This window comes from Nomia melanderi, chromosome 3, assembly GCF_051020985.1.
Source record: "Nomia melanderi isolate GNS246 chromosome 3, iyNomMela1, whole genome shotgun sequence".
NCBI lineage: Eukaryota > Metazoa > Arthropoda > Insecta > Hymenoptera > Halictidae > Nomia > Nomia melanderi.
In genome coordinates, this window is record NC_135001.1 from 9,193,975 (window position 1) to 9,266,063 (window position 72,089).

General features: G+C 38.8%; 4 protein-coding genes across 4 annotated transcripts; 2 read left to right on the forward strand and 2 right to left on the reverse strand.

Moving 5' to 3' along the window:
* The first annotated feature begins 1,458 nt into the window (after nt 1–1,458).
* Nucleotides 1,459–10,434, forward strand: Nep5 (M13 family metallopeptidase neprilysin 5). The gene is made up of 17 exons (XM_076365861.1): nt 1,459–1,642; nt 2,532–2,604; nt 2,671–2,768; nt 3,584–3,637; nt 3,790–3,847; nt 4,123–4,313; nt 4,919–5,156; nt 6,027–6,279; nt 6,584–6,860; nt 6,973–7,128; nt 7,526–7,761; nt 7,843–7,952; nt 8,057–8,115; nt 8,229–8,277; nt 8,436–8,626; nt 9,022–9,194; nt 10,035–10,434. Exons 1-17 carry the CDS (start codon nt 1,561–1,563, stop codon nt 10,206–10,208), a joined length of 2,472 nt encoding a protein of 823 aa, XP_076221976.1. The 5' UTR covers nt 1,459–1,560; the 3' UTR covers nt 10,209–10,434.
* Nucleotides 10,435–22,607: 12,173 nt separating this feature from the next.
* LOC116429523 (uncharacterized) lies at nt 22,608–25,582 on the forward strand. The gene is made up of 3 exons (XM_031982550.2): nt 22,608–22,950; nt 23,480–23,662; nt 24,239–25,582. The coding sequence occupies exons 1-3, from the start codon at nt 22,939–22,941 to the stop codon at nt 24,662–24,664; spliced, it is 621 nt and encodes a 206-aa protein (XP_031838410.1). The 5' UTR covers nt 22,608–22,938; the 3' UTR covers nt 24,665–25,582.
* Nucleotides 25,583–26,809: 1,227 nt separating this feature from the next.
* LOC116429505 (uncharacterized) lies at nt 26,810–30,398 on the reverse strand. The gene is made up of 3 exons (XM_031982513.2): nt 30,355–30,398; nt 29,135–29,422; nt 26,810–27,483 (listed from the first exon to the last, which is right to left on the reverse strand). Exons 1-3 carry the CDS (start codon nt 30,364–30,366, stop codon nt 27,187–27,189), a joined length of 597 nt encoding a protein of 198 aa, XP_031838373.1. The 5' UTR covers nt 30,367–30,398; the 3' UTR covers nt 26,810–27,186.
* Nucleotides 30,399–45,347: 14,949 nt separating this feature from the next.
* On the reverse strand, nt 45,348–49,822 carry LOC116429596 (uncharacterized). The gene is made up of 4 exons (XM_031982711.2): nt 49,765–49,822; nt 48,510–48,743; nt 46,971–47,132; nt 45,348–45,595 (listed from the first exon to the last, which is right to left on the reverse strand). The coding sequence occupies exons 1-4, from the start codon at nt 49,774–49,776 to the stop codon at nt 45,467–45,469; spliced, it is 537 nt and encodes a 178-aa protein (XP_031838571.1). The 5' UTR covers nt 49,777–49,822; the 3' UTR covers nt 45,348–45,466.
* Between the last annotated feature and the right edge of the window lie 22,267 nt (nt 49,823–72,089).

A 72,089-nucleotide genomic window follows, 5' to 3' on the forward strand; every position in this document is an offset into this window, starting at 1 on the left:
TCCGAGGCGGACGAAAGAAATTGCTTTATCGCCGATCAGCGCAACGTAATAAAGTTGCAGCAAGGACGACCGAACGTTGCCGTGCGTTGTCCCCTTGATTAAATTTCAATCGCGCGAATTGCAACTTCCGTGCGTTAACGTTCTGTCAGAGCGATTCGGGGTTCGGAATATATTATGCGTCGTGATCTAGACTGTGCGTTCCAGCCCGAAGAGAACTTTCTTCGAATCGTAAGCGGCGGCGATATCGATCACTGCTTCCGTAGCGTTGCATGTTTTAATGATAAACTCTGCATACGTCGATTAGTACTAAGGTCGATTGGAAGAGCTCTTCTTTTTCATTTTTAGAAGTGTGTTCTATAATTGGAATCTATTCTAGAGGACTACAGAGGTTATAATTAATTTTTTATGTATGTATCTTTTGTATTCTTGGTTGATCCTGCAAAAGAAACGGGAAAATTATTTTAATTTCTATTCGTAATGTTTCTATAGTTTCTATCAAAACTCACAATGTCTCAGGCATCCAATTAAATGTAAAAACGAAAAGTAATTTCGCATTATATGATCACTTTCATTTTTACGTAAGATTCTTTGCTCTTCGAAAATGGTGAAAATGATATTACCGTTGGAAAAGAAATTATTCCAGGAATTGGAAATTGCTACCTACTTTAATAACGCGAGTTGAAAAATTCGCGACAGTTAAACAGTTTCCATTTGATTCAGTGACTGTCATCTACAGCGTAAGAATTTTTAATACCCAGTTCTTTCAACATCAATTTTATTCGCGGGCGCCACTCGTTATTTTCAAATTGTGTTTCTCCCATTTTCAATATTTATGGTAAGAAAATTATTTATTAATTTATTAATAACCAAATTCAGAATGCAATGACTTTATTGTTATCATTTCCCATCGCGCGAAATTCCTAGTAGTCCACAAAATTTAATTTAACAATTAGTTAAACAAATCTGCTTACGTTGCGTCTTTCGACTATTTCTCCAAGCACATTTTAACACGTTGGTTGCCATGGGGGTCACCGGTGACCCGAACCAAATCGAATTACTATAATTCATTCGATTAAACTATGATTATTTGAAAACTTTTCTATATTACAAGTAATACCACCTAATGCAGTGATGTTCGACAAGATAAACCTGTGATAGTAATAACGTAATTTAATTACATAAATCGATGCTACATTATTTTCATTTTGTATATTTTTCTCGGCAAAATCGTGCGGCACTCAACGTGCTAAACAACATATTCGAAACAATGCAAAATTATCAAAGAGAAAGACGTCAATAATATTCAGAATGCAAAGGGGTTAATCGGTGCCATTTTTAATTACGTAAAATTGATAAGCTGCGAAACTTATTGCACAACAGGTCTGTGGCGGGACTTCATTAAAACTTCAGGGAGGTATAGCCGACGATAAAGCGTCCTGTCGCTGTAATGGGGCGCGACACGTGGCCGGGGTGAACGTAACGGCGGTGTCGGTGAAAATTGACGAGCCGTGGGACGTCGTCGTGGCGAGAACCACTGGCGAACCAGGAAAATGTGAACGTATGGATAGCCCGTTGTCCCTCGAGGTTGTTCAGTGTCGTCAGTTCGATCCGGTCAGTGGGCCATTCAGCATGAACGAGCGCAGTGAGTATATTTATACCCTTTTTATTCACCGTTTCCTGATTGCAGTCCACCTGTGAACCTCTACCACCCGATGTACCGCCTGCGATCACGGTTTGTCTATTTGTCGCACCCTCGAGTCCCACTTCGAGTGTTTCTATTCGAAGACCTTATCTTCATGGTTAATATCGGGATATACCTGCCCTCCTTTTACTTCTTCCTGTAATCAAGATCTACTGTCATTCATGAGTCGGGGGTTGCTTTTAGGGTCATTTTAAGCTAAACATCCTGTGACTGACTTCTTAGATAGTTTGTTCTTTTAGTTTTTATTGCGATGAAAAATGAGATCAAGTAGTTTGGGGAACAGTCAATGGCCATTTTGATTCCATAAAATGGTACTTCTGATGATTTATTTATAGTCTCAATGAGAGATTTCTTGCTTCTTTTTGTAATCAGGATTTAGTGTCATTCAAGGATTGCCTTTGGGGCAATTTTAAATTAGACATTCTGTCACTGAGTTCTTAGATAGTTCGTAGTTTTATTATTATTGCGATGAGAAATGAAAGAGATGGTAACTTAAATAGTAGACAGTGGCCATGTTGGTTGTATAAAGTGGTACTTCTGATGATTTACTCATGGCTTCAGTGATAGTAACTGATTCGCTGAAATTTAGACGTTTTCCGTTTCTGCATTAAATTCGTTTCACTGCTAGAATTGTTAATTAACAATAGGTTTGCGTTCTCTAAAGTGGCACTTAAAATCTCTTCGTTCCGGGCTTAGATTAATAGCAATTTTAGAGATTCCTGTTAGAGATACTTTAATCTTAACTACTTCATTATGAAAGTTAAAACGAACTATTAAGCCTTCCATTGGTATTTCATCGTGCACAATGTACTTACATACCTTTTCACAGAGGATGAAGCGCAATCGATTTACACGATCGCCAGCAATACGAACCTGGTCCCGATAAGATCCAAGCAGGCCTAGTAAGTGAACGCGAGATCGACGATCGGCCGGTCAGAAAATGAAAATTAGATCTTTCTCTTTTTCAGCTTCAAGAGGCGAAGGTTCATACCGAATTACTTGATGATATTGCTGTTCGTGCTAATGATTTTCTGCGTCATAGCTGCCGTAGGGCTTTCTATATTGTGTAAGTATATATACATATATTTATTTAGTTTCGTTACTTATTTAATTTCGGTCTTGTAGTCGAAAAATGTGATTCGATTTCACAAAGCTTACAAAATATATCTATGTTGTTATTCCATTTTATTTTTTAATTTAGTTCCGTCTTATTCTAGATATTCTACTTTCGAGGAAACTAAAACCTTTATCTGTTAACATTTTCTATTATTGTATATTCTATAAGTATACACGATTATACGTTCTATGGTCAGTGATTCGAATGAAGTTGTAAAAACGGTAGTTCCATTAAGTAGTACTTTTTAGTATATTTGAATAAAAGTTTTCTTAAGTTTGTTTATAGTTGCATCGTGGATTTCGTGTCTGCGTGTATTTAGTGTATTAAATAATCGGTCTAATCGCTATTGTTTGGAACAAAGAAAGTGTAGATTTGATAACCACGCGCGATTAAATCGCCACCTGCTAAGTCAACTCATTAAACCTGGTGAGATTAGGATCTCCATAATACTTCATAGTAATGTGCGTTTATTGATCTTAATAACATCTAACGCGGATTATTAAGAACACGTTCGTCATTAATCCAGGATTTAAAAAAAAAGATAATTGCTGATAAATAAACGAATATGAGTTAATAGAAGTTTGGGTTGGATTAGATATAAAGTTCAATTTAATTTAAAGTGATTTTAGAAGAGAAGTTTAGTACAGATTTCAATTGATCGAATAAAATTATTTTATTAGAACTTGGGAATTTTATCAGGTAGTAAAAACGAGTATAAACGTTGAAATAGACACTTAGAGAATCTGTTATTGATCTCTTTGCAGATTTTACCTATAAACAGATGAAGATATGCGAATCCGAAAATTGTGTTCGTATAGGTGAGTGTGGTATTATTTTACCATTGTAATTAAAGGAAAAATTAATTTTAATATCAATAATCAATCTATTTAATACGATAGTATGAAATAATCACTCGAGAAGGACACGGAACAAAGAAAATGTATAGTTCATAAAGTTTCTGTTTCTGTAGCGGCTAGTTTCAAAGAATCTATGGACACGTCCGTGGATCCTTGCGACGATTTTTATAAGTGAGTAAATGCACGTTTGTTTGTGGTTGTCTTCAATTACATATTTCTTTTGAATTTAAAAAAGCTGTACACGATTTTTAGTAATTGTAATGTGCAAACATCACTATTGCTTTTATATGATTAATTTATATTATTATTTGGTTTTGTATGATTAATTCATATTATTAGTTGGTTTTGTATAATTAATTTATGTTATTATTTGATTTTATATGATTAATTTATAATATTATTATTCTTTAATTAATTATTGATTTTAATAAAAATATATTTGTCAGATATGCTTGTGGCAAGTGGTCCGAGGAACACCCTATGCCAGACAACAGTTTAACAAACTCGTGGTTCGAAGAACGCAGGGAACGTGTATTCAGGAGGATCAGAGAACTCTTGAGAGACAATGTAACGAGAAATAACGCACCGTGGGCTGTCAGTCAGGCTAAAATATTGTACAACAGCTGCATGGACGTGCGTACGTTGGTATTTCGTTCAGTAATTTATTTTCCATCCTGCAATACAGACGCTTAATTTACAATTTGTTAATTACGTGGCAACAGCATTGTAATTGCCATTATACGGTTTTATAACATTCGTTTGTAATCTGCATTGCTAGTTTTATTATTAGTTTACTAAAATGTTACGCTGCAGCTTTAAGGAATGTGATTGGATAAAGTCTTACATCATTACTTTTTAAGAATTCCAAAAAAATGCAAATCTAAAAATTAATAGATTGTGTACAACGTCGAAGAAAGTAAAAGGAAATTCCAGACATCATTGTTATCTAATACAATCAAGATTCTAATATGAGAAATAAAGTACTCTTTTCATAATAACTCGATAAATTATGATTGAGATCACTTTCATTATCATTTCCATCGCATCAAGGTTCACTAACCACGACAGAAAATTGTCGCAAATTGGCTCAAAATGTTCTCTTTAATATCGCTAAATTTGCATACAGATTTGAAAATTGCAAGGTTAATTTCAGTTTCATTAACATTTTTGTCTCTAAACGAGTGTTCGGTAATTGTTACGAGAAACTGGAGCTGGCGAAGTTCAGAGCTTCATTTTTTCCAGACGCCGTGGACGAGTTAGGGCTCACGCCATTGTTCGAGCTATTGGAGGAGCTCAATTTGCCAGCGATTCCTTCGGCGTTTACCAAGAAGAGGAGTGGTTATATCGAACAGATGGCTAGAGTGAAGAAAGTTCTTGGAAGGGACGTCTTTTTCGGGTTCGACGTGATTCCCGATCCACGGAACACCACCAACAACATCATGCTGCTGGACACACCCATCTTGAGCAACCCTTTGCCCAAGTATAATCTCATTCACTCTTATTGGATCTACCTTGCCCATCTCATCAGGGTTTATAGAGGATGTAAAAGAAGTAATAGCCACTGTTCACGAAAAAATTAGTTTCAACTTTAACCGTCACTGCATTAAAATAATAATAATTGATTCACGATATCTTAATAGTTAATAATATATTTAATACGTTAAAGTTGTTCAATGTTGATACTCACAGGTTAAATGATTTATTATTTAACATTTTTGAGTTAATAAATCATTTAATTTTTGCGGATCGAAATTGAACACTTTCGTTTATGAAAATAACTTAAAAATGGACAGATTTGTTGAACTCAAGGTTTCAAACAAGTTCAACGTATTTTACAGATATTTTGCATTGTTTGAGATATTAAATTATATTACAAATTGAACAGATTGTTCGAAAGTAAATTTACTAATTTGGTAAGTTCAAAGGATTACGCTATTACCTCTTTGCTAATTTTTTCCCTTCTTTTTCGTTCCTCTTTCGTCCGGTTCGAATCAAGGTGATCGATATCACGTGCCATTTATCACATTATCTACAGCTAATAGCCCCTCCCTCGCGAATCGATGGAGTAAATATTAGAAAAAGATGCATATCTCGTGGGTGCTAAATACGAAGTCACTCGAACGCTTATCGATCAAGTTACATTGTAACAATATTCGCGTGACAAACGTGTAAAATAGTCCTTGAAAGTGTCATAAAATGTCACAGTTCTCGACCTTGTAACGGATATACTTTCATATAAAATGATTTTGATGGCCGTGTCACTAGCTATTTATAGAGTTTCGTTTTTGTCTTCCGCGATTGCTTACCTCACGCTCTTCGTATTCATTATTTATTGTGTTAATTTGTACAGCAACAAAGAACTGGAGAAACGATTGCACTCGATCAGATCGCGTCTCAGGAAGCTGGACGAAGAAGTGGAAATCGAAGAATTGAGTAAATACGCGAAGGCAGAAATGGTTTACATGAGCGACGTCATTAAGCAGGTTGTCAATAATGGCACTTTAGATTCCTGCTCTTTGAACAGTAATTTTTCGTTCCCTGATGCAGAAGAGCTCGAGGATGTTGTGGACAGTCTTTTTGACTTCACTACTATCTTGTTTTACGTGAGTATTTGTTTAAATAAAAGAGCAAATGGCCGAATAATATGATAAATGGAAAGGAATTTTCTTTAGTTATGAAAATTAGTGGCGCGAGAGCTATAAATTACAAAGGATCGTGATTAAGAGACCGCTATATTGGTTAACTTATTATTGCTCTAATATTGTTCCCACAATTGCGCTCGTTAGAAGTATTTTATTGTTAATAACTTACTAGAGATAAAAAGGAGAAATTAAATATTATTTATTAACGAATTTTACATGATACTAGGAAGGCAAGGGGTTAATTATATGAGTCATTTTCTTCCAGGCTTCTCGTTCAGAAACTAATGATACAATATGGGATGAAGACCCCACGGATGCAGATTATATGTCGGTCGATGAGCTTCAAAAGTTAACAGACGCGTACGTAATGGAAGTTAATTCTTCTGTCACGCCGAAACCATTATGGCGGCCATTCATCGAGATGCTTTTTAAAGATATCAGTACTATAGACCTAAATGGCAAGGATAAAGTATTGGTCGCAAATTTGGAGTTTTTGAAGGAAGTTGCTGTTATGTTGGCTACTACCGAGGAAGAAGAATTAGGTGAATTTAGTTGTTTATTGATTTGATTATCCAAAAAAGATAATTAAGATAATTAAGAATAAATATTTTTATATCTAAGTCTGACAAAAACTGTTATTTTCATTTATTCTAGAGACTTACATATGGTGGGTCATAATAGACATTATAGTTCCTCATTCGTCAGAGAACTTAAGAGATATCTGGCTGAAATACGTGAACGAGATAACCAGTGTCGAGGTTGGCGATTCAAAATCGATCCTTTGCGCTGCCGCGGTGAACGAACTGATGGGTCAGTCGATGAAGTTTCTTTTACCAGTTTTACATGTTTACGCTATTTCTTTATATAAACTTAAACATTAAGTTTCTTGATGATGACGCATCGAACGAACCGAATGTTGTCGGTTATACGAGATATAGAAAAGAAAATAGAGCAATTATAAAAAATGATAAAACTAAAAATTATAAATGATAAAAAGTCTTGACTTCTTACCTTCTGCTTGATGAAAAAAACTATTTCGACTGCATAAGAGTCTTGACGACTGTTTACTTGCCAGTCAAAGTGTTGTTCGCCGCGTCTAGTTTCTAGAATGTAGAACTTTGCATAAGATTGAAAACAGGTAGGGTTCCACTGGAACTCCACTGTGCAATTCGAAGGTCCTCTGACCGTTGTTTATCCAATGATTTAGGAATGGCGGTGTCTTGGCTATATGTGGATCGATCCTTTTACGAGGATCAAAGCAAAAGGGTATTCGAGATGATGAACGATATAAAACAAGCATTCGACTCGCTGGTTTTGAAAACCGACTGGATGGATAAGCAGACAAAAACTGCGACTTTGGAGAAGAACAGGAAGATGGAGTCGCAGATCGGTTTTCCTGATTGGCTATTCGATGAAGATGTCCTTAATGAATATTATGAAGGCGTAAGAGTTGATTAGAATTTGACGTTTTCTCTTTGTTCTTGCATACGATGCAGTGAAGAAAATTAACTTGCGTGTTTTCAGATAGACCTCTCGGAGACAGGATACATGACCAACATGGTTCAGATTGTTCGACTGATGTCTGTGTCGGAGCTGGAATGTATTCATGAAATAAATTATAATAATGTGTCCTAGTAAGTTGATTGAACTTGATATTTAAAGAATAAAAAAGACAAGTTGATCAAGGTGAAATCGAACGATATTGTAATTGATTTCATGATTGACTTCTATTTTTCAGTTGGGCGACCGATCCTACGGACGTGAATGCATTTCATACGTACCAGTTCAATCACATAAGTACGTATTAATATAGACATTAGTGATATATCACCTAAAGTAACCTCTGCATTAATTGAAGCGTTTAATAATCCTTAATCGATCCATTGATCTTCTTTCTAATAAACATGCAGCTGTACCAGCTGGAATTCTTCAATTCCCATTTTATGAACTGGGTCTCGAGTAAGATGATATTTAATACTCAATGTTTCGTTAATGTATTTGACGCCCTAATGATTTTCATTGATTAGTGTGTTATCAATTGTCCTTACAAATAGATAAGAAGTGAAGACTGCAATGTATCTTGAAAGGTATTTCATAAATCCTTTATTTACCATTAGAGCTCTAAACTATGGCGCCATTGGCGCAGTACTTGGCCACGAATTGACCCACGGTTTCGACAATAGCGGCAGACACTACGACAGCGATGGCAACGTGAGGCAATGGTGGACTAACGAGACTATCTTCGAGTACACCGAAAAGACCGAGTGTTTTATAAAACATTACAATAGCTATTACGAAAAAGAGGCAAGTAAATGAATATTTTATTTTCCACGTGAATCGGAAAGTCAGTTTTCATTATTTTTATTATACATACTTTCAATTGGTCAAATTGTATTATATCCCGTATATTAAAACTGTACCGTTTCATTTTATCAATTTAATATCTATTAGTTACATCAACTTCCATTATTAATACATTCGAGATCGATAACGTAATCCTACGTCATTTCGATTTTTGAATAACAGTCACTTAATCCTACAGAATTTCGAAACCTATAGATTAAATAGATAGTTAATTACACAGTAGATAGACTTTGGGAAAGTATATGCAGTCGTGAATGTTTAACAGACTGCAAACTATGTGATTGCACGCAAGACAACAACATATGCTAATTCACGTTTAATTCTGTTCACCACAGGTAGATGATTACGTTGATGGAGAGCGAACGTTGGGCGAGAACATAGCAGATAATGGCGGCCTTAGGGAGGCTGTCATCGCTTACGAAAGATGGAAGGCCAGGCACGGTCAAGAGCCCCTGCTTCCGGGATTCACTCATCTCACTCACGAGCAGCTCGTTTTCCTCAGTTTCGCGCACGTAAGATACCTATCCTCTCATCGAGGATTACTCAACATGGTGTTCCGTTGATGGAGATTCGTTGTTTGAGACAGAATCGCTGATGCTTTCGACGCGAAAGCTTTTATCGCGCGGCTGCAAACGAAGTCTGGAACTTGGATTTTTATGCTAATTTCAAATCGATACAGACTATTTAAAGGAAATAAAAGTGAAACAGTCACCTCGTGTCTCTGTCAAAGGTTCCCTGCCATCGAATCTGGAATTACGAATTCATTCAAGTTATTCAAAATATTAAATAAAGTAAAGTAAATCAACTGTTTCCTCACTGTTGACTTCGTATGAGACTGATCACATTAAAATATTTAGCGAGACATATTAATAACTGCTTGTTTGACTTGGATGGCGTGTACTTCAGATATCTCTAATTTAATAAATTGCAGCGAAGAGTATTGAGCTAACACATCCGCCTAATTTTCTGCGTTAATGTATCGTGAATGATGTTGTGTAAACAGAAGATCAATGATTCATCGAAAGTGATTTAAATGTCCCTGACCTGAATGATCGGTTCCACTGAATGACATATTTGAAAGTTTACGTTATAAAAAGCTGTAGATTACCATCGAGGCAAAAGTTTGTTATGAGTGGGTCAACAAGAGACCTATATAAAATTCTTTTAAACAATAATATTGAACAATACGTTTTATATTTATGTTGGTAAAGGAACTTCGTTTTCTATATATTTGTCATTAAACAGAAAAGTGTTATTAAGTATTAAATACTATTCATATCACTTTTGAAAATACTCCAATCTACAACCATTAATATTACTGTCTGACGTATCGATTTCTTCATTTGCTTCAGGTGTGGTGCGAGGCGTACACGACGAAAGCTTTGAAATGGATACTGCAGGACACTCACTGTCCTGGTCACGTGAGACTGCACGGTGTACTGAGGAATTCGGAGGAATTTAGCAACGCCTGGAATTGCCCTAAGGGATCAAACATGAATCCACCGGAGAAGTGTCATGTATGGTAATAATTACGAAAAAATTGTGTTCCATCTTTCAAGGTAAGATCCGGAGATATCAAAGTCGTTCCATAAGGAATTGGAGAATAATTACCCGAAGACTCGACACAATACAAGACGCAGTACAATCTTTAAAATAATCCTCCAATGTCTTATGGAACGATGCGATACAAGTACTGTAAACGAGCAGGATTACAATCAACAGATACGATATTTGTAATAAAAGATCTTTATTTACTTACACACTGCGTACATTAATTTTGTATATCTGCACTCCTTTCTGACGTATAAAATGGTACTGCGAAACCGACGTATTGAATGGTGCAGAAGGCTATACGTAGATTTAGTTATAAAGCATATTCACGCTGTGGAGGACGCACAATAAAGAAAATAAAAATTTCAACGGTTTCACAGAAAAAACTCAACAAATTAGTCCTCCAGTTTCTCAATAGATGTACCCTCCGGTTTCGTCGGTAGGCTGAATGTACTCGTGGCTAGGTGTGCCGTGGTGCGAGATGATGTGGTTGGGCAAGGTGTCACCGCGGAACAACGGATTGTCAACGGTGATCGAGTCTACGTGCTGGCTCGAAATGCTAGACGGAGTGGACACTTCGATCGGACTGACGGTGGTCACACCGTGGCCCAGTGACGGGAACTGTGGCAAAGACGGAAGGGAAGGTAGCTGGGGTAGCGATGGCAAGCTCGGCAGGCTAGCCCCAATTCCGGTGAAGAAGTCAGAAATTGGGCCCCTTTGGACATAGAGATTTTTCTGGATGATAGGATTGGTCTTGGTATGAACCACTTCGGTAATGCCGTGGGCGGGCTGAACAGATGGCAGAACCTCAATAGAGTCGACTGCAGGAGCCAGAGTATCTATATGGCCCTCTGTATGGCCCACTGATGTCAGATGATGGCCAGGGTGTAGTGGAGCTATAGGCTGAATAGGGCGAACAGGGTGCACTGGTGTCAGTGTCTCGACAGTTTTGATCGAAGACACAGGATGAACAGAGTGGATACTGGAGTGGATGGTAGGTTGAATTGAAGTCAAGGCTCCTACGGATTTAACGGATGTTAAAGCTGGGCCAGTGTGAATTTGATGTGCATGGCGAATTGGGGTCAGTGTCTCCAGACTTCTGATTGCTGGCAAAGGCTGAAGAGTGGGTTGGACGGCTGGTAAAGCGTGGGCAATAGTGCTCACTGCAGGCTGGATCGTAGGCAGAGTCTCTACGGTTCTGATCGATGTCAAAGGTGCAGGATGGTGAACTGTGTGAATGGGGTGGTGGATAGCGGGCTGAATAGTTGGGAGAGGGTGAGTCAGAGTCTCCACGGATTTAATGGATGGCACTGGATGCAGGGTTGGCAAGGGTTCGAGAGTTCTCAGGTGCGTGTGCGCATGGGGAGGAATTGCTGTTACCGTTTCCAAGGTTCTAGCTGATGGGATAGTTTCAGTGACATGAGTGAGGGTTTCTGGGATAGACAAGTCGGCTCTAGCGTATCCGCTGATCTGACCAAAAGGTTGAATGTTCTTGGTGATCTGGACGGAGGTCAGAGGTGTATCAACGTGGAGGGATTTCAATCCGTGGATTGAGGTTAGGCCTGCGTCATTATTGATTGTCTTCAGTCCGTGAATTGATCCCAGAGGTCCTTCAATGTTGAGGGATTTCAATCCAGCGAATCCTGTGTGGAATCCTCCGTTCAGCGTGGTTTGATCATTCGTGAGTAGTGTAGGTGTGTCCAAAGTGGGAATTGCTCCGATCGTGCCGCCGACCGTCTTTGTGACGGTTACTGATGGCAGGCTCTTGATTCCGGTAACGCGAGTTACTCCTGCAACGATAATCGATCGTAGAAATTCGAGTTTGGATGAAATTTGATGATTTTAATATTCTATGTCTCTTGAGATTTATTAGTTGTACTTCAGTGACCACGGCTATGGAACTTTCAGAATATTACTGAGTCTTCTAATGATTCTAAATGTGTCTACGATGCATTCAAATAATATGAAATCATTACATTGAGATTATACTTTACTAAGTTCTTTAAATGAACATGTCACGTGAAATCTAGCGAATCTGCAGGAAGTATGTTACACTCGTGATCCGTGGAGTTGCAAGAAACTGCTATTAAAATATTTCTTTATCAACACCATCTCGTTAAAATTTCAATTCTTGGAGTGAAAAAATGCGACGGCATAAGAAAAGAGAAATCATTTAACATGAATACTAAAAGTATCGTGTTTTATTTCCAGACGAGCCTGGGTGTCTAACATTTTTGGTGCATAAATTATAGATACACTGCTATTTGTCAAGCCATCGTAGGTTGACCAAGCCACCAAAATGTATTGACACTATTTCGAAATCGTAGTGTTGCGTTATATGGGTTTGAGATCTTGCTAGTTTTCACATGTAAACGGCCTTTTTCAAGAAAAAGGTGGAAGAACGTTCTTACCTTGGACAAGAGGCGCGTGTTCGGCAATCCTCCCCACGGGTCTGGGCAGTTCCGCTAGGGTCTGGCCATGAATTTCAGTTTTGACTGTCTTCACCGCGGGCCCGTAGTGTGTGCGGGTTTCCAGAGTCTGAAAAAAAGTGAATGCTCGAATGTTGTTCGCAGCTAAAATATCAGAACAGCTTTTCTGATGAATATTAATTTACCTTGAGATGCCCGATCACTGGAGTGCCGTAAGATGTGGATGGTGGCAGAGCGGTCACCGTCTGGAAATTCACCGAATGATGAAAGTGTATTATGACTACGACGGAGTGGCAAAACAATGTATAAGTCATGCGTTCCCATCTTCAAAATGTCATGGCTTACGAATGAATCTACTTGATCTGGTTGATTTTAGGTTTATCGTATTATTCCCGAATGTTAATATGTTGAAAATGTGACATATATTTTATTTTTTCGCTGAACTGTACCTGGACCTTCTCAATTGGAAGTGGGAATGATGTGCTCGACACCGTTGGTCGCAGACCAACAAAGGATTGTCCTACAACGGTCTTGGTCACCTGAGGTGTCTAAAAGAAAACATAATATATTAATTCGTTTGTCCACTTACTGACAAGACAATTTTATCTTTTGTATCATGAAATGAGTGTAGTGTACTCGCAGATCGATGCTAGTCTTTTAACTCATTCGACGAGACAAAAGATATCACAGAGCTATCTTGGATTATTAATTTCATTTATTCTACTTCAGAGTACCTTATATTATTGGAATCAGTAATTTTTTCAAGTAATTACACGCTATTGTAATCAGCAACTTCAAGTTTTCCAAATAACTAGATGCTATCGCGATCGTTAATTTTTTTAAGTAATCATAGCTTACTGCAATAGTTGGCAGCGGACCGGCATGTCTGAAGGAATCGATGACTGGTGTCAAGTAGTCGTTGTTCAATGGAAGACCTGGTTGATAGGTAGGGGGTCCATAGATGTTCTGGGAAAGACCCTGTGACAACGAGAGCGAGCTGTCAGGGATGCTATAAGCGTAGCCACCGACAGCCCTCGCGCTTTCTACCACGGTGTTAGTGGGATGATGATGATGGTGATAGTCAGTCCCGTATCGTGGATCGCCAGGAAGAATCTCCCTCTTCTGCTTTTGTTCCGGCGCAGCTAAACAAGCCGCCAGGCAGGTCTGAAATAGTTTTTGGTTTATACGTCAGTTCCTTTTCATGGATATTCGAGCCTGTTTTTCGATCCATTCCATGATTCTGCGAATCGACGGCGCAAAGAAAGAGGAAGAAGCTCGGGGCAGTCTGGCGAGTCTTTGTTGTTTATCAATTTTAGCGCTGTTTTTATAGGCAGACATCGACACAATAAATCAGACGTGTTGTTTATTAAATTTTTACTTGAAAAGGTTTATGATACACTGATTTAATGAAGGTTAAAATTTGCATTTTGAGTAAAAAGCGAGGATCACTTTACTCAAGATACCATAATGCAACAAACATTCAAAAGAATAATTACCTATACATTATAAGATGAATCTTCGATTATTGTATATTACAAAATGTGTTTAAATGAATATTTAGGAACGATTAAATGTTGATAAAGATAATTAGTCAAAGTGTTTAGCTCTCCTTTCTTATACCCATGAAAACACTCTACTACCAACATGACTACCCTATGCATTTTACTTATACAAAATTCCCAGTAAGACTAAACATTCTACTAACGTTTACCGTTAGTTCTCTAATTATACCTAAGTAAAAGTGTGAACAATCAGAAGAAAACTTGATAGTAAAACAAGACAAGTTCGATGGGGTTGATAACGGAGGATCCTTACCAGAGCGATCAGCAGGAGCCTCATGTTGAGCGGGTGATGTTTGGATGAGGATTTGAGTGTCATCCCAAAGATAGTTCGACCTTTTATACACGGCCGATGCTCCCACCAGTTTATTTCATAATCCGTTGGCATTGGGAGAACTAGATTTTTAATTGACTCCTCCTGAAGGCCTACACCTCGAAGATGTTCCGAAACGTTTCCTGCATAGGTGACCGCGGTGATGTAGTGGTGGTGGAGCGGCCCACCGTGGCGGCGCACGCGAAAGAAAACAGAATTAGTGTCTTTCTGTCTCTCTTCCCATCGTTCTTCCAGCATTTTACTCTCGATACTTTATTCCGGCACGGAGGGCACGAGGATGATTTATGCAAATCTCCGGACAACATCTCGGACGTACTCTTTCTTTGCTTCTTCTCCGGACTCTCTCCTGTTTCTCTGGCGTCCCTTGGACGCGAGCCCATTATCAGGCTTCGTTACGAGAACAGGAAGCTTTTAAAAGATTCGGATAACAAGGATTCTCGGTGTCCACACATTAATGGACCCTCCGATGGCTGAATATCGATCCAATTTCGCTCTCGTTTGCCACGTGCAGCCATTCATTCCCTGTCGACTAGGTCTTTTTGGGGGCTCGGGTGTTACGAAATTGTTTTTTCTTTTCGACGATAAGCCTTGCATAATTGGTCGATGGGACAGGGGTTCTGTTGTATTAATCTCTGAATGCGTAACGGTTCTTTGGCAATTCTTTTTGGAGATATTTTGATGATTTGGTGGTTTTATGTAGAGTAGATTGTAGTAGTATAGTAGTTTTAAATGGAGTAAATGGTAGTACTTTAATATTCTTACGTAAGGTAAATTTTAGTAATTGAATGTCTTTATATAGGGTACAGTTCAGTAATTTAGTATTCTAGGGTAAATTTCAGTAATTTAGTATCTTTGCACAGGGTAATTGTATAATTTTTATGAACTGAATTTACATGTAAGCAATTTCTGGGATTCTTTCAATGATAACTTTTTAATTGGTGGTTGAGTTTAATAAGGAAGCAAGAAATTTGTGACGAAAGTTGTTGCGTAGAAAATACATAGGGGCACAGAATGTCTTTCAAAAATGTATTCGAAATCTAAGAATTCAGGTTTCTGTAAGAAACATGCTTGTACTGCATTAATGTACAACCTCTAGGGAACTTTCTCTGTCAACTACCTTAAAGATCTATACGCTTCTACCTCTGCAACATTACGTTGGCATTACATATTCTTCCAGTTTTTTTTTGTTTACCGAGATGACGTTATAAAAATATCCATAACTGTGCCCCGAATTTAAATTGCAAATGAATGAGAACCTTCTATCCTTGGCCTATCCAAAAAATTCGTACTTTCGGGTAACCGCGCATAACGCTTTGATTTATTGAACTATATCATTTTAATATCGACAATGAATCATCGTGTTCGATACCTATTAACACTTAATGGATACATCCATTTCGATCATGATTGCTAAGATAGGTAATTTATTTTGCAATTCCCTCAATTAATCAGGCAATGAAAGGATCGGACACGTGACGATCAGTTGAAACAAAGCGAAATTTCAGCTGTCAATTAGTGCGTAATTGTCGAAAACTTTTGGCATGTAAGACAGCGATCTCGTATGATGATTCATGATCATTTTACGTTGCACGGAAACATGAGGCATTTCGCATCATCTGACTTAACACGTTCCGCCATTTTTTGTTCTATGCACGTAAATGTGGCTGCCCAGATCGAGCATACCTCGTCAATTAAAGACAATCGTTTTACATCATTATATAATTTTAAATCATTACCTTATACATTTAATTCCATAAATTACTAACAATGCGCAATTATAAGATACAAAACAGTAGATCTGAATAACCTCTAAAAATAATACACCATTATGAATAAAACTATAAAAATGAATAATGCATACGTGCTGGGGCAACTTTTACTTTTGTAAAATGTTACAAAAAAAGTGGAGAGGGATTGGCAGACCAATAAACAAATTCATATATTTCAGTTTATTCGAGTTTCTCGACGAGAAAAAAAACGAATAACAGAGATGCAGCAACATTATGCAAAAATCTATTCAACTATCTGTTCAAGAATGCAATCTTCATCACTTTTTATAGACCCCTGACCGCAATAGATTGATGCGAAAAACGGAGTGTTTAAGTTTCGATGGGATGATTAATGATTTATTGCTGTTATTCACTCAACTCCTCTCGATACAATGGAATGCAAATTCTAACTGAAGATTGCATTTATGATTTATCATTCACCATTATGCGAGATTGGATTTTTAATTTTTCAAAAACGATCTCGACGATGATCTCGACGATGAGATCCAATAATCCCCCTGACCTTCTAGTAGGTGGACCCGTAACCTTGGTCGAACGAGAATCGTCTCGAAAATTTACAGCACTTTTATCGGATTTGGCTAGACGCGTTTCTACATTCGTGACAAATGTAGTCGTCCGGTGGATAATAAGAGAAAAAACATCCATTTTGCATTAATTGCATAAGAAGGCGATCGTTTAGAAATCGTTGATAGAACTTCGAGTTGCATAAGGAGGTTGAGGTCGATGAAATTTCGGTTAGGGGCAATTAATGCGGCGCGTGTCGCGAAAAATGTCGCTCTCAGAATAGTTCGTTGATTTTGAATTTTAGATGAAAAAGTTACAGGTGTGGTTGCATAGGATCGTTAAAAGTCAGGGATATTCTGTGACATTTCTGGTTTATAAATGGAATGCATATTTGACCATTTTGCAAACGTTATGAATTTTTTTAAGGATTTCAACGGTCCGATAGAATTTTATACATGGCGTGTGCAGTATTAAAGAACTAAGGATTAGATAAGGCTTTTATTTGTATCAAATGTTTATTCCATTTTACAATTTTTTTAATTAGCTGAACACTTTAGAAATTAGAGAAAATTTCTTTATTATTATACTAAGTTTTAGAATATTCCTTATAAAAGTATTTTCTTTTATTTGTTTTCTTCTTTATTCTTCAAGTTCTAAGTCTATTGCACTATAAAGTTATGTAACTAAATGTACTACACATTAATTGTATATAAATATATGTGGTTTACGTAGGTACCATACATTATTTCAGTTAACTTTGTGATTATTCATTTTATGTACCACCAACAAAATATTGAGTTCCATTGAGCATAGTGGCTCTATCTATGAGAAGTTAACTGAAAGTACTTCAGCATTCAGTATTTAAGTTCTAGCCTGTGTGTTGATTTCACGTAGACCAGGCGAGCAGAAGTTTGCCTGTAATCAGGTGCAAGGCAAAGAACTCGAAATCCACTTGCTCTACATTGCATTAATATTACGTGTTCACTTGTTTATAAAGATTATAAACAATTACATGCATTATACTCAGCCATACTTTTATCCTTATTTATTTTAAATGAACTACTAGTAGAAAGTTATTAACATTTAAATTAATACACAAAATAATCAATGGTTCATGCTACAGTCTACAGACTTCAATTAAACCTTTAATAGGAGAAATCATTTCTTCAGAATTACTGGTTTCATCAATTCCTTCGAGAGTGTTAATGCATATTCACAAACATTCGCGGTGAAATTATTACAACTGTAATTCTTATCTTGAAATTGGTTATAATAAGCTACGTATAAGAACCTCAATTACGAAGCGATAAAATAATACGGTCAGGTGTACACACTCTTTCATCTTTACACGAGAAAAGTCTAGTTTTGCGGTGAGAGTGAATGTTTCATAAATTGCTGACAAGTAAAGCTGCGCCTGCGACGCGGTCAAACACGTGGGTTCATTAAATCAGAACCGATTGCTTTGCTCTGTTTCTGTGCAGATGTTATAAGAAACAGCGTGCCGCCGAGTTTGCGGAAGGAAAGGCCACAGGCTTCCGCTCGAACTATCTGTGCTCTATCTTGTATGCAAGGGGCAATGCATTTCACTTAATTGATTCGAATACTAACTAATCTTTAACTCAAATAATAGTTCCAAACAAAGTGATTGTAAAATTACATGTTCGTGAACATTATTTTTCTCGCTTGTCATAGATTTAGATGAAAGCTTTTGTTCTCATTGCCTTTGCAATTGTGATTTAAATATTTGATACCATCTCGGTGCGATATTCGTGTATGTTATAAATTAAGATTCCTGAGAAGTTATCCATGAAAAATTGATTCATATTAGAAATTGCTCAAATATAAGATATTTTAATGATTATTCCAATTTTAATATTTATTTGTTACGATATCATTTTACATATATGGATTTTGTTTGAAAGGAAACATATTCTTCACGATTGACTGCGAATCGATATCGATTCTTTCGCGCTTTCGGTATTAAGTTCGTGACCCAGTTTAAGTTTTTTATTGTCAATGGAAGAAACTGTCCTTTCTATTAGTAAAAGTCTAATTTCGCCAGAACAATTTCCCCGATGCCTGAGACAAACTCACGTCCGCCATTGAACACAGGATTAATTGGCGAATCGAGGAACAAAAATCATTGACGAATGAAAGGGACGAAAGCTATCTACATTGTGCGCCACTCGGAGATCGAGCGTGAATAGATGCAGATCAAGCTTCCCAGGTTTGTTAAACTCCGTCGGGCCTTTCCTCTCACAGCGGTCTACTTCGATTTGTACCTTTTGCCTCGTTCTGCCTTTCTCCCGCGAAATGAACAAAATGGGAACTAGTATAACTTTTACTCTAGATACTTATCAGTCCTTTGTTCGCTGGAAATGCCAGCGAACTATTAAGACGTGAAAGGATCTGTATTCTATACACAAAGAGCCAAACCTTTCGTCTTCTTGTTTAAAAATTTACCTCTTCCTAAGTTGGGTAGTTCAAATACTGTCTGCGGTGTATCTCAAAGTAAAGAAATTTTGGAAAATAAATGTTTCATTTTTTAAGATTTTCACAAGGATTTTGTGAATTTAATAATTTTTGCGCTGTAAGTGGAGCACTAAATGATACTTTAATATTGAATATAGATAATACTTTATTAGTTGATATGATACTAGAAATGATACTACATATGACACTACTACACATGATACTTCAGTGGCTACACATACTGCTGGACCTATTAAAGTTCGGAGCACAGAAATCGTTCAATATTAATCCTCTGTCGGTAAATGAATCGCTCCAAATTGGATTTAAAATGATCACTGCTTCTTTCAGGATCAACCTGAGAGATGAAAATGATACTGACGCCTGCACGAGTTCACGGAAGCGGCCCAGGAACAATCTTGTCATTACCGTTCTGCACGAGAGATCGATCGGCGTGCGTTTTGGCACGCGATTGCTAGCTTTCATCAAAAGTGAGAGGAGAAAGAGGTCCGGGCAAATAATGATTTTACTTTTGCTTTTGTGCTGAACCGGTTTTTGCCGCCCTTACGGGAGGACTCGTACACCGTCACCGATTAAACTTGATACCTGAGCCCAGCCGATCGACGAACATTCCATTATGCCCGCTTAAACGGTACACCCACGCCGCGGAGAATTGGTTGTACCTCTTGGAGATCGATCTCCTCGGTACGTGAGAAAATAACGTTCCATTCTGTAGAACAATACCTGCCTTTATACCTACCGAAAGGATAATTTTAAAAATGTAATTGCTGGACAGCTGGTCTTGAACACTTTCATAAAAAGATATTGCATTGCGTATTTGAGTAATATTCACTGGAATTTTATTTCATTCTCGCATCAATAGCATGCTTGTCAAAGAAAGCTTTCTAGGAACAACTGTTAAATTGTTAGATCTTAATAATTAATTGTTTGCGTAAAGTTGACTCAATAAAAACTTTGATTCACCATTGTAGTATTAGCACTCTTATAAAGCTAGCATTAGCAGAATCGTTATCAAGTTCTCAGGTATTTATTAAGTTAAAGACATAGTTTCAGAATAGTTGTACCTTTCACAAAGTCGAGTTACTCGTTTAAACTAATAATAATTGAATTCACTGACAATCCAAAGAAAATGTTTGTAATAATGTATGCTGTTCCTTCTTGAAATAAGTTTTATTTAGGCTATCCCTGAAAAGTAAAATCTAGGTAAATATTGTTTGTATAGGTAACAGAAACATGTAATATCCACATCCGAGTGCCTAGAACGGGCACGAGCAGCGGCTCGAGTGTAGAAAGAGCCAGATGATCCAGATTAGTCCTCTTACTTTGGACGGTCTTTCAGTCTCTTGGTGGTAATCCTTTCACCGTTCTCTCTCTCGGCCGTGAATCGTACTGTCCGGCTCGAATTTCAGTATGTCCGATTGCTCACTCGTTTTTGTAACAGGAAATTGTACGGCGAATGTGCGTAGGAAGTGCTACTTCCTGAAGCGGTTCCCTTGCCCGCTAAAAATTTGAAAGGGAAGTGGCGGGTGCAACTATTAAACGATAATTCAGGCGACTTTAGTATGTGAAAGTGTTTCATGCGTTACGTTGGTAACACACTTATCTGTTGCCTTCTAGAATTATATTACAGAATTTATTATTCATTAATTATAGTATTTACTATGAATTATCTCGTAGAAATCAAATTCTTTAGCTCCGCGTGTGACATTCTGTTACAATATATATATATATAATAAAAATATAAAATTGTGAAGATCCACAAACCTCGACAACTATCTATAACTAACGTCATGTACATTGGTGCGACATATTGTGTTCAGCAATATTGGCATACACAACGTCGAAGACATTTTGCATAGGTAATTAAACAACGTCGGAGAAGTTCCTGTAACTAAATAAACGACGTTGAATAAATTTCTACATGTAAATAATTAACATGGAATAAATTTCTATAAGCCTGTAAGCTAAATGATCGACACTCAATAAATTCATACAGGCAGAACAATCCAGCGGTGAATACACCGACAGAAGACGTACCATTCGAAAATAAACAAGTTCAACTTGACATGTCGTTACGTAACACCGCGAAGAAATCAGTAAACCTGAAATTTCAACGGAACCGTGCTTCATTACAAGCCCCGCTAAAGGTATACTTCCATGACTTTCAGTGGATTTAGCCGGCTCGTAACAACCGGGGCAGAGCCAACGCGATTACCGGTGAAAGCGCTGAGCCATCGGGATCTCGTGGCTGCGAGATGAGCGTGTATATCTCCGGTAAATTACAGCGACACGTGTGCACTTAGGCCGCTGCAATTGAATTCTTGTCTGTGTCTCGTCTTCCTCGTCCGCGCGGAAATTACTACGGGGCGGCAGGCAACAATATGGCGGCCCCGTTGCGCAACACCGAGCATTTCGCGCACGGTGCTTAGTGTCGATGAGCATGCGATTCGTACACTCTGAACAGCGATGAGTAATTATTCGAATCGGAGATCGCAATTTCCTTGCACGCGATACACGATACTTGATGGCGATTCTGAACCGAATCGTTATAACAATGCGGTTATGCATGTAGGTACTACACGCGTTATCGATTCATTCACCATTTTGATTATAGGTTCCTCAGCCGCAGTTACAGTTTTGCTTTGTGATCTCTGATAAAATTTCTGGCGGCATCTTATACTAATTTGCGGAGATCGTAAACGATAAACGTTTAATTTTTCAAGGAAATCTTTATTTAGAGCGGGAGGAGTTTACTAGAGGGAAAACGGCGTTTGTAATTAAACGTTATTAGTCGTTCGTGTGTTCAGAAAGAAGTAAAAGAAGCCTTCATTGGAATGTAGTGTGAATTCGTGCAATTAACAGTTCCTTTTATAAATTAATTAAGAAAAATTATTGTTGATTAGAAGAAGTAAGCGTCAGCGTCGAATAAAAGTACAAAACGTAAGTTGCAAATAATTACAATAAAAAAATTCATTCATTCAATCGCATTTGGGCACTTATTCCTCAAAACGAGTTAAACCGAACACCCATAGATCTTCCGTATAGATCATAAAAAAATCAGAAAATAAAGAACAATACAAATCTGAATAAAAAATGAAGAATCGTTCGTATCTACTATTTCTATAAATCGCAACGAGCGTTTCAAGCGTTCATAAATGAAACCGATACACCGAACATCTCGATTACCGGGACGGTTCAATGAAGATGCGTTTAACGATGGCGCCGCGATACGAGGTCAGTTACGAAACCGAAGAAACATTAACAGCGCTCGGGGTTCAGTTGGCGTAGGATGGGGCCTGCAAGCGGATCGTCTTTGGACGCACTTGAAATCGATCTCGGCGATAGCTGACCGGCGGACGTGCCGGCGGCGGCGGTCGTCGAACTCGTGGAGCGCCGCGCGGGAAGCTCAAGGAAGGAAAAAAGGGGAATAGCGGGCGACAAGATAGGAGAACGCAGGCCAGTCGGAAAGAGAGTGCTTTCTTCGTGAATCGGTGACGGTGAAGGTCCTCGTATATAAGCAACTGCCAGTACTGCAATTGTCAGTGTGATTCGTCCCATCGGAACCGTCCTATCTGCTTATACCTGCTAACCGGATCACGATGTTGCGAGTTGTAAGTTGATTCGTCAGCGTCTACCTTGAAAGGGAATCCCTAAGCCTCAAGATCAAAGGATAGAGCGAATTAAAAAGGATAGACCGAATTCAAGTGCGTCGTAAAAGGATTAGATAGAGAATCATTTCGTATGCATTTTTTTCGGGTTGCCAACTCGTGAAGGTGTCTGCGGTGAAGGGTCTAAAAGGTTTGAATATTTCGAAAGTGACACGATAGAGACAGTCTGGGGGGACGTAAGAGAAACGTTTCTTATTTTTCGGAGAAAGTATCTCGATCAAGCTAAAAAATTGTTGCTTCCGGTAGATACATTGTGGATTTGGAGAGAAAGTTGATCTTGGAGTAGTTACATTAATGGTTTGGAATGACGTGTTGGAGGTTCGAAAGGGCGGTAGAGGTTTTGGTCTTTTGGTCCTCTGGGAAGAGTTTTTCGAGATTCTTTTCGGAGGACTCGGATTCTGAGTAGGTCTCCCTTTACCCTGTAATTTAAACTCGGTTCGGTAGCCCTGAATCGTGATTGCGAACTTTACAGTTTTTGTTCGGACTGGCCGTGGCCGCTGTGAGGGCCTCTTATTTGTCCTCCCTGGAAGGTCATGGTTTCGGCAGTGAGCCGAAGCTCATCTCGCAATCGGTGCACCTAAAGGAGATACCGACGAAAATCATCAAGGTCACGAAGACTGCGGTTGTCAAGGTTCCAGTGCCGTATCCTGTTAAAGTACGTTCTTTCTTTCGTATTAATATATTAGTACTTGTTTCAGGGTTAAGTGTATGTTATAATTGGATACCTTTAGTAATCCTATGATTAATTTTTACTTCACAAAATATTGATGTTTCTATGATAATTTTAATTTTTACAACTCATTTTTCTAACAAATGCATAGTACTGGTAAGACAATTATTCAATTAGCACAAGTATCCACTTAAGTAATTACTAAAACAAGTTCTCATCCGAATCACTTTTCAACCAGTCACCTATACAATACCATGAAAAACGCAATTTCAAATCAATCTTACCTCCTCAAAGTTTCTAAGCATTACAAGCTAATCCAACCAATTGATCAATTTCAAACAATCTACCTGAAACCAAGAAAAATCTCACTATTATTTTCCCATCGTTAAAACCGCAATGGTGTCAGACGTCCAGCACGCACGGCTGCATAATTGCCAGGCGATCCACCCTTTCGCCTAGACCGCAGCTCCGAAGCGTTACAGTTTCACCGCGAGAACTCGAGACGCGAGAGTCGACCGACCGACTAGTTCGTCCCCTGATCTAGAAATTCCTTTCTCCCAGGTGCCCCATCACATACCAGTTCCGGTGCCGGTGAACCATCCGATCGCGGTTCCGTACCCGAAGGTAGTGAAAGTCCAGGAAACGGTGCCGGTCGAGGTGTCGAAGCCAATCCCGATCGAGATCCACCAGCAGGTGCCTGTAGTGGTGCCGAAGGCTGTCCCGATACCGCAGCCGGTTCCCGTTCCACAGCCGGTAGCGATCAGCAAGCCGGTCTTCTACCCAGTGCCGCACCCTATACCTTATCAGGCGCACAGCGAGTCGGAGGGTGGAGCCGGGGGCTACGATACCGGATCGGACCACGTGGGACACGAGTCCGAGAGCTATAGCGCTTACACGGTGAACGAGCAAGGACACGGAGGCTACGATCAGCAGAATTCTGGAGGACACTTCCAGCCGTCGCAACCTGACTACAATTCGCACCATTGAAGAGGATTCGGGAGGATCACTGTTCTCAGGTCGAAGAGATTAACTCCATTTAATGTTGTTGGATTTAGTACCGAAATGATTAATTGGTTCTTGTTACATTTTTTTACTTGCCATTGTATGGAGTTAATCACTTTGACGAATGAATGGCCAAGTTGGTGGACAATTGGAGAGGATCATAGTTTATAGGCTGAGGAGATTAACTAGACTTTTTGAATGTTTTGGAATTTAGCACTGGATTGAGTAATTGGCTCTTTATGTATGTGATTTTGTCAAACATTTTACTTGCCATTTTGTGGAGTTGATCATTTTGGTATATCAATGACAATGTCGATGGATAAGGTACGATGTAATTTTTCGATTCTGGTGTTTTGTTGAGATCTATTGATTCTAGGGAAAGAGGGTGCGAAAATCGCCATACTGTATGATATTCAGGCTGTTTCTGGTGAATACGTTAATATTTGGCAGTTGATACCCTTCAAGCATTCTGAGAAGTATTTTGCGTGGGATAATGTCGATAAACAGAAGGGAAGCATCTCAGTAATTCGAGGACTGCTGTATTTATGTTGATGACGTTTCGGGTGCTCTTGTTGTGAGATTGCGGGACTTCGTGTGATATTAGAATTTTCTTTCTAAGAATTCTGATACAATTGAATTGACAGAAACTGTCACACGCAAGCGAACACCAATTACGCAATCTCTGTTACATTCATTATGCTAAGATCTTATCTAATTCTCTAGTTCCAACTATTACGAACTGACCTTTTTGGTAGTAGCTTTAAAGAGATTATTTCATACGAGGTCCCAAACAGAAGCTAAAAAGCTGTATCTTTCACGGCGTCTCCATCGATTGTACACTGTATCGTTAAGTCTGTGTCGTTAAGTTTCTGTTTGTAACTTGTTATATTGTTGGTTAACGAATTTTATTTTTCCTATTTGTTTTTATAATAAAAAGTAATACCTTGAACATTGCGTAACATTCTTACTTCCTTCTTCGGTGTTGATCAATCATGTTCTAATCAATCTCGCAAAACTCGTTCCTACATGTGGGGACGCGGCTTAAGATCGTTCGGTAAAAAGGATGCTGCTGTTGTGTCGAGCGATCTTTCACGGTCCAATGAAATGGAAAGTGAATTGTCCTGATCGGATGAGTCACGCGGCTTGCGTTCATCGCTGCACGATCCGTATTCAGTGCCCGAACTGATCCTAACCTGCACACGACCGACAAAATGGCGGTCAACGTTCCCGCTATGGGAACACGGGAAAAGGGTCGATCCGAGGCCAAGTATCCATAACAGGCCGTTTAGAAATTACAAAGAAATAGAAAACGCGGTTTCCATTTCTCGTTTTAGGAAAGTAGATTTTTCAATCGTACAATAATTTTAATTAATTCCCTCATTAGGAAGAAAGTTTTAGGTTCAGAGATCATTATATCAGTTGCGGAACTTTCGACTTGTAATTGCAAATCTTGGAGAACGTGTTCCAAGTAATTTTAATAGATTTAATGTTGAACGATGTTGTTTAACGAAATCAGTGGAATTTATTAGCTGTCAGTGCTTTTAATTTCATTATGATCCCCATTTACGCACTGGAAATAACGTCGAGAAAGCAGATACCAATAAAGATTTTACATTTTCCTCCGACACTGGAGTGTCCAAAGGAAAGCAAGTACTCGATCGAAAGATACTAACAACCTTACTAATACAAAGAAGAAGAACAAATCTAATTGTGCGAAGGAAATATCACAGTAAAAGCTACAACCGAAACTGGAGTACAAATCGAATCGGCTCGGTTTAATCTTAATATCCCCGCATTCCTTCGAATTCCATTTACTCTCGCGCACTCCACGTTCTCGAATACAACCCAGTCCCACGACTGTGAAACGAATTCAAGGATGACGGCGAAGGTTGCCGCGGTTTCTCAACTGCGCTCCAATTTTCGACAACCTCTCGAGGCTCTCGAGTCACGCAGTACGGGTGCACGCACACATTAAACAAAAAACCAGTTTGTATTTTCGTACGAAAAAAGGGGTATCTTTATTTCAGTGATGCAAGACGCGCGTCGAGTTACGTACAAAAAGAAAGGGAAAGAGAATTAAACAATTACGACCGTACAAAAAATAATTACGTCTAATGTCACAGTAGCGAGAACGCTGGGAGCCAATTCGTTCGGCCCTCGCGAAGGTCCTGGTCGAGGACACCGTCAGAGAGAGCCGGATGTTCTGGGGGGCTAATTTTGCGCCCCGCGTCCACCGGGGGGAGCCAATCATCGTTGCTGTTTGCAGCCCGACCTGACTGACCTAGAGATGAGGTAAGAGAAAAGCGTGGCCGAGTGAAGGGTGACGATTATCCAGGTTAGCTGCCTTCGGGACTGGCCAGTTAGTGACCGTCCTCGAAGGTCGACCGAGGAAGATCGTAGTGTCGCAGGAACTTTCTCTGTCAGCGATACTCCGCTGGCGATTGTGTTTGCTTGCTCGCCACGAGAACTGGCTCCCCCCGGAATCCCACGATGTAGTTGTTGATTGTTTACCAGGAGGAGTAGCCGCCGTTCACCCAACCATTGTACTGTTTCTCAACGACGACGGGTTGAGCGACTGGGACAGGAACGTGCTTCACAACTGGAACGGCGACGGGATGGGGCACCTTCACGGCGTACGGGGCTGGCACTGGAACCTTGACTGGAACGCTCACGGGGTAGGGGACTGGGCGGTCGACGGGGACTGGCCTGTCGACTGGCACTGGTACGTGCTTGGTCACCTCCACTGGGTACGGTTTCGGGACATGCACTGGGTAGGGGCGGTCTACCGGAACAGCGACTGGTACCTGAAAAGATTACCGTTTCGTGTAAGGATCTAATGTAGAGTTTAGTTAACTTCTTCATGGGATCAAAGCGATAGGAATATTTAGTTGTTATGTGAAGTCAATAGAGTTATGCTGATTTCAATGTTGTATTTGTAATACTCTCTTAGAGGACTGTTGAGTGTAGACTCTATACTGTAGAAGGTTAGAATGTGATTATTTGTTGAGTGGCATAGTGTCGCTGTTATTGATCCACGAGGAGAATAGTAATTGAATGTTAATACAAAAATGAAATTTAGGGTCTAGATTGGAGATCGAATAGTCTACTGGTAGCAGATTGCGTGACTCTAGGACCGAATGTCCGAACACTCTGACTGAATAATTTTATGCTGCTTCATACAAAGTTCAAGTAAAACGTGATAGAAGTGCAGTTTCAACTTCATTTTCAAGGTACTGATTGTCATAGACTGCCAAAACTATGAAGTAAGTCTCATTTGTCGTTCCTCTTTACGCCAATGCTCGCGCTTGTAGCTGTTTACCTCGCGCACGCCTACTCGACGGGTTGCCATAATTCAGGGAGATATAGAACCGTCCCTATCTTGAAAGCGAAGATGTAACTTTCTTATTTATAATTTTCGTTCCTTACTGCCACGAAGATCATACAATCAATTCTTAAATTTTAACTCAACGTATTTCTTTTATTGTTGAAAATTGCATGACAAATGAAACCAGTTCGGTTACCATTGATGCCAGTAAAAGATACGCGTTTCCCAGAAAACAAATCGAACCTTGGAATACTATATCGATGGATCATAAGTAACAACGCGTGACTTGATCGCGAAACGTCGTAAAACGTAACTGTGGCGTGGTGATTTCCTAGAAAACACGGCAACGCGTTCCCATCTTACGAAACCCCGTACTTGTTCGCATTGAAACGGTAATGAGCGATCGATGATGACGATCGCAGCCGTATAGCAATCGCCGTATAGATATCACGAGATAAACAGAGCGTGATTCCCCTTTGATATCGCGTCCCCGATAACTCTCGCGCATCAGATTTCGTTTCGCTTCATCGTGAAACTACTTGGAAGCCGTCGATCTGGTGAGATTAGGTTCGTTAACGATTCACGCCTCCGCGACACGATTCCGACGAGATCGAAAGTGACCCGTTCACTTTTTACCAGGGACTCCATTTTTGACGGTTAGTCGGTTGAAATCGAAAATGTGGTTTATCGGTTAAGATTGAAAATTGGCATGCCAGTTCGAATAGAAAACTGTGATTACCAATCGACACGGAAAATTTGATTTACCGTTGAACTCGAAAGTTTGGTTTTACAGGGAAAATTGGACAATGGATTAACCGAATGAAATTGCAAATGAAAGTTTGGTTGACCAGTTAAGATCGACAATCGTGTTGACGAATGAAATTGAAAGTTAGTTTATCGGTCGAAGATGAAAGCATGATTTGCTGGTTAAAATCGAAAATTCGATTTACCAGTTGAAACCGAAAATTCAGGTCATCAGTTAAGATTGAAAGGTGGATTAACGAATGAAATTAGAAATTTTTTATCATCAGTTCAGATGAAAATTAGGTTAACGAATAAAGTTAAAGATTCGGTTGACTGGTTGATATTGAACATTTGATGTGTCAATTAAAATTGAAAATTTGGTTTACCCTAACTGCGACAGGGACGTGCTTCTCGACAGGAACGGCGACGGGTTGTGCTACTGGGACTGCGACTTCTTTAGTCACCACAGTCGAGACACCGTGGCTGACGCCGACCGCGGGAACATGCGAGTATGCAGAAAGTCCCAGGCCATTCTCCAATCCGTATCCGGCGTATCCTCCGTATCCGGCGTATCCACCATATCCACCATATCCCAGTCCATAGACTCCACGTTTGTCTTTCTTCGGCGTCTCTTCGGCAAAAGCTACTGCCGCGAAGGCGAGAACGATGAAAAGCTGAAATAAAATAATTGTTTATCTTCCATGTATTTGCCAGCGCCCATTTTTGTTGGGACTTAAAAACAATATGAAAAGGTGAAATACTGTATAAATCTATACAAAACCATACAAAAAGTTGAAAAACTATATAAAATTATATAAAATTATTTAAAACTATATAAAACTTATTTATTTCGTCGATTTATTTCGTCGATCAGAAGATTCTCTACAGTAGAAATGATACAAAAATAATATGAAGATTTGTTACATGGTTCTTTATAGTTTATAAACTGGTACATGATAGTCTGCGGTGAAATAATCGATTCCTTTGAAAAGTCCCATTTGTATAATTTTATATGTTGGTAGTAAAAAGAAATCTCCTATGAGAAAGTTTAATGGTAAATGCAAACAGCAATGACATAACAAAGGAGCAACAATTTGCTAAATTTGGTAATTTAAAAATGAAGAGTCAAATGATACATTTGTTACCATTTCTTCAAGACCTCTATTAACGATATTCCTATTACTCAAACTGAATCTAACAGTTCCACAGAACAGAACTAAACTACAAAAAATTCCCTCCCAACTAATAATCAATAAGAAATGGTTCAAATTCACTAACAATATTCCACAAAATTTAACAGAAAATTCCAAAATGAACCAACCACTTCTCACAAAAATCTAACGGTTCCCATTTGCCCAACTCGGTCACATTTCTATAAATATTTGCAGAATAACCCAAAAATGGTATCAAACATGACAAGAATAACAATCGCCGATGTACAATTTCAAAACACTGATTCTCCGGAACAGTTGTGCTATACAGTATCAGCAACCCTCTAAGACGGAAAAATGGTCCTTAGGCGGTTGGTCCCGATCTTCAGCAGGGACTGACCAGTACTCAGGACCGTTCCGTCTAACCAACTAAGTATAATACGCGTTGTGCTCACCTTGGCGTTCATGGTGCTGTGCTATTGGAGTTGGTTCGTCGTTGTTTTGCGACTGATGAGATACCAAGAAGATTCTCTGCTTTTATACAGCCGGACGAACCCTTGAACAGGTCGGAGGTGGTAGACAAGTGGCGGGCCAGAGAAACGGTGAAAAGAAATTGGGCGTGGGGAGCGAGCAGGGGTCCCCGAAAACCGAACCAAGGCAAAGCTCACAGCGCTCTTTTTTCTTGCGAAAGATAAATTATATCTCTCTCCTCTCCTACTCTCCCCTCCCCCTTTCCCACCTCTTCACTCCCTACTCGTTGTTGATTAATACTTTGAATCCTTGCACTTCAGTTCGCCACTAGTCATCCACTCGTCTGCGTCAGGGTGCCTTTTTCCACTTGCTAATTGACCGTTCGAGGTGCATCCAGTGACGTCAGGAGTTTTCGTCTACGGTTCCCTGTGGCAAGTTTCAGCTATTCCTCGTCACGGGTACAGGATGGTTGTTTAGTAAGTATGCATCAAGGAAGGTAATCAGTAGAGTTAACGAGTAACGTGATACTTTGTTCTGTTTGGTGAGTTTTAGAGGACTTGTAGAAAAAATTTGGTATCGATGTTATTCGTTGTTGTTGCTCAGCGACCTGTAGTATTCTCTTTGCCTGATGAATCAACTGTTTTTGAGCACGAGTTCAGTCTAACTTGTGACTTCATTCATATAAAATGTAAATTGAAGGTTATTCCCTATACATTCGTCGGGACTTTTGAATTGTTTTCACGTAGGAGGAAGACTTTCTGGTTAATTCTGAAAAAAACTGGTACCGAATTATTTGTATTACGTACGCGGATGGCGAGGGAATGGAAAGGGACGTCTTAAAATCCTAGTACTTCGTTTTTTATTTTTACTTGATTGATGAAATGTTCGAAATAAACGCTCAAGTGCTTGAAGTTTGAATTCAGATTTTTTATATTTTCGATCGTAATCTAGCGTTATGATACTTTCTTAGTAGATTCCGAATCTTTATGTAAATTCAGATTTCTTCAGATCTCTCTCGATTTCACACATTTCAAAGATCTGCAGTCTACTGGTCGTATTTTGAGGACCGTCGAAAACGATCCGCAACAGGGATCTTTTTTCTCAATTTTTATCATCTACGGTTTCGATTAATTACACGTTTTCCAAAACGTCACAAATATTTGAAAGGAACGTCTTATTTTATATACATGGGTCAGAGCGTTGCATAAAGAGGCCACATTTCAAGGAATTTCACGTAACTTCGCTCGTTAACTGAACACCTGTTCGAAACGGTGAACTAGAGGGTGTCGGTCCGCGTTTTGACATCGCGGTTAACAATTGCTCGAGCAAATTCATGAACACGTGAACTTAACTCGATGCAATTAAACAAAGGTTATTATTAAACTAGGGTTCGCTCTTCTGCTCCTCGTCTTCATTTTTATTTTCAGCCGAGATAAAGATTGCCCCGATACTAAAACTCCTTCGCGGCCAATGATATCAGCTTTTTTTCATCGCAACTAAAATTTTATGCTAATAGAGTGACGTGAGCTTCTGCTTTTTCGGTTGCCGGTGTATCAGAAAACAGCGAAACTATTTCGAAAGTGGAAAGGGTATCGTAAAATATCAAAAAGGACATTTTAACGACAACGCTCGAAAACGACATAGCCTTTTATTTTTTTAAAGAAGGGTCCCGAATGTCCTGCGAAGGTCTTCTTTGCATATTTACGCGTTTTCATGCCTGGGATCCCATGCTGGGATTGTTTAGAACACGGTACTACGCTCGGAAAAATGTAAAAAAATATGTTTTTAATTTGGTTTGGTATAGTGTTCAAGTTCCTTTTTATAAAAGTGCTATGAACTTTTTACATTTGATGTGCATTTTGTCGGTCAGCGACGATAGAGGTAATAATAGTGGATATTAAGTAATAATAAATAGTAGTAAATAATATTAACTAATAATGAGTAGTAATTAATAGTAATAAATAATTGAATTACTTGTTGTATCGCATAAACATATAAAATTACTAAACACTATAGAAAATTAAACTACATTGAAATTTCGAAAGTTACAAGTGCATCATCAAGCATGTTCCACTGAAATATTCAAATTCACTTTTTATTCGACGGGTGATTTGATCGCTGCCGAAATTCCTCGCTGAAAAAATTGGACGCTGTTCATCAAAAATATAAAAACCCAATTCTCTGTAAATAAGGACATTTCGTTCGATCCGATCCATCCTGGGATTCAAATCATCATGAAAATTCATTCAAGTCAACTTTTTCTCATGCATTCGAACGGAATACATCATTCAAATGAGTCGACACGCGAAACAGTCACCGAGGGAAAAAAACATTTTGATTTCACCGCAATCCAATGGGATAATTCGCACAGCCGCGATTAATGAAATCGCTTTAACGCTTCATGTTTTAAACATGCGTTCAAGGATTCACGGGCGAGTCTATCGACAGAAATTCGGACTTCTGAGTAACCGGTCGTGAAACGAGACAATTTTTCGACACCGGGAAATACTCGGTTGGCCCTGCAATCAGATAATATTTTTAAATTCTTTAAAAAACAGCTTTTTCGTGGCAATTCCACTCACACGCTACGACCGAGGCAACAAGGTTGACATATTGAGCTGATCAGTATCTCGTTTGGGACATTGTTTAGCAGAAATTTTGATTAGTTATACCTGTTGAATATTTTTAATAATGTAGCGTCTCTTTTTTATTACAAATGTAGGAAAGATTATGTAAATAATAAATATAGAAAGAAATAAAAATAGAAAAGAACATAGAAATAGTAAATATAGAAAGAAAGAAATATAGGAAAACATAAGTTTCGAAAATTCCTGCTATCATCTACCATATTATCTAAATTAAATTTCTCAAAATTTAATTCTGATACGACGGAAGAAGACAATATAAAATGTTCAAATTTATAAATTTATCTATTATAATCCTGTATCAAGAATCTATAGTTCTGCATCAACAAATTTTTAAAGTCAAAAGTTCGATACGTTCCTCTTCAAAATGAAATTCTCCGCGAATTGTGAATGATAGAGGAAAGCAAACTTCAAGCTCGTATCCATCGAACGAAAATCTACGAGCCCCGCATATTAACCGTTGAAGAGTGTAAAAAACGTTGAAACCCGTTGGACAGTATAATTAATAGTCCTCGACGGGCGCAATGAATTTCAAATTTTGCATCTGACACTTTGAATAACGCCGAGGAAAGATGCTTGTTCCGAGAAACGCTGGCTTATTACGGGCGAACGGACAGACGGAGAGCCACCCGACAGTGCACAAGCGAAAACGACGAAACAGAGTTTAGAAAAAAATAGAACAAAACAGAGCTGAGAATTTTTTAAAGCTCCAGCCTCCAATCCTAGGGCAGAACTAACCCCCTTTGTCGGAGGGATCGGCCGGGCATTCCGATCTAGAGTGCCCGATCGGACCCCGAACGTCTGGATCTCCTCCTAGTTCACTTTGTTCTTGTTAAGAGAACTGTTGTTTCATCGTTGATCGATGAATCGATCTCACCACAGGGATAAAATTGATTTTTCTAACCCTTTGGAACGTTTAATGGGGTTTAATACCTTCGAAATATTAGACTGGACAAAGACTTTTCTTCTGTTTGTAAATTCTTGAATTACTATGCCGAAATATGAGTTGCTTATCTGACTTCGAAACTTTATGTTGCTATACAAAGTATTTCACTCGTTCGTAATATTTATTCGTTGGTTATAAAATAAATGTCACATTGAGATGTAAATGACTTATTAGCTAACCCGATAATTCTTATAATCCTGAAATAAGAATCGCCAGAAACGTGTACGGTAGTTACATATTTAATCGAGAAAGTCGTTTTATCGTAAGTGAGTTTATCGCTGAGTTAAATCTTTATATCGCGAGTAAAATGTAACGCGTTAATGTTACAAGGCCGCCATCAAGGTGAAAGATTGAATAATTCCATTACCAAAGAGATTAATGTTGAGACAAGAGATGGAGAAAGTGGGGAGATAAAATGAATTGTACGTCAATTATATATTTCAGAATCAGAATTAAATATGTTAAAAGCGTAAGTGACAAGTTCGTCGTGTGAACAACACAATTAATATGTGTTCCGCAATGGTTACGTGTCTGTTTTAAGTATTGAACGTCAGCCTGTACCTTCACTTTCCGAAAGAAAAGAAAGAATGACGTAAAAGGGTAACCTTCATGACGCGGAATACTGCAAAAGGGAAAGAAGGTTGACTGGGACACTCAAGTTCACATCGCTTGTAAAATTGTACACCGTCGAATGCCCATGGTGCCATTTCGAGTGAGCCGGTGAGTGATCGGTGGTCGAGGACTGGTTTTAGGGACGGGTTCATGTATTTTGTTGTTTCGTTTTGTCGGCCGGTTCCTTCAGAGATGGGAAATTGGGGGGAAATTGGAGCGGATATCGACTCGCGGTGAGTGAACGTCTTGTTTCGGATATTTCGTACGACGAGGGCTCACGGAATCGCGAGTAATGTGGATTGCTGCGTATACAAGTATTGTAAGTCGCAGTTGCCTTTAAGTACAAAATTGCTTATAGAAATGTTCGATTTACAATTTCAATAATGGAAAATAAATAATCATGTAGGAAAGTTTCTATAGTAATGGAATTTTTGATATTTAAAGTCATTAGTCTTTAAACTTCTAATTAATTTGTATTATTATTCATTTATAGAATTACTAACTTCTATTGTTATTAACTTCTATTATTACTAATTTCTATTATCGCTAATTTCCGTTATTATTACATTAACGCGTTAATCATTCGACGTTCCGATTTCTTTCGAATAAAGAAACACCCTCTAAAGTTTGTTTTTCGCAACACCATCAACGACGCGTGAAATCTTCGCGGCAATTATTATGAACGGCCCGTAAGTAAACGGTGAAACGAATTTTGTTTTCAATAGAGCGCTGATCGTTTTCACCCGATCAATGCGCAACGGCGATTCCGGTTTGTAATCGCTTTCGCCTAATAATCGCGGCCGTTTGATCGGTCACGGGTCTAGATAATTTCGGAACGAGGGTAAGCGGGGCGGCGTGCCGCGGCGCGAAAAAAATGGTAGGGGATAGGTACACGCACGTCGTGCGTTGCATAAATCGTCTCCCGGTCAGTGTGTTTCGACACCGGAAACTGGCTTTGTCCTTTTCCCTTCTTTTCAACGCACAAACCTCCACGCTTCGTTTGTTACACGCTCAAGATGGGCCCGATCGTCGCGATTTCACAACCGCGCCGCGGTGCAGCGAAATCGACAAAAATTCCACGTTTCAATTGCGCGGCTGTCTTACCCCGACGAGTCGGTCTCTGTTGTTGTTGTTGTTGTTGTTGTCGTCTTCTTCGATCGCGGAATGTAGTAGTTGGTGCGGTGAATACGATTGGAAATTGGGCGGAGCGAAAAAGAATTGAATTGGAACGGAAAGTTTGGAACCTTGGGATTGCAACGTTTTCAAACGTATTTAAGTGGATGTAATATGAATTTTTAGTGTCGTTGAAACTGTATTTGGGGTGTTAGAATTGGTAGTGGTTGGTAGTTGGTACTTGGTACTTGGTAATGGTGGGTAGTTGGTAATTAATAATTGAGGATAGTTGGCAATTGCTGATTGGTACTTAAGAATAGTTAGCAATTGTCAAATTATAATTCAGAATAATTGCTAATTGGTAGTAACTAATAGTTAATAGTTGGCAATTGATAATTAACAACAATTAGAAATTAGTAACGACTTGTATCATTCCCTCAGCCTTCGTAACAAATGAAACCTCATGCAATCCCAATTCTTGTTAATAGTATCTACGCAAGGTTATAATAATAATAATAATAATAATAATCAAATAATTCATTCACTATCAAAATTCGTTTCTTGAAAATTAGGCGTTCCTTATACAAAAAGAATATTAAATCTCTTTGAATCTTCTGCGCCAAGTATGACCCACATTATCGAAACCGGGATCAAACGGTAAAAGATTAAACCGATAAGCCGACTCCGTAAAAAGAAAACGGCAACGATATCGTTTATAGAATTGCCAAATAAACGATACCGTTGCCGTAACGTCACAGTTTACATTGTATCTCGCCATGCGTGCCCCTTTATTAACCATTGTACGGTGAACAAAAAGTACCAATTTGTTCGGCCGGTGCCGTTTATCGCGTGTAGCCGACGCGACTATCGCGTGTGCACAGGAACAGACGAAAAGTTTCAGGCAGGAATTACGTCGGCCCCGTATCGACGCGATCTACGACGCCGTACATGTCGTTTATTGTCATGAAAATGAGAAAGGGCCGTTATTATTGCACGCCGGTACGGCCAACCCAGCCCGGCGCCACGGGTTTCACCTGTGGCCCAGGTAAACGCATACTTTATCCAGAAAGAAAGTCGACTTCGTTTCGACGTATCGAAGAATCGCGACACCTCGCACGAGGTCCGACCAATTGAGCAATGGAGCATGAAATTCCGGAATATACATAAATGCCGATAAATTGTTCCCATTACCGTGTTCCGTCTAGCGGGTCCCATCGAAACCTAATCTCCGAATTTCAACGGAGAAAAGGTATGCTTTCAAATGGACTGATTGTTTTTAGATAAACTTTAATTGAAGGTGGAATGAGTGAACGTTTGTTGCTAATTATTCTATTACGAGAGGTGTATTTATTTTGGATTAAAGCTGAGAATTAAAAACGTCTGATTTCACTTTCGCTTTGTTGGTTATAATGGAGTTACAAAATATGAAAAGGTAAGGCGAGATTGTGTTCAAATTTTATTTTGCATATTGCATAATGCAATATTGCATTCACTCTTTTTTGTAGATATTTAGGAGCTACACATTTGTGAAAACTATCGGTTTATCAGTAATGAACAGGCTAGTCCCGGTGTTGTAAGAATCTTAGACGTTGAATTGATCTGTCTTCATAAATACACGCCGCTTGCGTCGTTAGTTCTATCGAACTGGAATTCCTTCTGTAATGTACACTGTTTTGTAACCGTCGTTGTCTTAATTAATGTGTTTTTCGAAACGGGTTCTGGATCGAAAACATTTTTCACGGGAATAACTTGGTCGTTTTGAAGGTCACACATGGAGATTGTGTGAAACTTTCCCGGTGACCTTAAATTTCGCGCTGTAGCCTTGTTACGATATATTCTCGAGTGGTAATTTGTCGTAATGGACACGGTAGACCAAGACGAATTATTTTCTGTTTGACAGCCAAGGAATAAATATACTTGAACGTTAACAGTAGATTTACAGAATTCGCCAATGCGACGCACATGAAATTTTATAAACATTATGTGGTAAATGTTCAGCTCGACTTTCATTGATACAATATTGCTATCCATTATTTAAACAAATAAACTGTTAAAAAGTTAATCACACTAATCTACAAATTAATCAAACCAGTTGTTCAAAAATCAATTTCATTAATTGTCCATTTTCAAGCTTTTAGTTTCCAGTATTTACTCTATGTGTTACTGTTTTGCTAGTGTCTGGTCAAAATTTCATATTAGTAGGTAGATTACTGCTGAAAGATACATCTGGCACGTTAACGTTTCACAACGCGGCGACATCCGCCGCAAAAAGACATTTCGCCGAAGTTTACGGTGCTAATAAATTAAAGCATTGACGATCTGAGTGGATCCACCGCTTACACATTTTCCAAAATAACTTCTATTACAAGATCAGGAGATCGAGGCACATGGAACGATTTGATGACGAAAAGAGAAACTTTGCGAAGCCACACGGGAGCTATCGTTCGTATTTAGAAATTTTGTGTAAAAGCAGCCTCTAATCGTTGAAATTTATAGAACATCATTTGTTAGAATGAATTTGGTGGACAGTTAAAAATAACCTTTAAATTGAGCTATAAGTTGATTTTCGTTGACAGTTATCCAACCAGGTGTGATAAAGGTGTCATAAATTTTGTAATTAGGTATCTTTGAAATCGACCCTTGAAACGAAAAAATTTTATTCTAGGCATTCAACTATTTCCTTTTTATACAGAATGATCCTTATTTTGCAAATTTATAAATATGTCAGAAATAAAGTAATAATGAAAAAATAATAATAATAATAATAATAATAGTAGTAATAATACTAATGATGATAATGACAACAACGACAAAAATAGTAATAGTACATAGTAATAAGACGAATAAGACAAGGTCACCTTCCTGCACTTCTAACAATATTTTCACTCAAATTTCAGACGTACAATGTTTTCTCCAGGTCACAACACTATCCCCCGATGAAACATAAGATAATTTAGACCTACCACCGTTCCATAGTGGGTCGTAATTTGTTACCCTAACCGACCTGGGCCGAAAGTGTCCGAAAGATCGATGAGAAAAAAATTTGTCAGATTCAATCGCCACTGCAACCGGCGGCGCAGATTTGCATAATTATTAGCTGGAATCGCGTTTAATAAATCTATGAATGGTCAATGGGCTTTTATTTCAATGCCTCCGCCTGGAGGAACGTAATTCTATTTTGACGCTGTGAATACAGTCTCCTTTCTATTTAATACACATCCGGTTGGATGAAAATATGTGATTCGGGCCTTCTTGTAAACTATTATCTCTCATTCACGTTTTGTTTAGACCCATCTAATAAGATTAAGATATTCCGTACTTAGGTTTCCGAGGAATTTTTAATCTATTGCTTAATCAGTTGTCCGGGATTATTGCATTTTAGGTATACGATACAGTGAGGTATAGCTTCTATATTATAAATGTCCATAATATTTCAGAACAAACTTGAAAAATTGCATCTTTCGCTTCTCCCTTTTTGATAAGTTGAAACTTTCGGTTTTTACAGATATTCGAAATTGTAACAGTAATAATTACACACATTCGTGCTCTCAAAAGCTGATACTTACAATTAGTGAGCTACGAATGTGTTAAAATGACATATTCAGCAAATGAAAGTGTTCTTAAGGGAAATATTACGTGAGATGTACGCGGTCACTAAAATAATGATGTTGTTTCCATATGATACACAGGCTTTTGCGAATTATGTCAAAGAATGCCCGCCTCCGCTGCAGAAAATACTTGTCAGGTGTGTTTAAAGGCGGGAGCCGCGTAAAATTAACCCGACGACAGAAATTCGATGTGAAATTTACGCTCGTTGAGATATGAGTTACGCGCAGGAAAGGAAACTCGTTCCTTTAAATCTGTCTTTAAATCGTCCCTGTTTGCTCCCGTATGCTCGAGCAGTTCTTACATAATTGGCGTGCGTGTCCGCTAGGCTTATTGTATAATCCACAGATTTTTCGGTAACGGCACGAGTGTTACTCATTTTTTTCAGTTTGCGTCGCGACATCTACGCGACGCAACGCGTTGGAAATCTTCGTCAACCATCGATGAAATTTGAGTGCTCGACTAAATGTTTACTGATTAATATTATTCAATAAATATTTAATATATGTATAATAATATTAATATTAATATAACGCGACACGTTGAATAATATTCGTCGACTGTTTTATTGATGAAAGTTGAGTGCTCGGCAGCCATTACAAGCAACGGAGATAACGAGCTAAGTATGTGGCGTCTGTCTTGATAGCCCGCATTCATTTCACTGTCGATCACCCGATAAACCTTTTCAATCGGTTTAATGTCTTCGTTGGAGGGTTTCGTCAATGTATATTGGGTTCTGATTTCTAACTTTCGAAGTAGTCGCGAGCAATTGTAACCCCATTCTTTCACGCTTTCTTTTAACAATGGAACTACCAGATGGGTCAACATGACTTGTTCCTGAATTCTTCTTTTAGAATTGTTGAAAAGGTTTCAGATGATTCTCCGAGTTGATTAATACTCAAAATGAATTCTAGATCTAGAGTTCCGAGCATTTAGAAATCAATTGAAATCTCAATAGACGCGGTCTTCAAGGTCCTATAATAAAAATTGACAAAAAGCTAATTTGCTCGGTAGTCCTAGAACTGCAATAGAATTTGGTCCGAAAACTGAAAAATAAATCGCAGGAGAAATGAATATTTAATTAACAATTCGAAAATTTGGTTTGCTATACATATCCATCATTTTCCTTTGAAACATCGATGGCAGAAAGTAATTCTTTATAAACCAAGGGAAAGATAAATCAGGCATAAATCAAGGGACAGAACCAATATCAAAGCTTCGCAAGTTATTGCATTACATATGTAAAAATTAAACATTGAATATCGACTTTTCTGGCTCTGCTCCAAATGAAAAAATCAATTGGCAACCGTGAGCCGTATCAAGATCGTAAAGGGTTAAGTTACGAGTGGAAACGAGAAGGAACGAGTATATAAAGATAACAGGAGCAAACAAAATCCATTTGGTTTCGAAGACCGTTTCGCTGGTTTGGCTAGAATGTTATTTTCAGGTGTGGTGGGTACGTGTTGTCGGCGTGGCAAGGTCGACGATTGAGATTCACGTTAATTAGCTGATCCTGCAAGGTGATCGGAATGCGGCGACGCTTAATGATGTCCCCCGCGTTGCACTTTCGAAAAATTAATAATCGGTTGCGCGTCGCATTCGGGAATGAATGGAGATGAACAGTGCGTGGCGTGGTGCCGATGAAGAGGCGGCTTGATTGTTTATTGTAATTAACTTGCGCTGTGAATGAGAGGATGTGACGAGACCGGTCAAATTATATAGTAATTGGGATCTTGCGCGCTGCACCCGCTTTTCTCTTTGATTATCTTGTTACACGGTGTCCTGTACACTTCGTTTATCTAACACCAATCGTCGAGTGATTCTCGATAACAGAGGAAAGGTAGAATTCTTTTTATTTATGTTTATGGAAAATTAATAATTTTCGGTTCGACTCTTTTTCGGTTCTCTTAAAGCAAATATCATTTCCATTATCTTAGAAAGTCATCGTTATAAGTCACCTTATTTTCAAGACTTATAATAAAATGTATTCACTATTTTCTAATTCTAGCAACTTTAAATATTATTACCTCAAACACTCATCGAGACGAACATCTCACTTTTGAAATGTAGAATAAACAGTTCAAAATAAAATGTAGTATTTATTATCATTTCCAAGCATCATTCCAAAAACACATTTCAACAATCTAGATCATGCTTTCAAACTTCAAAATAAACAATTTCTAATCAAGTATACATGATGGACTACATTCCATTTTATAAAATCTTTCATTCAGTTCGACTCAGTCATCAAGTTTACATTTTTTACTGACATTGTATACGTAGCTGTTTGCAACACGTGTCCGTTGCTAGAACTCGTTCCGCAGTGGAACAATCGAGTGAGAAGCCCGCCATGACTGGTCAGGAATTCGTTTCACCCGGCTTTCCTGGAAAATCTATAGGCCCGCGAGGCTTTCGTCTAGCACTAATAAAAAGCCTTCAAGTCTATATATAGAGAAAGGGAAGTGGGGAAACTCCGGCGGAAAAGTTCACGTCGTGACCCGCATTCCCTGTTCTTCTTCGTCGTGAGACACCGACGAGTTCAGTGTGCCGGGTTAGGTTCTGGGATCGCGCGAAATCGCAGTCAAGGTTCCGCGGTACGCGAATCGGGCAGCTTCGTGGGTAGTTTCTACACAATGAGGGATCAGATAGCGGCTCGTAAAAATATAGTAATGGCCTGTTGCGGGAGGATGTGTCAAAACATTTTCATTCGCACATAATTAATACGCGGGTCCGCGAACAGGACATTTTAGCTGGCTAAAAATCGTCGGCCATGTGTCGCTGTCATGCACACTGGCGTATTTGCCCGATTGAGCGGCCAAAATTACAAAAGGTTTATATCGACTTTTTGCAAGAAAATATGAGAATGGAATATAATGATATGCAATAATATGCCATTACATGGTATATAATAATAAATTTATTAATATGAACTATATATAATTTTATATATATATATATATATATATTTATATATCATACATGATGTAATATAGGATAATATAATATATAATAAATAATATATAATCAATAATCGTTACTAGAACTGTTCGTGTGTATCCTGGAAAATAGAGCATGCGAAGGAGGTGATCGCGACATGTGTTACTATCATTGGATCAATCAAAATTAATGTAAATTTTTCATGAATGTTTATGAAAATTGGTATTCGTTGATTTGATGGGTTTTGTAAATTGATCTTTTAAGAGATGGATGTAATAATATTGTTAGTCGATAAGGAGAGTAGAAGAAGGGTGCATGGAAGTTCGAAATTAACACTGGAATTACTGGGCAGTTACAGTGATCCTTTTTGATCTTCTTATAGAATTTATAAAATGATTCTTATAAAAATACACTTTCTTCGATATCTGACACGTTCCTGATGGAACGATTTCTTGCAAAAATTTCTTTCCGTTATCAGCAGTTACGAAATAAAACGTCTGAGACAGTTCATTCCGATTCGTCTGGGAGCTCTGTCAATGAATTAATCATGCAACTGTTGAATAACTGTTAACGCGATCAGGTCGCCGAGATAATTAATCGAGCTATAGTATCTAAAATCGGAAGCTCCAAATGGATAATTTGTTAAAATTTAAATTATTTAAATAACCATACATAGTTATTTATAATATTCAAGCTTTCCTCTTTTACAGCATTTAAGACTTCGATATAAAATTCAGTTTTTCATAGACTTTTCATAGAAGTTTAAGAAATTCTCTAAATTCTGCAATTCTGATAAAAATTCTTTTAAATGCATAATGCAAACATATCAACGTTAATCCTTTGCAGTCGACAGGTGACTCTCAGTCACCACTTAATTTGTCGTAGAAAGATTATAGAGTCATGCATAATATTAAGCTTTGTGTAATGCATCCATATGTGAAATATTGTAGTACAATAACTTTGTTTCTTGATTCATGTATGTTTCCTCATTGGTCGATTTCAAAGAGAACGTCGTCTGTATCTTATTGGAAAACGTCGAATATTTCTAGTGGGAAACTGTCGAGTGCAAAGGGTTATAATTCAAGCTAATTTACTCTTGCACTCTTACATGGGCGGCGACCTTAAAACGATCGTCCGATCGAACAAACGAGAATTCTAGTCCGTGAACCAAGTCCTTTAGCACGGATTTCGAACACATATTTACGAACAGTTACGTCAGCCTTCGCCACGCGTGAATGTACAGCAGCTAGAGAAACAATGCCGGTTTTCAAGGAATCTGGCCCGATTCCGAAGGCTCTCCCGTCAGTCGAGCGAGAGGCCAGAAAAGAAATTGGAATAATGTAACCGGACACTTTATAATATTGCGCGACTGTAAACCGGCCGACGCGACACGACACGACACTCGATTGTCCAACATTTCTTCGGGATCGTTTTCGGCGAGTCTCGCGCGTTGCGTAATTTCCTACCGGACGGACTGTATACTCGACCCGATTTTTCGGAACAGGAATCAGATGTCTACATCGCGTGAATAGAACGATTCGTGTGGATAATGGCCATTGCACAATCCTCGTGATCCTTGAGAGGTATATTTGAAGGTGAATGGTTCGAAGAAGTGGTACAATTTAAATGATTGTGGGGGGTAGATGTTGAAAGATGGTTTTTCAATTGTCATTGAAAAGTTTTTAGAAATGAGACATAGAAATTGTAGTTTTTCAAAAATTGCACTTTCAATGAGATAATTAACAATGAATGTCTTGGAATTTTTTAATATCTTTTAGTTCAAGTTTTTAATGACCCCGATATATTACGTCGAAATTTTGAAATCAATGTTTGCCTAGGTAGTGCGGATGTGTATAGAGAGTTGTTAATCATGATACATCTAGCATGCATGATTGACAAGATAAATCGTTCGATGTCGTTTTAGACGTACACGTATAATTGAATTAGTATGGAGTGAATTTTTAATGCTGCTTAAAATTATGAATATACTTAGAGAACAGATAAGAAAGTCTGATTTTTAAAACGTATAAGTAACCCTTTCGAATATTAGCATTTATTCAACATTAAAATAATTAGTACAAAGATTTGAATAAAAACCTTGGAAATCTGTTATTTCGATTTATACTGAATCGAAATCATTAGCAATCGGGATGAATTCATTAATTTCCATTTTTACAAATCAGCTTGTAAAACTGCGAATTAGCATAAACGTCTGCAGTCTAATTATTGGAAACCAGTTCGATGTCCTTTGCGAGATTTAGTTCTAAAATAAAAATGTCGCCGTCTCGAGCGAACACGGACGCCAAGTTTCAGGACTCGTGTGGATAAAAATTTTTTCGACGGTTCTCAGGTGTAAGCGTCGATCGTAAATTTTATGATAGGACCCAGACATCTAAATATTTTATTATTACGTACTAACTGATCTTCGCCCAGAGAACTTAGGGTTCGTTTCGGTCTATCCTTGTATGTTATAAAATTTATTACATGTTATGTACTCCTTGACACAATGCGTTGTACATAACATATACAATCGATAAATTATTCCCATGATAAGAACGACGTCTATGAGATTTTAAACATTTCCTTGTTCCTTTCAGACCTCTTATTTTTTACAGCCTCTTTTTTCCTAATATGTTTAGCGACTATAATGTTTGCCATCTTTTCAATTATAAAATGTATAACCTTCAACTTCCCATATAATTAACACATTGTTAATAATATGTTTCTATTCAGAAAAGTGTAACTATTTTACTAGATCAAACATTTTATTGAACTGATATTATTTCAGTGAACGGTACTTTGTTATATCAATGTTCATGGACTGTAAAATAGAAAATGTATTTAATAAAACTGAAATGGAAGATGATAAATGACGTCTGGCAGATGTCAATAGTGTGTTGATTCTTATGTTCAACTTTCACGCAGCGTATGCATAAAATTTAATGCAGAATTTCTTAGTGGAATTTGCGTAAAACTGAAATTCTACTACAAGATCAAACGGTTATCTGCATTTCGAAGGTTGAAGGGACTGGTGAGGGCGAGAACCTCGCCATAAAGAATAAACAGACGTTTGTTTAAAAAACATTTATAAAATCAATTTATTTCATGAATAGCGTAGTTACTACGGTAGAAGGAGAACGTGTTTTGGTACGGCGCTCGTCATGATGTCTTTTGCGATGCTGCGGGGGCGGTTAGGTGAGGAGAGTGGGGTATGTGTGGCTAAGGGGGAAAATTCATCTAGTAGCTGTGTCCATAGCCGTGTCCCTTAACAAGGACGGGAACCGTTTCCTTAACGACAACAGGATGTGGAACCGCGACTGGAACTGGGTGAGGAACCGCGACTGGGACGGGCTGAGGTACGGCTACCTGAAAACGAAAAGAAAAAATAGTGATTAAATGTTTGTACATGTAATGCACGTTTGTAAGTGTACCCATATCTAACCTAAGATTATACAGACGTAAGTAATTAATACTTAATATGAAAATTTTGATATAAGTATTATATATAAAATATTTAATATGAATATTTTGATATAAGTGTTATGTATAAAATACTTATAATATAATATTTATATTTACATACAAGCTGGTTCTTATAGCCTTATTTAATTAGTTATTGGTACACATACCTCACCACGGTAATCGATTCTCCAGCTGTCTCAGTTCATTCAATTTAACAATCGACAGCAATAATTAAATTCAACGTGCACTGATTGAGAAATGAACGACAAAACATGGCAAATAATGAAATCCGAACACAATTATCTCCCTGTGTACAGGATTATCGTTTGAAGAATTTTATCGCGCAAAAATGGAGCGTAATCCGAGCTTCGAATAAACAGAAACAGAACTCTCCAGCAGAATTTAATGATCCACTGGTCAGCGGCCAATATAATGCGAAACCAGTAGGAATTGATAAAGATGATCAAAAAGAAACTTGATAGAACTCGCGTTATGGTTGCTAGTTCCGTATAGAAAATGATTGCTTTAATTAAAAGTCACCCCTATGTATGTGTTCTTTCTTATCGATAATATCGATTCCCATTGATTCGTATTAGAGATCGAGAGAAGATACGTTTATACTTACTCGGAGTCTAATGTCATCGCTTCGAAATTCGCGAAGGAATGTTCTCACGATGCGATTGAAATTAATCCGTTTCCGTCCGGACTCTAATTGCACAACTAACCGTATTACCATAATCAAAACATGTATGACCGATTAAATATAGATATCTAATCTATCGAGTTACTTAGAGTTCATCTTGATTTAAATATCCATTATACTTCTTCACTACGAACCAATTACGGAACTTCAAAACTTAAGGCGCTCTATATATTAATCAAATTCGAAACAATACAGGCCGCGGATCATTCCGCTTGCAGATGCAAGTGAGTCAATGCTAGGTTTACGCACATTCACTGTACAGTTTATTCCACCGGTTTCAGAGAAATTGATATTCGTTCATTAAGATTTTGGAAATGGAGGTTTAGAAGTAGACAGTTAGGATACATATTTGTTGCGTCAATGAAAATCGTTTCAAGTATTTACCAAATAATGTTTATAACAGTCAATATAAGTTAAATTGGCTCGTTCAGTAAATCCGGTGTTAATACAGTGAGACAGAGACCGCGGTTTCGATCGGGCACGATAAAAGAGGTTATCGCGATCGAAATCAGCGTGGGCCACGACTAATTAACGGAATCACGAGCAAAATCGGGAGTATCGATCGATTCGGCTTACCTTGACGGGGTATGGAGCGGGCACGGGCACGGGCACCTTAACTGGAACCGTGACTGGGACCGGCCTATCGACTGGAACATGGACGGTCTGGGTCTGGACCACTGGGTATGGTCTGGGTACCTCCACTGGTACCGGGTACGGTTGCGGGACAGCTACTGGCACCTGAAAATGGTAATGCACCGTGATTTTGTATTCATATTTCTGTAGAAACGTTCAATTAACACGCTAATTGCCACGCGAGACTTCAGCGTTTTATGTATCACTTATTCCATTGTAGCAAAAATAAAAAGCAACAATTATCAATTAGTTGGCACATAATTATTAGGATACACTGTGATCCAGTTATTTACATTATTAAACATTTTCATTCAACGACAGTTATCTTACGAATTACAATCGTTTTCAAGTAATTTGGAAGCTCCGGTCATCGGTAACCTTTTGCTCTGTGATTTATTTCTCAACTATGATTGATATAATTATATTGCCATTAATAATTTGTTCGGAAGGAAGTGAGATTCTAGAAAATTTTGTTCTGCACAATGCATGAATGCATATAAACTGAAAGCTAAATATAACTTAATTATGGCTCAGCAGTAATTATCGATATGAGATCTACAATAAATGTATTCATGTATGTGTTATTTATACGAGGTACAATCTCGGAAAAGAAATCAATAAGAATCGATATGTTTCAGTGCTCTATCTCCGATTTACTATACATTTAATATCCTTCACTGCGAGAAATTAAAATTGAAATAAAATTAAATAGGAAATTGAATGCATTATTATATATCGTTTAATCGCCTTTTTGCGCGTAGAACGCGCTAGGTCGACGAGAAATCGTAATGAAAGAGAAATTTGTATTAAGGACCCGCTTCAACACCGAACAAAATAAACATTATTCTCAAAACTAATCGTTTTCCTAAGTGCATTCAATTTTAAAGAATTGCGGGAAAATCACCGGAAAAATTACGCGTTTATTTAAGTGTTAAACCGCTATTCCCAAATTGCGCCGATCAAAATAAAGAAACACAAACTCAATGAGAAGAGTTCGGAGTATATATTATACAACACTATGTAATAATATCATACGTCCCGACTCTTATTAACCTTTAACTATGGAACTTCGAAAATTATCGATTAATGGTAAATATTCTCGCTACTAACAACCATTAAAAATCTCTGAGACCGCACGTCTATATTTAAAGGTTGATTTCCGTCTGAAGTGTTCCACCGAACGCCACGTGTTGTCTGTGCACGTATCGATTATTCAATTTCCAGTGTTTATGAAATTCCTTAATGGAAACACGGTTTCAGGTGGCTTTTACGACTTCGAACGCAAATGGAGTTGCTCAACGGCCCCGGCACATTGGGTTTCTCACCGTGAACCGACTTGATCGGCCGTTCCAAGATTCATGGAAACCTCGTGGATCACGGAACAGGGAGGGTAGAGAGAAAAAAATGGCGTTGAGAGTTAATAGAGCGTGAAGGGTTTAGTAACAACGCGCTCGAGGTAAGTTTCACGCGGATTTTTCTCACCTTAACCGGGACTGGTCGGTCGACAGCGACTGGGTACGGTTTCGGAACCGCAACTGGAACGGCAACAGCTTTTTCCTGAACGGCGACCGCGACATGACCGTGTCCGCCGAGATCACCACCGAGCAGGCCGCTTCCCAATCCGAGTCCATAACCACCGTAACCCAGGTCCAGCAGGCCGCGCTTCTGGACCGCCTTGTCCTCGGCGAACGCCATGGAGATCAACATTATGCATACCTTCGAGGGAGAAACAATTAATTAAGAGCTTAACATAATTTTCATTTGAACATATCTTATTCATTTTAGAATCGTTCGTTAACACTAGATTTACGGACATTTACTGTACAGTTTATTCTATTGTTTCTGGAAAGATTGATGCTTGTTCGTTTAGATACAGGTTATTTCAACTAATGTTTATAAAATTCAATATAAGCTAGAATGGCTCGTTCCGTGCATCTAGTGTTAAGGAAGCGAGATCTACTTTTGTTCACGCAATTTTTAGATATTAAAAGCTAATGTTTGGCTGAAACACGAGTGACCAAAGGTTGTCTTTAATGAGTGGATTATGATTACTGGTGATTTTTTAACTGATTATTATATCCGTAATGGGTAAGCATGTGTTATGATTCTCAGAATATGTTGAGTAATTGATAGAATAAATTTAGTTTGGTAGATTGAAATTCGGAGTTCGAGTTTCGAAGATTATTTTCTGGCTTTTCACAATGAACTTTGTAGGTACAAAGCACTCCTTGTCTGATCATCAAACGATTCATTGTTTATTGAAGATTTTAAATACGTCAACTTTGGATTTTCAAGAAGTTCCACGGTAAAAATCAGAGATTAGCTAACCGTGTCACTCGAATCACAACGAGAATCGCAAGTAAAGCTTCTCCGTTCCATTTAACATTTATTCCCGTACCACTCGTCTCATTTACATATCCCAAAGAGCGATATCTCTCAACGGCCTCGTCTCCCCAAAGGACCCGTACAAAAGATTCCCGAAATACATCACAAATTACTTTACAACACGCCCCGAAAGTTTCCAAAACTTCAATTCCCAAACTCATCGAGACTGGCATACTCGTCAAGAGCATAAACACGGTAACATAATTGCTCGAAAGCAATTGCAAGCGTTACAATGAAACAATTCACAAAAGCTTCTTTCGAAAGAGATCTCCGAGCCCAATGAAGTTCGAAGAACCGGCGATTTACTCGAAGCTTCTTTTGAAAAACCGCGTTACTCGAGTGAACCACGTACCAGTGCCCTCATCTTGACCGCGCGGCTAATACTTTGGCTGGCGTGTGTCTTGAGTTGGTAAATTAAATTGGTTCTGTCGCATTGGAGTAAAACCACCCTTTATATAGGGAATTGACTTTCATTTCGCGCGTGCACCCCGCCAACGGGAAGCCAATGGCCGCTCGGTGTTCCATCGCCACACCTACCGTACGCTTATTTACCCGCGGCCCGCGCGCGCGCGCGCGCTCGCTCCGGTATCGATACATACGCGGCCGGCCGATTCCGTCACACATTATAATACATAATGTGCACGATGCGATGTTGTATAACACGTTAAACGTGCGCGGAGGCCGGGGCCCGGGTAAATAGAGCGCGGGCCGCTTTATGCAGATACATGGCGCGCGCGCGCGCGTATGTGCGGCGCGGCGGGACCGTGCATTTCGAGCCGGCTCGCGGCACTTTAACGAGGATCGATCCGTTCGACGGTATTTCGAGAGGAGCGGACCCGGTCGTGAGATTCTGACGGAGACACCGTGTGCCCGGCACCGATCCGCGCGCGACAAGACGGATCTATCGGTTCACACCCTGGGAAACGATTGACGAACGGTATCCCGCAGTACGCTCCGCGACCAGCGTCTGTTTTGTTGAAGTATTTTGTCGTTGTATTTGCAACGGTCTCTTTGCGAGCATCCCTTTGTGGCTATGAACGTCTTCGATATTAGTTGCTTGTTCGCTGGAGGAGTTCTTGTTGTTGGTAGTATTATTCTGTGGGTTCCGTTTGATTGTATATGTTTGTTGGTGTATGTATGCTCTTCGTGGTTTGTAAAGTTTCCGATGGTACTCTTCGTTTATTTGTTACATGACCTTTTGTTGTTGGTTGGTAGGATCGCGAATTTTTGTGCTTTCTATTTCATTATATGCGTTTGTTGGTGCATGTATATTCTTTGCGGTTTGTAACGTCTTCGATGGTATTCGGTTGTTTGCTGCGTGGTCTATTGTTGTTGTTCGATTGGTAGGATTGAATATCTCTGTAGTTTTTGTTGAATCGTATAAGTTTCTTAGTGTTGCTACGATTTATTTGTTCAATAGCTATGTCGGATCATTACGTTGGCTACTGTGCACTTTGGCCCTTGTGATGTGGTTGTATTATACTGTCATTTATCTCCTTGTGCAACATGATTTAGTATTTATGTAAGTTAAAGAAATATAATAATTTACTATTGCAAATATATTCAGAGAATGTAGATGAACGGTGAACGAGGGTTAACGTGTTTGTAATCTAATGAAGTTTGTAAGTATGGAGGTGATGTTTCGATGCAGGTAAAATAGTTACGTGTAATGCCACAGATACTCAATACAGTTCAGTACTTTTTAATTGGTAGTCTAACCAGTAAATGAACGATATTACACGAAAAATGGAAGAAAAATATAGAACACGATGAAACTGACTGATGTGTCTGTCCATTGCCGGTTACTTCTACTGGGAGAGTGTGTTTCGTGCATAAGCTTCATCCACGGCATAAGAACATGAAGATTTATGAAACCAGCTGTCGTGATCGTCATTCTCTCCAACAGTATCAATCAGTAATGATGAGTAATGATCATTACGGTAATAATGTAATAATCAGTAATAACGAATAACGATGAATGAAAGAGTAATGGCACAATTCAAATTGAATGATAATGTTTCTACGATTACAAATGAGTTTCCAACATTCTCGTTACACTGTCGAAAGAAAATTAAACTAATTACCACAAGCACTTTCATTTCCATTTACTCATAGCACGTCCTACTATGTAATACATGATTTCCAATACCCGAAACATTCAATAAAATTGCGCAAAAGGCGAAAGAAAGCTATCGGGCTCTTAATTGTATCATATCTCACAGTTTACGATGAATAGAGAACAAATTCAATTATTTCCTCTTGCACACCAGAACAAGCGACCCGAATTAATCATTATCCGAGAGTCACAGAAACGAAAAACAGTGGGTCAGAAACCGCGTTACCGGTTCGTGTTCGGTAATGAATGCTTCAAGCCATTATCATTTCATGTAATAGTTCGCAGCTGATCAAACGAGAAGTAATCGACGACCGCAATTAATTCCACAAAGTCGGAGGAGCGTACGCGTAAGAAACCGCGACGGAATTACGCAACGGGTCGGATAAAGGTTTCGCGTCGACGTTAACGGAACGGGAAAGCCGGTGGAAATTACGCCCAGAAATCTTTACGAACCAGCTCAGATATTTCCTGATTTCGTTTTCCACTCACCGGCCGATTTTTCGCCGCGCGGCTCGACCGACTCCGATCATCTTGTGCTTCCTACAGAATTGATATATTATGCGGAGAACCCTTCCCGGTATTCAGATTCACAAAACTAATCGCATACCTAGATAATTACCCGCTGAATTCTACGAATACGCGAGAGCATTCCTTTGTATCCACTCCAACGATTCAATTCCACTCCGATTTCGTTCTATATTTGTAATTCGCTTCCTTTAACACTGGATTTACGTAACGGACTTTAGATATTGGATTTTATGTTTCTACCGTATATATTGTTTGGTAAGTGTTTACACTGACTCTGTTTAATGCAATTATATGAATACGCATCCGAATTGTGCATCTTTAAATTTTTAATTTTCTGGATTTAAATGAACGAACACTGATTTGTCCAGAAATAATGGAATGATCTGTACAATAAACAAGTGTTTGTAAACCTAGTGTTAACACGGCGTTGAATTGTGATTTGCAAGGTAAATTTATTCCAGATTTCTCTAATAAATTTTCGACGATGATCTACAACCATCGGGCGACACGATCGACCTCGCGGCCTGAAACGAAAGTTTTGACTGAAAGTCTCTTAGGTTCGCGTAACAATACCCACGAATGGAACAACTTCCTGGTGCCATTTTATACACTCGATCATAACATAAATACGTTCAGATATATCCAACACTTTTTTGAGTTATTCGTGTTATGAAACAGTGAAATAATGGCGTTGAATATAAACTGATCAAAAGTTGCTCCTCGTTCGTCACGATTATGTGCATTTGCAACGAATTATCTATAATTAAATTCTTGGAAGTGGAACGTGTTCGTACTTGCACCTGAAAGTATATATAATAACTGTCCAATATAAAAACGAGAAAAGTTTTTCGTGAAAAATCGGTCAATGATCGACCAGGAAGATATTCGACGTGTTCACGCAGTAACATCGCAACGCCTTCAGTCATAATGTATTAGATCATTTGTACCAACAGTCACCCAAATCTCGAACGAGAGACTAGATCCCGTTATTAATCGCGTACGCGTTTTAATGCGATTCGCAGTGCATAAATCATGTTTACTCAAAACTGAGCCGTGTAATTGATCGTTAAACAGTTGCGAATAAAGCGCGATCGATGCAAATCCGGCGGGAGTGAAATGATCGATCAAGTTCGAGCCGGTCCCCCGTATCGATACCGTGAATCGTTATTATATCGTAAAGAACGACTTAATGGGGTGCCTCGAGCGGACCACAGGTTCGGCGATACTTAAATTACATCCTCACTAAATAATAACTGGCAACTTTTTCTTTATGTTGCGTATATTACGCGTTGATAAGTAGAAGATAACATGAAATGAGTCTAATTGGTCAAAAGGGAGACAAGAACTTTCACACGCATTTTTGACATCGAAGAAGTGTCTGTCAATATAATTACATGATAATTAACAGTAGAGCTACCAAAAATTTAATATGATTGATATGCAATCGTTATAAAAATTGTAGCCATGGATTTGTTTCTTAACACTTCTAAGTTATCAATTACGAAATATGGGTACCAATACCAATCATTTTGATTAGGTACAGTAGTTCTAATGTTAATAAATGCATGTGTTAATCAATCATTGTTCCAATGTCTTCCAAGTATCAGTTGTTGATCAATGATATTATCTTGAAGAAATCGTCCTTTTTTGTCGAATGTTCTCCCAAATTGCCTTGTGTTTTAACTGCTAGCAACAAACGTAATCTTGAAATGTAAACAGAACACAAATGTTTTTCAGATTCTGTTGTGTCAGTAAAAATAGAATGTTATTATAAATAAATGAAGATGCTTATTGAAAATGTCTTACAACCTGCAGCAACGAGAGGCAACGAAAAGGTCCTCAATGTTGCTTCAGCGGAGACATAGCTTTACACACCGATCATGGAACTACATAGATAGCTACCTACCCTCGCCGAAAAAGATTTAATACTTTCTCTTCCTCTGCGTATAATTATCTCCATGACTCATAAGAGCAGTTTCGTGACTCGTTAGGCTACAATGCGCGATCGCTGTTCGCGTTTGAAATCGAATTAGTAGCAGCCACCCTGAACGTGCCGCGGGAGACAAAGTGGTTCTGGCTGGGTCTAGCCACCGTGACCAATGTCGAAACCCGACAATTTCATTATCGGCGCTCGTCGCGCGACCATGTTTATCAGACCTGTTCGACCCCAGCCGTCCTTTTCGCCGTTGTTTACCGATTAACGCGTTCGGGACGGATGGAATTTGGATCAAGAGCGAATTCCGCGGTCACTTTCGAAATTACGGTGTTGGCTTTCAAACTAATGCCGCCTTTGGGAACTACAGCACCACTTTGTGGACTACCTGGTGTCACCTCGGGCACAGGAGTATCGAATTGTGAACTACTGTATCGCCTTGAGAGCCACAGCACCGTTTTGGAATTTAGGATATTGTATTGAGAACTACAAGATGTTGCTTTAGGAACTACCGTGTTAGCTTGAGAACTACAGGATGTTGCCCTAGAACTAAAGTATCACTTTGAAAACTAGAGGATGTTGCTTTGAAAATTATAGTATTGTTCGGGGAACTAAGCTAACCTTAAAGACTATAGTGTCATCTTGAGATCAAAAGTATCGTCTTCAGAACTACAGGATATTGCTTTAAGAACTACAGAATTATCTCGAGAATTAGAGGATACTGCTGTAAAAACTATAGGTGCCCTCTTGGGAGTTACAGTATCATCTTGCGAACAATGATATGTGGTTTCAGGAATTATAGCATCATCTGGAGAATTAGAGTATCCTTTTAAGAGCTAGGAACGACGTCTAACGATCAGGATTCACCAACTTCAAGGACCACAACCCCATGCGTCCTGAATATATGAACTAATCAATGACGCCATCACGAAATGGCAAAAAAGAAACTCTAACGGAGAAAAAAAAAGGGAATAAATCTCCGTGATTAGCGACCCGAAGCTTAGAAAGCGTGATGTAATACGGAGCTCCATGCACATACACACACCTGCCTGGTTGATTAAGAACGAAACGAAACGGGTGGCTCGCGATGTTATCGGTCGCGATCTATCGCTGATCGCCGTTTCACAAGCGATTTCTTTGACGCGAACGTAACGCGTATCGGAACCGATTACATGGCACCACCACTGTCAACCAGTTGGCGCGGCGGTGGTTGGAAGAACGGTCACGATTATCGTTCCCCCGCGTTGCGGTTTTCGCTCGTTTCCCGAGGACACGCTTCTTGTCCGTGTTGCCTTTCCATTATGATCGAGGTTTCGTTCATTATCGTACGAAGCGTATCCTTCGAAGAATGGATCCCCTCTTGTTTCCTTGCATTCATTACGGACGTATGTCACGAACCGTAAATCTATACCAATTGCAGCAATCTTTTGCTTAATCCTTTCGCAAGGTCCCCATGTTTGTTTCTTTTTATCGCGAATTAACGATCGCGTTACGCGCAAAATGAAGAATAATAGTCTTAATTGAAATTTAGAATATTGTATGATGTGTATAGTTCGCACGAAAATCCTTTGCTTAATCCTTTCTCAAGGTCCGCGATGTCTGTCTTTTCGCCGCGAATTAACGACCAACTTACGCGAAACGTTAAGAAGTAACGACCTGAAATGAAATTTCGAATATCGCACGATGCACGGTTCGTACAAAATAATGTATCATAGAGGAAGCGAAACTCGGTCAAGCGGAATATTAATATTTCAATAATCAGAAGCATAAAACCGACGTTTCAAGCTTGTATTTCAAACACGTACTTAATACATTCGCCGGCGATAAAAGTGAATTGAGAAAAGTTTCGAATATCGCTCGAATTAAATACTACTTCGAATTATTATTTATTAAAGTGATAAAGTTAGTTGTAATGGATTATAAGCCGAATGTTCGTACACTCGTAAACACGGCCAATATTATATGGTCCCGTTTCAAGCGGCCTACCCCTCGCACAGGGAAATGAAAGTAGTGGTCTTGTCTAATATAATTTTTTGAATGATTTGTGACGTTCTGTGTCATTTCTGCGTAGCTAGATACTTCGGGAACATTTCAGACATAATTAATGCACCGTCTATCGATAGTAAAGAATTTTTTATTCTTCTTTGTGTAACGAAAATATCGAGATACTGATTGGGCCAATCACTAAATATTAATCTGTGCTCATTGTAACATTAAAACCACTATAAAATGTACCACGCTGATTTATAGAAGAAGTATTATCCCGCGCCGATATGCGATCGCGAACAGGAGTTCGTTACTCCCTAAAGGATCGCTGTTACGTCAACGGATCACCGCTGCAAAAATATTCCTGAACGTTTAACGAGACCGTAGTCCCGGTCTTTGCGTAATAGTCTTGCTTCAATGCTGCTTCTAACGTCATTTAATTACTATATGCGCCGCGTTCCCGTAGGTTGATTTACTTTACGAGGCTTTTACGCGGCCTACTGTGTTCAGCCCGGTTCAAAGGTATTCGATCAATTTATCGAATCCTCGGGTAATTATGTAATCCTGAGCTATTACCGACGCGCGATAAAGACACGTTCCTTATTATAAAATTCTTGGCCAGCCAATGACTTACAATTGTTGCCCGGCGAATTCAGCTGAGGCCGTTAGATGCGATTTAACACAATGTTCGTGCTGCATTTATAATTTAGTGGTGCTGGATAATACTGGTTAATCACTATTTCTGAGGCTGCGAAGAAAGGGGGTATTCGTATTTTTCGATTCACTAAAAATGCTAATATTACAATGTTATTTTTAGTATTCGTTATTACTGATTATTGATATTAGTTATAGTAATATGACTTGTTATTAGTATTTACAATGTAATTAATAGTATTCGTTATTATTAATGACTAATATTAAGATGAATGGTTACTAATGCTACAGTACGATTAATAATATTCATTACTATTAATTATTAATATAGTGGTGGCAATATTAGTGTTTGCTTAATCGAAGAACATTTCACAAAAGTTGTTTTTTCTCGAGAACTCAGAAATAGGAGTTAGATCATTATTATTCTGAACCGCCCAATTAGCACTGGCTCTGTACTAGCTTGTTTAACTATATTCTTCTTTTATTCCTTCTACGGGAGTGAGTGTAGGTCTAATGGTGAAAACATGTTTGGTATCTTTATCAACTTCTCAAGTTATTAATTCTCTTTTTAGTGATTAACTTCTCGAATGTCAAAAGTAACGTAATAGTGACTAATGTTCCTTTTTTGGTATTTTGTCACGTGAATCGCGTAAGGATTACGCAATTCCTTGAAAGTTGATCTTCGAAGTAACATTTTATTTATTAAGACAAGGTAGATAGTGAAATTGAACCCTTTGGATACTCTGGGAAAGCAGCCTGACTATTCAGTGTTTTTGTTTTGATCGCATGAGCGTGTCATAAATGAAACGTTCAGTTATTAATAGAGTAAGGTGATCAGCTCGGTTTACTTTTTATTTCCATTCCTACCATAAAGAAACAAACCAATCCATGCTCTTGTTTCGATTGCATGAACCTTTCGCAAATAAGAAAAGTGAAGTCATTAATAGAGTAAGTTGACCAGTTCGGTTAACTTTTTATTTTCATTCATAGATAAATCGTAACATCTCCGAACCCCTTTTCATTGTAGCAATTCCAGTAATTAATGCATTTGTTTTGCTAGCGAGGGTGTTCCATAAACAAACGAAAACAACACATTAACCAGTTCGGTTGGTTTTTACCTTCGTTCGCGGTGTGAACGAATAATTTTTAAGCCCCCATGCTAAGGCCCCACGCGCTCGCTTAGTCCATACGTCGATTTAGAAAACGGGTTCGAGATTTCAATATCGGGCAAGCCACATTGACGTCAATCGTATTGGCCTCTCCGGAGCCGTGCCTCCAACTTCCCCTCGACGTTGTTTCGATCGTGGAAAGATTGTATCGTTCGGGTAACCGTGCGGAACGGTGTTTCTCATCCGCCAAGCACCGTATACACGAGCCGCGAAGTGCAAATTGTAACAAATGAAAAGGCGCATGCTTACGACCGGCGCGTTTCCATTGTTCAGCAAAAACTAAAGAAGTCTTAAGAGCTTAAACCTTGCGAAAGAAAAGCCAGGACTCGCCGCCGTTTCGAAACGCGCGTTTACGAGCCATTTACATTAAGGAAGAGTAGAATCACGTCAAAATTTTCGTTAAGCATCTTGGCACTTAAAAATTGAAAGTTCTCGAAGTTCCAGCTACGCGAACCGATGTTTTATGTTAAATTCTTCGTTTTCTGGAATTTCATTATGAGATTTGTTACATCAAAGTAGGGATTCGGAGCGAGCCATTGACTAGTTACGTTAAGACAGAAGAGAGTTACATCAGATTTCGTTCCTTCTGAATACCTTGGTGCTGAATGATTGGGAATTTTGAAGATATCAAGCAAATTGTTATTACACTTGGATATTAACAAGATTGTTCATTTTGTAGGATTTTAGAGTTGTTATGTATCAAAGTAGGGATTTCCAGCTAACATTACTCTAAGCCAGGATAAAATTATATCAGACTTCGTTTCTTTCGAACTGCCTTCGATACTTTGCTACTGAAAGATCTGGAATGAACAAGTTTTCAATGAAATCATTGTTTAATTCTAACAAAACACTTTGTCAAATTTCTCAAATTTGTCAATCCTGCTAACGTCGCACTTGACCAGTTTTTAATTACCTCGGTTCCGAGGCCTTTCTAAATTCAAGAAAATTATCTGGCCTCTTTACGCGGGTTATTAATAGCCCTCTTCAGTTAATAGGGTTGTCGCTTTCGTGGTTCGTTAGAATGTCGTTTCACATGGCTGCATGGCATCCAGAGCATATCGCGAATATTTGCATTACCCGATTTTCTTGCTGTCAGGATGCTGACATGTCACGAAAATCCTGTCACCCGTAATTTCTCATAATTTTGCATTTTGCGGAACACACAGGGTTGCCCAACTCGATGACTGCCGCGGTGGTCACCGATGACCGTTTCTCCCAGATTATTGACCGGGTTGAAAACAATTTCAGTACACAAGACGATCGACGTCGAATAAAAATTGTCGACAGTGCAAGTAACTAAACAATAACGTAAGAATTGTAACACCGAATAATTAATAACTGTGTTCAGTCATCTTTGCTATGAAAGTATAAGCGATATATAAAACGTTCAAGATTTTCAAGTCGATGTGTTAGATTCTTTATTTCGATTTTTTACTAAAATATTCTATTAATTTATCGATTGTCTGAAAAACAAGTAGAAAATATATTTTCCATTTGACATTTTGATAACATCATAAACTGTCAATATTTTTGACCACTGAAATATTATTTTACGTTTAAACATTCTCGGTAGGAAAATTGGAAAAATTGAGATTTGACAGGAAACAGGTTAATTGCACGCACCGGACACTACGGACTCTTCATCGTGTGCGTTGCGAACGCGATTTCTTGTCACTGTTCAACCTATTCCGTAATTGGTGCAACATTGACAGTCGAAGCGATCCCCGGTCGTTTCATTCGTTCCCGTGTCACGCCTGCCGCTGAATATCATTCAACAATTCGTTAAGCCACGCTCTCGATCATTCATTCAATTTATTCATTCATCATATATCATTCATTTAATTCAGATCGGCAAGACAAGAGAGTTTCGTTTGTACGAGATTAATCGAGATCGTGGAAATTATTCAACTATGAGAATCGTTTGTGGTCGTGTAATGGGTTCGAATTTTGATGATGCAATTAGTTGGGAGTTCATATTTTTCATTGAAAATTGGAAAGGAACTATCCGGAGAGCGTAACACAATTGATTTGCAGTATATTTCGTTGCACGCTGCACTGGCGTGGTCGGTATTATTTAAAGATTTGTTATTCTGAGATCAAGCGGTAGATTTGTATTTCCGCCTGCCGGCTGACCACCTAGTTTAGTCATGATAAAGTGTTGCATTTTGTTTCAAGGAAGTGGTTGGGCTAGAATGTTGGGTCCAGTTGTAAATTCCTAACGTCACTTTAGATTTTAGATCGTTACTTTGGATTTTTTAAGAACGTTTGAGTAGTTACTTAAGAGAATGTACCAAAGATCAATTAATGTCAAATCTATAAGTATAGTCTAATATCTCATAGATAGATTAAAAATATATTGCAAATTTTCTATAAAGAGGACGGGTACATTGTTTTGCATAAATTCTTGCAAAAATTCATTTTGAACGTGCGGTATTGGAACATTTCAACCAAAAGTTTGCTTATTCCTATTCGACCCAAGTTCTCACTAACTTTTTTCGTTACCATTTCATTCGATTAATCTTTTTTGAGCTAATCATGTCCTCGTTTCATTCGAGACAATTCGAATCCACGAATATGATGAAAAAATTGTTGTCACTCCACGTGTTCCTATTTTCTTTAACAATATTTCAAACGCACAAACAAATTGAAGGATACATGGTTAACCTTTTATATTGAAGAGAAAACTCCCAACACCGCTTGATTCAATCCCTCGCTTTATGATATCGTGTCACTGGCGACGAAAATTTTTAATGAAATATTATGAATGTAAATATTATTTACTTTTTTTAATATAAATTAAACATTACTTTTCTATCATCAATAGCTAACCTTTGATGTAAACGTAGACACAGAATAACCATCAAATTCTTTTCTTTCTTTAATAAATGTTTAACGATAAACTATCTTCGCCGAGCACAGTCGTGAAAGAAACCATAGGGCAAGGGTTTAATACAACAATATTCTAAACTTTCTACAACGCATCAATACACGAAGCATCATGGTAAAATTCCGCTCCTTAATCCACTCACACCATCTCTTTATCACTCGTAAAAAATACCATTCATATTTCATGGGAAAACGATGAGTATTTGTACGTAACAAACTTTCGAGTGCAAAGGGTTAAGGTACACGCGTTACCTATATTGCATTACTTTACGTTGACAATGAGATCCGAGGCAGAATTGAGTGTTCATGATCAAGGAAAGAGTGTAGTTGCATGTCCACTGACTTAATAGCGTCGGATAAAGAACAGGAAGGCGACAGTCGGGCCGGAGAATAAAAGGATGAATTTCTGTTGATCCTTTTACAGCTCTCACTTTCTGCCGGCGCGGTGCGCCGGGTGAAAACAGTAACTGTGCCGCGTTTGCTATCAAGATCCGCCTTACGTAAGCCGCGGTAACACGCGGCAAGACTGGACCGGAGCTCCTCGGCCGTTTGTTACGCGTGCGCGTACCCTGCCCACCGAAATAAGGATTATTCCATACACCTTCGCCCTTTTCCTGCTTCTCATACCTTTTTACGACGCTAATAATGCAGCTTTATTGCATGGTTCATCGCGGTCCCGCAGAACGTATTTGATCACCTTCCGTATTTACTGTTTGGGTTTTACGATCATACCCTTCTCTATCGGGCAACTTTATTGGGATGAGGTTTCGTTGTTATACTCGAACTTTTGTTTCCTGAGGAATGTACTTTGATCTGTCAAGTGTGCATTGTTAACTGATTCTGTTTGTGAGGAATATTGCACTGTGATTCCTTTCACAACTGTGCTCGATGAGACATTGTTCACAATTCATTGGGAAAAGGAACGAAGTTTCTTACTTCACGTTTATGTTCGCTAGTAACATTCAATTGGAAGTGAAAGAATGAAGTGATGCGTTATTGTAGAGCAATGAATGTATCCTTTTGCATTTTATTGGTCACCGTTGAATTGCTAGCGAAGTCGTTATTATATGTTCGAATTACCAGAGAACCGTTGAATGTACGAAATTAGGTTCCGTTTGGTTATATTCATTGGAACCTCTGAAAATTTCAATTTGCATAAATATCTGCGTCGCGTTTATGTTAACAGGATGCACCGTTGGTGATTAAATTTCGAGGTATCCGATGCAGTCCGCGAGAATTCACGAAAATAGGAATCTACGTTTAAAATGATCTTTTTTCCGAAGAAATGAACGAATAACAATGTTTTTATATGCACCAGACAGCTCCACTTCGTTCTTCCTTGCAACCTGAGACAACAGGATCCCCTGTTGACCTTTCGGACAAAATTGATGGGACCGTGGGCAACACCTACGTAGCGTCATTTGGATAGGTTGTACCGTTGATTCAAACAAGACTCGAAAAATTTCCGCGGAACTGGTTCTAACTGCGCCGCGTGTACCACCGGTGAAAGTTGAGAAAAATTCGGTGACGAAAAGTGGTGAGTGACTAATACCTTGTAATTGTTACGTCAGAACGGTCTTGTGATTACAGAACCGCCAATCACAATCGACACGTATGAACTACGGTTTCCTGCTTTTTCATTGTACCATGGACAACTAATTCACCCTACATATTACTATTAAGCCAGGTTGAACATATTGCAACCCTCGTATTCTATTTGTATAATAATAACCTTAATAAAGTTTCTACGTAATCAACAAGTCTATGTTGCCAACACTATAATTCAATTTATAATAGTTCAATTTTCAATTTTTCACGTTTCTATATCAACGTTACACCATATAACAGCAGTTTAATGTGTCTATTTAATCGCCTACTCGAAAATATTCGCAAACATTGAGCTTTTATGTCGATGAACTACAACGTTTTTACAATATTACGTCTAATTATAGCAACAGTTAGAAGACTAAATTGAGAATTTGTCAAAACCCTTAGCAATTGAGATAAAATTGAATGTTAACATTAATGTTAATGATCCATCCGAGTAAAATATCGAGAAAAATGAAATGTCCGTGTGTCCCCTAAATCATGAGTATGAACTTTGGGACAAAGGAATTCCAGGATAATATAGGCTATCAGGATACGCCAACAAAACGGAACACGGTCCGAACGATTCGAAGACAAAGGGAATGCCAGGCACGCGACAGACAAATGCGTCGATGAAACAGCGTGCGGTTCATAGTAGGTACACGATACGTGAGAAATTTCGCTGGTAGCGTATACACCTATTTCAATAGACCGTAGAACAGTGGTTCTTAACCTGTGGACGCCCAGGGTGCTAGGAAATTATTTCTGAAGGTCCGTGAGTCGTACAAACGCGAAAGTGATTAAAACTGAACATTCGTTATGCGTTCATTGTTTACATGATACTATATAATTTTCGAACACTCATCTTGTTTCTTTCTCTAAAAATGTAGGTGACGATGACTATATCGATTTTATACTGATGACTAGTCTACTAGTTCGCATTTTACTGATATTGAAACATGTGGTTCCACAGCAGTGCCATCGGGAACTAAAGGGTTAAATTGTAATCTGGGATGAAATTTTTCTCGAGAGAGAGAGAGAGAGAGAAATGATTCAAAGATCCGTGGCAAACGAAAGGTTAGCACGTTGACTGCCACGACAGTCATCGATGACCGGAGCTTCCAAATTACACGAGAATAATTATAGCTTGTAGGATAAGCAATGTCGATTAAAAATCTTCAGTAGTGTAAATAAATAGATAATGGCGTAACGTAAGAATCGTGGTACCAAATAATTAATAATTCTTCCTCTTTATCTTAGCTATAGAAAGAAGTGGTAACGTGTTAATACCAGAACTACCTTCCTAATTTCTTCTTTCCTAATTACTAAAAACATAACGGATGCTTCTCTGCGAAATTACTGAAGAAATTGATTTAGTAATACGCAAACTGAATCATAAGTCTGTTGAAATCTAAACAGCTACATTCTTAGAGTCTCTGCAGAAAAATTTGAAAATGTCAATTTGACTGTTCGGTGGTTCTAGCGTTAAGAACCACTGCCGTGGAACATTCGGATATCGGTGGACATGGGTAGGGCTTGCTGCGCGTGCGATGCGGATCCTTAAATATTACCCAGACAGTTACGTCACGCGTATAATGATACCGCGGGCAATTAGAAACGTTATAACCGCTGATATTATCACCCATTACTCACGGACCAATGGCCACATTGATCTCTTATCGGCGCGTTAACGGCACAGTGTCTTGGTCAAGATTCCCGTAGACAAGTTACGCGGTTCGATAATTTATAACGGTTTCCACGGTCCTCGGGGAATGATGTCACGTATAATTTCCGACGGCACACATATCTCGCTGTTAACAGTCCGCGTATTTAGGACACGTGCTTCGTCGAGTGACAGGGGGTCGTTGTTAAACGCTAACTTCTTAGAATTGATTGAGCGGATCGAGCCCGCAGGCTACGCAACAGAGACCTTTGATGTTATCTGTTAATAATCGTTAGCACGACGATTTATTATTTGATTTATGACACTTGCGGCACTAGATTAATGATTTAATAATGGGACGGATGGATGGTAAAAGAAGCTTTGACTCTTAGGGTTCGAAAGTTTCTATGGAATTCAGTGATGTTCAATAATTGATTATTTAGAAACTTGCTACTACCTTAATGAACTACACATTTTTATATATTCATAGCTTATAACACCTTCAGAGCATAACATTAGGAATTTCTTTGATAGCAAAAGATGACAATGACATTACCAAAATTCCATATAAACATTCTCAAACAAAAGAAGACTCAATTACTCCCAATGACCTAATCCAATAATCTACCTCGAAGAATTTACCAATCACTCGATACCGATACTGACATTAACTTACTGCTGCGTTACTAAATACGTAAACTGCATCGATAATACTAATTCAATGCCTGCATCGCCGCACGTGTCCCCGTGCGATCCATTTGTGTTCACCGTAAGGTCACGCATAGATCAGCGTCAAGGAACGGCGCGTAGCTGTATCGGAGGTTGTTGATCGATCGCGCGGCACGCGACTTTTATCAGAGCCGATAGTCTGATTGAGGTTGAAACCAGTTGACTGCTCCCTCGGCTGGAAGGACGGGAGGGGAGGGTCACCAGCACTAGCCAAGGAACAATAGCAAGGTTAACTGCGACCGCGGCAAGCGTTAATTCCAGCCGGCCGTGGCAAAGAACTTCTTGTGGTAGGTCACAGACCATGAAGATTAGTTATACAAGCCACGAAGAGGCGCCGCGGGCGTTCCGAGCCGACGGTAATTCCCGTTTCGCTGGATTACATGATCTCGGCGTCGCCGGCGGATACGCGGCGCGCCAGACCCGATGGAAATACGCGATAAATCCGCCGTGACCGGATGCGCCGCTCTTCAAGATCAATGTTAACCCCTTGCCCTACAATAACGAGTGAGACTCGTGGCGAAGATTTTCAACATGATTCAACAAATATATATATTGCTTGGTTCATTCGAATTCAAAGTAAATATTATTCCTCTGTAAACAACTATTATACTTGAAAGGCTAAACGTTTAACCCTTTGCACTCATGTGTCATGCTGGGGATGACAATAAAACTTTGTTATAGAACGAATAATAATTAGATCTTGTTATAATAATAAATACATAAAATAAATATAAAACGTTGAATTCTACTGCTGTACATTACTTTAATTCGTTCCTCTAAAAATAATTATCTGTTTGCACCCAACAATATTGAAAATCAATCAAGTGCTAAGGGTTAACCTCTTGCTCTGGAAATTAATTTAGCGATTTGGCGAAGTGTTGCGCGAAGAATTTTGGTTTTACCTGTTTCACGTAGATATGCACATTAATTTCGTTTATTAATTCGTTGTATAGAGTGATACATTTCAAAACAATGTAGTATTTTTAATGCAACAAAACTATCGATGTGAACATGTCGTTGACAATTTTTGACAAAATGATCTCGGCGTGCGCGGTACGTTTCTCCAGCGTAAGAGGTTAATACGATTGATATATAATCCCTATAAAAATCGTAACAATCGCATCAAACCATAATAATAATATTAATAATAACAGTATATTACAATTATATCGATAGTAGCATAATACTGCAACTCGATATAATAGTAATTATCCGTGAATGAAATTAATTTTCACAAAGAAAATATTATCAAATTTTCTTTCGTTACATAATGAAGACAATAACGACATTGACGTTAATGAAATTACATATAATGGATTAAATAATCGTACGATTAACGCCGTAGCTGTGCGATTCATTGAAAATCTGAACGCGCTGAAAGTCCATTATGATGACAATGATTTTATTATGGTAACAACGTTTCCCCCGACACGTGATATTATCGTCACGGATCGCAGAACAGCGGATGTCACAGCAAAGATGATATATGGGACCCGGCGAAAAATAAAGGGTGAAACGACGTCGTAACAGACGCAGGTGAACGTTATCCTCATTGCGAATTTTATGAATCGAGTAAAAGGATTCGAGGCGCGTAATGAACATTTTAATTCCATTTCAACCTAATAAATGTTTGCGAGATACCAATTCCTGTTTCGCTGGCATAAACATTCCGCTATAACTGGTGTAAACACTTTGAATCTGAAGTAATGAGATTCTGTTGAGGCATGAACATGCACATCTGTAAGCGGGCGTAAAGGTGCGCATTCGTTTTTTTTTCATTCTTTTCCCGTTATACGGTGCAATGAAACTTTGAATAATACGCGGGGCTTTAAATATGGCCTTTTACTTTGCACTTTCTGAATGAGAGATGAGAATATTGGAATGGGAGAAACTGTATTTTATGTTACTTAATTGAAACTTTCCTAGTCCCGATCGAAAAAATATTCATTTGTAAAAAACACTTCTATAATTAAGGAAATATCAATTGAAACAAGTGACTTTCGTAACTTACCTGATCCTTTGAAAATAAATACCTTCACATAGATGCCATTCAATTTTCTATTAACAGTCTTAAACTACAGCAAATAATTTCATTATTTAAACAATGAAACAATACTTTAATATACAATTCGCTTTTTATGAAAACGGATTTCAAAATTCCAAAAAATCTTCGCAAAGGGTTACCTTACAATAGCACAAACATATTTCTAAAATACTAACATTCAGTTAAGTAACATTCCATAGCTCTTCGAGCTTGGGGCAATCCTCGAACACTTGAGCAACCCACTTACGAGCCAACGCTAGCGATTCGATATTTAAGCAATTCGTAACGTGAGGTGTTGAAATCGGTCGCACATTGGGTGCAATCATAGGCGCCTGACTTCGTGAAGTAATACTTCGACACGAATGTTACATAAATGTCCAAATTGGTATTCCCGGCTAAAATGGTACAAGTACGGAGATCGCGGGCAAATCCATAACGATTCGAATGATAGATGGCCAGCGTGATAATCGTCGCGAAATGTATATGATTAAGACACGACAACATCGACATCGGTTCTCCCTGTATTCGCATTCCGTCGCGTTAGGGTTTTCTGTATCGCGTATCCGACCGATTAACACATATCCAACGCGAACCGTCCATTTATCGCCTATTACGCGTCTGTTTCCAGGCTGCTCTAAAAGCTTTTAATGGCGTCGTAAAGCTGTGTAACCACGTTACTTCATTGTGAAACGAGAGATCTCACGAACCTCGAGCAGTTACGCTACGCATTTTCGCGCTGATATTCTAACGCGCTCGATGATGTGCACTCTCGGAGAGAATAAATTATCCCGCAGCTTTCGAAAGGCAACATTAAACATACGTAATTGAAACGGAAGTGATTCTGCGAGCAAAAGTGAATAACAATCTGGGATAAACTCTTTTTTATGTCTGACATGAGTTTTCAGAGAGTTCAGTTCGAAAGTTTATGAAGTGGAGTAGCACTGCTGAATGGGACTGTCTCGCGTGTCTGTTCAGTGCTGGCTGTTTCCACTTGCGGTAGACTTTAAGAATAACGAGGCATGTAATGTTTCTAGAGAAGAATTCGGATACTTGTCGTATAGGAAATTCTGCAAATTAATAGAGAGTCGATGTATCTTCTAATATTTACTTTTTCAAGGAGAAGGTGAATTATTGAATAGTAAACATACAGGTAATTCTCTGGATGAATTAGGACACTCGATAATGTAATAAATCTAAAATATTTCTATAGAATCGATGATGATTCTTATATTTTTTCTAAATAGAAAATTAATCATTCAGTAGTAAAACTAGAGAATAATTGGAAATTTTGTCAAATGTGAAATTCTACGAATTGTTACAGAATTCATGATTATATTTTTTAATATTTCCTTGATCGAATAGTGAAATGAATCGCCGACGGAGTTCTCGAGAAGCTCGAAATCTGAAACTCGATAGAATATTCTCGCGTGATCAATTCAGTTTACGATGTATCTGTTATGGTAGGTTTTTCGCGCCTGGGGACCATTCGACGCCATTTCACGAATGATTTTCCCGTGGCCCGGATCCGTTGCAACTAATTACTGTTGGTATGGAAGGCGACACGGGATATGCAAGTAGAACGGTCACGCCTGTGCGGTTATTTTGCGACGTCGAGATTAAAATCATTAACCGGCCTAATGATCTGGCTCGTTCCAGTCCCTCTCGATCGAATCGTGATTACGCTGGAAAGGTGAAGACTTATCCGCGAGCACGAGGAACGCTCTGGGTCGCTTTATCGTTTTCGCGCAACTGGCGTTACGTGTAATCAGTGTAACCGTTGCATCATCGTGGAAATACATAATGGCCGGTTATGATGCCATTAATTATAGAAAATTGAGGACCGGTTGCGTCTAAGAACACACTCGCGAGGGAAATGTGAAAGAATCGACAGCAAGGGAATGGAAACATGTCTCTGAAAGGTGGTACACATTTTGTCTACAAAAGTGTATGCTTACATGACAGTTTCGTTTTTTTATAGACATAGGTAATATTAGATGCTATACTTCACTAATGTTAGAATTATTGAGCAGTCAAGTTGAGTGTATTGTATTTTTATAGAAGGTGGGAGAGTGTTCTTGATTCACTTATATTTTATTAATTTCAAATTTCAAATTTCAAATTTCAAAATTCTTCAGCAACTGAAGAAAAAGAATTTAAATTGATGTTGAGGCATGTGATAGTTCTAGTATCAAGAATCTATGAGTTCTTACGTTCAAGTGTACCTTTCCAAAAGCAGTTTACGATACAATTAAACGTAACACGCTTGCACCATTCCCGTATCTAACAAGGAAGCAAATATTTGTCACGTTAATCTCGTTCATCGTGTACATTGTCTCCAGTTTCTCGGGACAGTCAACGGAACGGTCTTTCCGACTATCCGTTGTATCGTGTTCGATAGTCAAATAAGGTGTCGCTCGGTGCAACGAGGACACAGCCTCTAACGATGTTTCCAATCGATTCCCTCGTTCAAACATGGATACGTCTGCGAAATCGTCGATGGTAGGTGGCGATAGGAGCGAGTCTTGGTGCGCAGTTCACATGACTGTATAATTAATAACGCAACTATCTAGCGCGCGAATGACGTGAAAACTTTCTGTCAAAAAGAAAGATGTCGGACGCTATGATAAACAACTCGAATTCTAGATCTCGTCGCACTGTAAAATCGAAAGCACCTAAAAGACCTGACCAACCCACGTCGAAAGGAAAACACAGAAGCCTCTTAAAATTTATCATACCTTCTCCATTTTTGTTTTCAATTTTAATTAATACTCAGCAACCGGTAGGTGCACTTATTATACTTATTTGCCCGAAATTTTTGCTTTGCACGCTGCTAACAGGTGAACACGCGTCCACGTGTCACTCCAGTTGCGATCATTTGATAGAAAGTAACATAACTTTCGATGTCGAATGGCAAAGTCTGTTACATACTTGCATAAACCGAGGCGTGTCAAAATGATATCTTAACAGTTATTGTATTTTTTTTCGCAATGATTTACGGTTATGTAAAATATTATTTTATCGTAACACGAATACTTTAATTTGAATAGGTCAAGGGTCTCGACACATGATGTTCGTTATCGATCTCTTTCGATCAAATGTACAACAAGCTTAACGGCGCGTTGCCTCGATCGATAACACCGGCGACAGTTGGTTTATAATTTCGATCGTCCGTGGCGGTATGTGCCAGGAATGCGTTCGACGTTGCATATGTATAAGAAGTCCAGCGTTCACATTCATGTTCCTGACCTCCGATAAGCTGAATGTAGGTCGAGCATTATCATGGGGTATAGTAACCTGAATAGTCAATGGAAACGTCACGCGTTCTGCGTGAACGCTGGACGCATTGATTGGATCGTCCCTAAATTGATTCACGGTGGAAGATGAATATTTCATGTTGGCCTGATTTGTCCCTATCGATCCTTTTGATACTATCGATCGGTATGATACTAATAGGGCTGAACGATGACCATTGTATTCTGGTTGAAATCAATCATTAATCACTCGTCAACGTTAAACTATAGATAATTGAATCTGAATAAAAATATAACCAAGTTTTATAACTAACTAGTCTCCGAAATTCGCAAAGTAGATAGCAACTGTCTCTTATGAGTCATCAATTTATTACTAAATGTACAATATAAGAAATCAATACTATAAAGTTTATAAATGATTTACTATCAAATTTAGTATTATAATTTGTGTATCTTATTATTATTAAGTTCAACTGACTTAGTTGTAAAAGTAAACTTTCATGTATAATTCCAACAAGCATATCAAAATGACGTATCCGACGTTAGGTTAGAAAATGGCTTCCGAGGATGCCATATTGTCGCGCTACTGTAAGGATCTACAACAATCCTAACCACCAACGAAATCTCTCTAAATTCTCATCTAAACGCCACTAGTCCCTTATACCTCTTTCCACAAGCCATTAGAGGTAGTTAATAAAAAATCGAAGGACTATCTCGACACCCCCTAATATTGGTCGGCGTAACTCTACCTGAGAACTCGGTCCTGCCGGTACGCGAACAATGCCCTAACGGACGGGTATCGGCGCTAGGCCGGTCCAACGGAAGCCAATTACATTCTTTTTCCTTTTAAGATCATTATTGGCCGCGATATCTGGACAAAGCGATCGCGATCCCACGTAACGATATCCCGCACGAACTGCATCCGATCGGAATCCCGGTGAAGGGTGTGCGCGGCTAAGGAACAGAAGCGATCCGTGTGCACGTAAATCGCGCGAGAGAGCGAGCGGAGTAAGCCACGGGAGGCTGCACGCATGCAAAACCGTGCGACCAGGTTCGCGTCCGCAACCGCGGTCCGTGAACAGGATAAGGCCGTGGTCACACGAGCGTTGAGACGGTGGATGCTGCGACGGAATTCGATTTTGACGGATTCTATTAACCCTTCACCTGACGATTTATATTGAATGAAACGTTCCTGCTTACGCTGCTTAACACGTTCCGTGCCGGACCATTTTTTTAAGACTTTCCCTTCAGGCCGTATGGGGTGTATACGACCCACATTTTTAGAATCAATTAAAATTAAATAACCGCAGTATACATAATATTAAAATACCTATCTTTGACTCTACAATAAATTTTTAAAAAGTTCTTCGTTTTTCAATAAGAATTCATGTTTGGTCTGAACGGAAAATTCAACGTGGGTCGTATACGCCCCACTCGGCACGGAGTGTTAACACTGAAACTACCAAACGGGGTTGACTAACCTATTCCTGATTTCTTCTTCTAATGATTATTACAAAGATAACAGGTGTTTCTTGGAGAAATTATTAAAGAAATTGATTTAGCAATACGCAAACTGAACCGTGAATCAATGAAAGTACCAGTATATGCACTCTTGGAGTTTGTATAGAGCAATTTCGGAAAGTCGATTTAACTGTTCGGTAGTTTTAGTGTTAATTTTGTTGTAACTCTGTGGACATGACTATTCTTAAAGAAACTCGAAGTAGGGTGGATCGAGGCGAACGAGATCAGATTTAACAGCGGAAAGTCAATAGTTAAAACTGAGAATGATATTCTTTTCATAAATTTTTTATTAGTGCACATTCAGCTTCGATATCAGTAACAAACGATTTTAGATAACATAAAAATATTCGTTCTGTAAGGAGAAAACTGAGAAATGAGGAATATCCGTTTCGCCTTAAATCCAGTATGTGATGTATGCAACATCCGTCGTTCCGACGCTCGTGTGACCACGGCCTAAACAGCATGTGTTCGAAGCGCGGCAAACTGTCTCGGGGAAGCCAGTTACTCGTGCGAGCGAGCAAGGCGAGAGGGCGAGCCGGAGATTGCATCGTTCGAACGCCGTCGTTCGGTGACGAAGATTTATGCGTCCAGTCCAGTCCAGCACTGGAGA

Excerpts from the sequence above, each read along its gene's own strand:
- Nep5 (XM_076365861.1), top strand. The coding sequence starts at position 1,561 with ATGGATAGCCCGTTGTCCCTCGAGGTTGTTCAGTGTCGTCAGTTCGAT. Across the intron at positions 6,280-6,583 it reads TCACTACTATCTTGTTTTAC|GCTTCTCGTTCAGAAACTAA; the intron begins GTGAGTATTTGT and ends ATTTTCTTCCAG. Across the intron at positions 7,129-7,525 it reads CGCGGTGAACGAACTGATGG|GAATGGCGGTGTCTTGGCTA; the intron begins GTCAGTCGATGA and ends CCAATGATTTAG.
- LOC116429523 (XM_031982550.2), top strand. Across the intron at positions 23,663-24,238 it reads CAGTGCCGTATCCTGTTAAA|GTGCCCCATCACATACCAGT; the intron begins GTACGTTCTTTC and ends CCTTTCTCCCAG.
- LOC116429505 (XM_031982513.2), bottom strand. Across the intron at positions 27,484-29,134 it reads ACGTCCCTGTCGCAGTTAGG|GTACCAGTCGCTGTTCCGGT; the intron begins GTAAACCAAATT and ends TAATCTTTTCAG.
- LOC116429596 (XM_031982711.2), bottom strand. Across the intron at positions 47,133-48,509 it reads ACCGACCAGTCCCGGTTAAG|GTGCCAGTAGCTGTCCCGCA; the intron begins GTGAGAAAAATC and ends TACCATTTTCAG. Across the intron at positions 45,596-46,970 it reads CCGCTCCATACCCCGTCAAG|GTAGCCGTACCTCAGCCCGT; the intron begins GTAAGCCGAATC and ends TTTCGTTTTCAG.